The sequence below is a fragment of the Staurois parvus genome, unplaced genomic scaffold (genome assembly GCF_062004578.1).
Source record: "Staurois parvus isolate SC_StPar_1 unplaced genomic scaffold, SC_StPar_1.0 ptg001325l, whole genome shotgun sequence".
Taxonomy (NCBI): Eukaryota; Metazoa; Chordata; class Amphibia; order Anura; family Ranidae; genus Staurois; species Staurois parvus.
The window spans coordinates 2,079,076-2,151,164 of NW_028319121.1; the positions used below are offsets into that span (position 1 = coordinate 2,079,076).

General features: G+C 44.9%; 1 protein-coding gene across 1 annotated transcript; it reads right to left on the minus strand.

Annotated features, from left to right (window-relative positions):
* Positions 1–21,188: 21,188 nt before the first annotated feature.
* On the minus strand, positions 21,189–32,466 carry LOC149436997 (vomeronasal type-2 receptor 26-like). The gene is made up of 4 exons (XM_089661206.1): positions 31,693–32,466; positions 28,150–28,377; positions 26,389–26,512; positions 21,189–22,099 (listed from the first exon to the last, which is right to left on the minus strand). The coding sequence occupies exons 1-4, from the start codon at positions 32,464–32,466 to the stop codon at positions 21,189–21,191; spliced, it is 2,037 nt and encodes a 678-aa protein (XP_089517332.1).
* Between the last annotated feature and the right edge of the window lie 39,623 nt (positions 32,467–72,089).

Below are 72,089 nucleotides of genomic sequence, written 5' to 3' on the forward strand. Positions count from 1 at the left end.
AATTCTCTGGCACTCAGTAACAATTCTGTCTGTCCCTGAGTAACAATTCTCTGGCACTCAGTAACAATTCTGTCTGTCCCTGAGTAACAATTCTCTGGCACTCAGTAACAATTCTGTCTGTCCCTGAGTAACAATTCTGTCTGTCCCTGAGTATGAATTCTGTGGCCCTAACTAGCGTTTCTTTGTCCCTAAGTAACAGTTCTGTGGCCCTGAGTAACAATTCTGTGTCTGTGCGAGTAACAATTCTGTGGCCCTAAGTAACAGTTCTGTGGCCCTCAGTAACAGTTCTGTGTCTGTGCGAGTAACAATTCTGTGTCTGTGCGAGTAACAATTCTGTGGCCCTAAGTAACAGTTCTGTGGCCTTCAGTAACAATTCTGTGTCTGTGCGAGTAACAATTCTGTGTCTGTGCGAGTAACAATTCTGTGTCTGTGCGAGTAACAATTCTGTGTCTGTTCGAGTAACAATTCTTTGTCTGTGCGAGTAACAATTCTGTGTCTGTTCGAGTAACAATTCTGTGTCTGTGCGAGTAACAATTCTCTGGCACTCAGTAACAATTCTGTCTGTCCCTGAGTAACAATTCTCTGGCACTCAGTAACAATTCTGTCTGTCCCTGAGTAACAATTCTGTCTGTCCCTGAGTATGAATTCTGTGGCCCTAACTAGCGTTTCTTTGTCCCTAAGTAACAGTTCTGTGGCCCTGAGTAACAATTCTGTGTCTGTGCGAGTAACAATTCTGTGGCCCTCAGTAACAGTTCTGTGTCTGTGCGAGTAACAATTCTGTGTCTGTGCGAGTAACAATTCTGTGGCCCTAAGTAACAGTTCTGTGGCCTTCAGTAACAATTCTGTGTCTGTGCGAGTAACAATTCTGTGTCTGTGCGAGTAACAATTCTGTGTCTGTGCGAGTAACAATTCTTTGTCTGTGCGAGTAACAATTCTCTGGCACTCAGTAACAATTCTGTCTGTCCCTGAGTAACAATTCTCTGGCACTCAGTAACAATTCTGTCTGTCCCTGAGTAACAATTCTCTGGCACTCAGTAACAATTCTGTCTGTCCCTGAGTAACAATTCTCTGGCACTCAGTAACAATTCTGTCTGTCCCTGAGTAACAATTCTCTGGCACTCAGTAACAATTCTGTCTGTCCCTGAGTAACAATTCTCTGGCACTCAGTAACAATTCTGTCTGTCCCTGAGTAACAATTCTCTGGCACTCAGTAACAATTCTGTCTGTCCCTGAGTAAAAATTCTGTGGCCCTAATAACGTTTCTGTGGCCCTAAGTAACAATTCTCTGGCACTGAGTAACAATTCTGTCTGTCCCTGAGTAGGAATTCTGTGGCCCTAACTAGCGTTTCTTTGTCCCTAAATAACGATTCTGTGGCCCTCTTTAACAAGTCTGTGTCCCTGAGTAATGGTTCTCTGTCCCTAAGTAACTTTTCTCTGTCCCCAATTCTCGTTTCTGTGGCCCTAACTCTGTCCCTGTCCCTAGTACAGAGCGGTCTGCCTCTGTTCAATGACTGCAGGCAAATGCAGAATTCCAAAATGGCCGCTATTTATAGCTCGACCATTACACAGTGCTGGCTGGCTGGCTGCTGATTGGCTGATGCGATCACATGTCGTTGAGGAATGCATTATGGGTCAGCGCGCCTTGTCTGCGCGCCTTCCCAGACATCCCCGCTCCGTCGCCGCACATGTCAGCCGCCATTTTCTGAAAAATTTCGATTTGCGCGTCCGAATTAGGCTATTTTTCGGATTCGGCACGAATCAACATTTTTCAGATATTCGACTCGAATTCCACTTCGGATACTTCGATTCGCTCATCTCTAATTGTAATCCTCACACATGTCCATTGCTCTGCTCTTCCAAGTTTGCTTTATTTATAATGAAATGCAGTTTTCAGACAAACATGGTGAGAAATGTATGTGTGGGGGACTTGGGGAGGTGGGAGGTGTTTTTATTTTGGCACGTATGTATTTTTATATTGATATTTTGATCTGCAGCTTGTTTTGTGGATAAGTCTAAGTGATTCACATTAAACATTTGTTTCCTGCTGTAACCTGTGAAAGCACAGTTCATTAGAAGTATAGTCTTTTAGATTGTAAGCTCTTATGAGCAGGACCGTTCTATTTTAGCAACAACAATCCTGCTTTTTTTTGTTGTTGTTGTTTTCACCAAGATATTGAATGTACCTACTTGTTGTTGCTGTCCAAATAAATGTGGAATCAATAAACATTTGAACTATGTATTTTTTGGGGGGATTATTTCATGTTTTAGTTGAATGTAGCACAGTGTGCCCCCTCCCCCTTACCTCAGTGTGCCCCTCCCCCTTTACCTCAGTGTGCCCCCCTCCCCCTTACTTCAGTGTGTATCCCTCCCCCTTACCTCAGTGTGCACCCCTCCCCTCAGCTTTCCCCCTCCTCCTTTTACCTTGGTGTGCTCCTCCCCCTTACTTCAGTGTGCCCCCCTCCCCCTTACCTCAGTGTGCTCCTCCCCCTTACCTTAGTGTGCCCCCACCCACTTACCTCAGTGTGACTCTCCCCCTTACCTCATTGTCCCCCCTCCCCCTTACGTCAGTGTGCCCCTCTCCCCCTTACCTCAGTGTGCCCCTCTCCCGATTACCTCAGTGTGCCCCTCCTCCCCCTTACCTCAGTGTGCCCCTCTCCCCCTTACCTCAGTGTGCCCCTCTCCCCCTTACCTCAGTGTGCCCCCCTCCCCCTTACCTCAGTGTGCCCCTCTCCCGATTACCTCAGTGTGCCCCTCCTCCCCCTTACCTCAGTGTGCCCCTCTCCCCCTTACCTCAGTGTGCCCCTCTCCCCCTTACCTCAGTGTGCCCTTCTACCCCTTACTTCAGTGTTCCCCCCTCCCCCTTATGTCAGTGTTCCCCCCTCCCCCTTACCTCAGGGTGCCCTTCTCCCCCTTTACTTCAGTGTGCCCCCTTCCCTTTAACTCAGTGTGCCCCCCTCCCCCTTAACTCAGGGTGCCCCTTTCCCCCTTACCTCAGTGTGCCCCCCTCCCACTTACCTCAGTGTGCCCCCCTCCCCCTAACCTCAGTGTGCCCTTCTCCCCCTTACCTCAGCGTACACCTCTCCCCCTTACCTCAGTGTGTCCTTCTCCCCCTTACCTCAATGTGCCCCCCTCCAGCTTACCTCAGTGTGCCCTTCTCCCCTTTACCTCAGGGTGCCAAACTCCCCTTTAGCTCAGGGTGCCCAAATCCACCTTAGCTATGGGTGCCCATCTCCCCCTTACCTCAGTGTGCCCCCCTCCCCCTTACCTCAGTGTGCCCCCCTCCCCCTTACCTCAGTGTGACTCCCTCCCCCTTAACTCAGTGTGCCCCCCTCCCCCTTACCTCAGTGTGCCCTTTCCCCCTTACCTCAGAGTGCCCCCCTCCCCTTAACTCAGTGTGCCCCCCTCCCCTCAGCTTTCCCCCTCCTCCTTTTACGTCAGTGTGCTCCACCCCCTTACCTCAGGGTACCCCCCTCCCCCTTACTTCAGTGTGCCCCCTCCCCCTTAACTAAGTATGCCCCTCCCCCTTATCTCAATGTGCTCCTCTCCCTTAACTCAGTGTGCCCCCCTCCTCCTTACCTCAGTGTACTCCTCCCACTTACCTCAGAGTAACCCCTCCCCCTTACCTCAGCGTGCCTCCCTCCCCTTAACTTAGTGTGCTCCTCCCCCTTACCTCAGTGTGCCCCTCTCCCCCTTACCTCAGTGTGCTCCCCTCCCTCTTACCTCAGGGTGCCCATCTCCCCCTTACCTCAATGTGCCCCTCCCCCCTTACCTCAGTGTGCCCCCCTCCCCTCAGCTTGCTCCCTCCTCCTTTTACCTCAGTGTGCCCCCCTCCCCCTTACCTCAGTGTGCCCCTACCCCTTACCTCAGTGTGCCCACCTCCCCCTTACCACAGTGTGTCCCCCTCCCCCTTGCCTCAGTGTGCTCCCTCCCCCTTACCTCATTGTGCCCCCCTCCCCCTTACCTCAGTGTGTATCCCTCCCCCTTACCTCAGTGTGCACCACTCCCCTCAGCTTTCCCCCTCCTCCTTTTACCTCAGTGTGCTCCTCCACCTTATTTCAGTGTGCCCCCCTCCTCATTACCTCAGGGTGCTCTTCCGCCTTACCTCAGTGTGACCCCACCACTTACCTCAGTGGGCCCCTCCCCCTTACCTCATTGTCCCCCCTCCCCCCTACCTCAGTGTGCCCCTCTCCCCCTTACCTCAGTGTGCCCCTCTCCCCCTTACCTCAGTGTGCCCCTCTCCCCCTTACCTCAGTGTCGCCCCGTCCCCCTTACCTCATGGTGCCCCTCTCCCCCTTACCTCAGTGTGCTCCCCTCCCTCTTACCTCAGGCTGCCCATCTCCCCCTTACCTCAATGTGCCCCTCCCCCCTTACCTCGGTCTTCCCCCTCCCCCTTACCTCAGTGTGCCCCCCTCCCCCTTACCTAGTGTGCCCCTCTCCCCATTACTTCAGTGTGCCCCCCTCCCCCTTACCTCATGGTGCCCCTTTCCCCCTTACCTCAGGGTTCCCCTCTCCCCCTTACTTCAGTGTGCTCCTCCCCCTTACCTCGGTGTGCCCCTTCCCCCTTATCTCAGTTTGTCCCCCTCCCCCTTACCTCAGGGTGCCCCTCTCCTCCTTACTTCAGTGTGCCCCCTCCGCCTTAACTCAGTGTGCCCCCCTCCTCCTTTTTACGTCAGTGTGCCCCCCTCCCCCTTACTTCAGTGTGCCCCCTCCCCCTTACCTCAGTATGCCCCCCTCCCCCCTTACCTCAGTGTGCCTCCCTCCCCTCAGCTTACTCCCTCCTCCTTTTACGTCAGTGTGCCCCCTCCCCCTTACCTCAGTGTGCCCCTACCCCTTACCTCAGTGTGCCCACCTCCCCCTTACCACAGTGTGTCCCCCTCCCCCTTGCCTCAGTGTGCTCCCTCCCCCTTACCTCATTGTGCCCCCCTCCCCCTTACCTCAGTGTGTATCCCTCCCCCTTACCTCAGTGTGCACCACTCCCCTCAGCTTTCCCCCTCCTCCTTTTACCTCAGTGTGCTCCTCCACCTTATTTCAGTGTGCCCCCCTCCCCATTACCTCAGGGTGCTCTTCCCCCTTACCTCAGTGTGACCCCACCACTTACCTCAGTGTGCCCCTCCCCCTTACCTCATTGTCCCCCCTCCCCCTTACCTCAGTGTGCCCCTCTCCCCCTTACCTCAGTGTGCCCCTCTCCCCCTTACCTCAGTGTCGCCCTGTCCCCCTTACCTCATGGTGCCCTTCTTCCCCTTACCTCAGGGTGCCGCTCCCCCCCTTACTTCAGTGTGCTCCTCCCCCTTACCTCAGTGTTCCCCTTCCCCCTTACCTCAGTGTGCCCCCCCTCCCCCTTAACTCAGTGTGCCCCCCTCCACCTTAACTCAGTGTGCCCCCCCTTACCTCAGGGTGCCACTCTCCTCCTTACTTCAGTGTGCCCCCTCCCCCTTAACTCAGTGTTCCCCCCTCCACCTTACCTCAGTGTGCCCCCTCCCCCTTACCTCAGTGTAACCCCCTCCCCCTTACCTCAGAGTGCCACCCTCCCCTTTACCTCTGTGTGCCCCCCTCCACGTTACCTCAGTGTGTCCTTTTCCCCTTTACCTCAGTGTGCCCTCCTCCCCCTTTAAATGATAATAACACATGCAGCGCTACAAAGAAGTAATGTATGAATCATAAATCTGATAAAACATAAGCTGTATAAAATAAGTGATAGGCTAAAGCTGCTTAAAGTGATTAAAAGAAGGTCCTCAGATGATAGTTCAATTGTCCCAATAGAGAAGTGCAAAGGTGGTCGACTCCGTGCTTAAAGGTGTGTAAATATTATGCACTCACCAGAAAGCGCATAATATGCGCATTTGAGTTGTCAGACCGCTCCTGGTACTAGAAGGCTGAAGCAGTGCAGATCATCTAGCAGGCTGTCACTCTGGTAGGGATGCACCTTTCTCTAACCAGCAGAGGGATTCCAGACATCCAGAAATACTTGGCATAACCTAATCCAGACTCCTCAACCAGGGCACTCATACAGGATATCCACCTGGAGATTTTGCCAATAACAGCACTTCCTATTTCAAGCTAAGTGTGCTCCTCCCCTTTACCTCAGAGTGCCCCTTCCCCCTTACCTCAGAGTGCCCATCTCCCCCTTAACTCAGTGTGCCCCTTCCCCCTTACCTCAGAGTGCCCCTTCCCCCTTACCTCAGAGTGCCCCTCTCCCCTTAACTCAGTGTGCTCCCTCCCCCTCCCCCTCCCCTCAGCTTTCCCCCTCCTCCTTTTACATCAGTGTGCTTCTCCACCTTACCTCAGTGTGCCCCCCTCCACCTTACCTCAGTGTGCCCCCCTCCCCTTTACCTCAGTGTGCCCTTCTCCCCCTTACCTCAGTGTGCCACTCTCCCCCTTACCTCAGTGTGACTCCCTTCCCCTTACCTCAGTGTGTCCCCCTCCCCCTTACCTCAGTGTGACTCCCTTCCCCTTAACTCAGTGTGTCCCCCTCCCCCTTACCTCAGTGTGACTCCCTTCCCCTTACTTCAGTGTGCACTCTCCCTCTTATCTCAGTGTGCCCTTTCCCCCTTTCCTCAGTGTGCCCCCCTCCCCTCAGCTTTCCCCCTCCTCCTTTTATGTCAGTGTGCTCCACCCCCTTACCTCAGGGTGCCCCCCTCCCCCTTGCCTCAGTGTGCCCCCTCCCCCTTACCTCAGTGTGCCCTCCCCCCTTACCTCAGTGTGCCTCCCTCCCCCTTACCTCAGTGTGCCCCCCTCCCCCTTACCTCAGTGTGCACCCCTCCCCTCAGCTTTCCCTCTCCTCCTTTTATCTCAGTGTGCTCCTCCCCCTTACTTCAGTTTTCCCCCCTCCCCCTTACCTCAGTGTGCCCCCCTCCCCCTTACCTCAGTGTGCCCCCCTCCCCCTTACCTCAGAGTGCCCCTCTCCCCCTTGCCTCAATGTGCCCCCCTCCCCTCAGCTTTCCCCCTCCTCCTTTTACATCAGTGTGCTTCTCCCCCTTACCTCAGTGTGCCCCCTCCCCCTTACCTCAGTGTGCCCCCACCCCCTTACCTCAGTGTGCCACTCCCCCTTACCTCATTGTCCCCCCTCCCCCTTACTTCAGTGTGCCCCCTCCCTCTTATGTCAGTGTGCCCCCCTCCACCTTACCTCAGGGTGCCCTCCCCCATACTTAAGTGTGCCCCCTTCCCCTTAACTCAGTGTGCCCCCCTCCTCTTACCTCAGTGTGCCCCCCTCCCCCTTACCTCAGTGTGCACCTCTCCTTCTTACCTCAGTGTGCCCCCCTCCCCCTTACCTCAGGGTGGCCAACTCCAACTTACCTCAGTGTGCCCCCCTCCCCCTTACCTCAGTGTGCACCTCTCCTCCTTACCTCAGTGTGCCCTCCTCCCCCTTACCTCAGGGTGGCCAACTCCAACTTACCTTAGTGTGCCCCCCTCCCCCTTACCTCAGTGTGTCTCTCTCCCCCTTAACTCAGTGTGCCCCCCTCCCCCTTACCTCAGTTTGCCCCCCTCCCCCTTACGTCAGAGTGTCCCCCTCCCCTTAACTTAGTGTGCCCCCTCCCCCTTACCTCAGTGTGCTCCTCTCCCTTAACTCAGTGTGCCCCCCTCCCCCTTACCTCAGTGTGCTCCTCCCCCTTACCTCAGTGTTCCCCCTCCCACTTACCTCAGGGTGCCCCCCTCCCCTTAACTCAGTGCACCCCTCCCCTCAGCTTTCCCCCACCTCTTTTTACATCAGTGTGCTCCTCCCCCTTACTTCAGTGTGCCCCTCTCCCCCTTACCTCAGTGTGCCTATTCCCCCTTACCTCAGTGTGCCCATTCCCCCTTACCTCAGTGTGCCCCCCTCCCCTCAGAATGCCCCCTCCTCCTTTTACCTCAGTGTGCTCCTCCCCCTTACCTCAGTGTGCCCCCCTCCCCCTTACCTCAGTATGCCCCTCTAACCCTTACCTCAGTGTGCCCCCCTCCCCCTTACCTCAGTGTGCTCCTCCCCCTTACCTAAGTGTGCCCCTCTATCCCTTACCTCAGTGTGCTCCCCTCCCCTCAGTGTGCCCCCCTCCCCCTTACCTCAGTGTGCTCCTCCCCCTTACCTCAGTGTGCCCCTCTCCCCCTTACCTCAGTGTGCCCCCTCCCCCTTACCTCAGTGTGACCCCCTCCCCTCAGCTTGCCCCCTCCCCCTCCCTTCAGCTTGGCCCCTCCCCCTTTCCTCAGTGTGCTCCTTCCCCATTGCTCAGTGTGCCCCCCTTTACATCATTGTGCCCCTCCCCCTTACCTCAGTGTGCCCCTCCCCCTTACCTCAGTGTGCTCCTCCCCCTTACCTCAGTGTGACCCCCTTTACATCAATGTGCCCCCCTACCTTACCCAGCACAGTTGTAGCATCACAGTGGGAGCTGGGAGGCAGATCAGGTATGAATGAGGAAGTTCTGTCTACCTCCGAGACCTGGGGGGTGGGGCAAACAAGTGATGTAATTGGTTGTTAGGACACCAGCGGTCCTAGCAACCAAAGACTGTGGGGTGGAGGGTGCAGAGTTTAGAGCCCTCTTAATGCAGTACAACAGTAAGAACACTGAAGAGATCTCTCGGTTGCAGCTGCTCTTGTCACTGCCGGCTGCAGCTGATGGTCGGTTCTGTGTAGTGAGAGCTCAGTGAAGAATCAGCACTGCTCTACTCCGGGTCCTAGAAGAAGACCAGCCACGCCCGCCCAGAGAAGGGTTACCTGGCTTGCTCCTTCTTCATGCATGCTGCGTGCACAAAGTTCCCCGGGAACGTTTCTCTCAGCCCACACAGAGGCGGCATCCTCCACCACTCAAGCGTACCTTTTAGTTCTCATGGCTGCGAGTAGTGTGGATCCCTGATGACTGGGAGATGAAGTTCCGGAGTGCCAGTGTCGCCCAGGGCACAAGCCCCCCCGCCCCCCCTAGTTTCGTCCCTGAGTAAGCATACACCCAAAATCTCAGTAGGGTTATCACATCAAATGTATTAATACTCTACTGAGCACCATGAGCAGCACAATTACCTTCCATCTTTTCCTACATACAGTATATTGTCCTGAATGAAAAAATGGGACGAGGAGGATCTAATCTACTACTTGAGTCATTGATTTGTACCCTCCTGAGATACTATCAGAGGCATGACTAAAACCTTCAGGGCCCCCATGCAAGAAACCATGAAGGGCCCCCGGACCCGAGGCCCTTCCCTCTGAGCCCAGGGCCACTTGATCCCAGGGCCCTTTATTCCCATTGTGATTCCCTTTATTTTGGCCCTGCAGAGGGACCCTTTCATGTGTTCTGCTGCTGGCCCCCTTCCTGCTATCTCAGGGTCCTCCATAAGGTGGCAGAACAACAGGACCAGGCTGCAAGTGTGACCATTGCAACTCTGGTAGTTCCGCCACCAGGTAAAGCGCTCTGCAGTGTCATGGGATGTGTAGAATACTCTGCAGTGTATCATGAGATAGGTGAAATGCTCTGCAGTGTATCATGGGATGGGTGGAATGCTCTGCAGTGTATCATGGGATGGGTGGAATGCTCTGCAGTGTCATGGGATGGGTGGAATGCTCTGTAGTGTCATGGGATGGGTGGAATGCTCTGCAATGTATCATGGGATGGGTGGAATGCTCTGCAGTGGCATGGGATAGGTGGAATGATCCGCAATGTCATGCGATGGGTGACATGCTCTGCGATGTATCATGGGATGGGTGGAACGCTCTGCTGTGTGCTATGTGATAGGTTGAAATGCTCTGCAGTGTGTTATGTGATGGGTGGAATGCTCTGCACAGATATACACACATACAAACATATATAAAAATACACAAACACACATATATATATATGCCGCCTTTTAACCACTTGCCCTCCTGAGGATTTACCCCCCTTCCTTACCTGGATTCTTTTTGCTACTCTGTGCTGCACTAATTCAACTGATAATTGCGCGGTCATGCAATGCTGCACCCAAACTAAATTTACGTAGTTTTTTTCACACAAATAGAGCTTTCTTTTGGTGGTATTTGATCTCCTGTGTGCTTTTTATTTTCACGCTATAAAAAAAAAAAAGACCACAAATTTTGAAGAAAAATTATATTTTTTACTTTCAGCTATAAAAAATAAATAGTAAACTCAAAGTTAGTTATAAATTTAGGCCAAAATGTATTCTGCTCCATGTTTTTGGTAAAAAAAATCCCAATAAGTGTATATTGATTGTTTTGTGTGAAAGTTATAGCGTCTACAAACTATGGTATAGTTACTGTAATTTATGCCATTTTTTTGCTATACAGCGCTGCGCTAGTTTAACTGACAATTGCGCGGTCATGCAATATGGTACATAAATAAAATTTATGTCCTTTTTTCACAAAAATAGAGCTTTCTTTTGGTGGTATTTGATCACCTGTGTACTTTTTATTTTTGGTGCTATAAACAAAAACATTTTTGAAGAAAAAAACATTTTTGTAAAAAAAAACAATAATTTCTCATTTCGGTCATAAAAAATATCCAAAAAAACTAAAATTTTTGTCATAAATTTAGGCCAAAATGTATTCTGCTACATGTTTTTGGTTAAAAAAATCCCAATAAGTGTATATTTATTGCTTTGTGTGAAAGTTATAGCGTCTACAAACTATGGTATAGATAATAGAATTTACACAGCATTTACTTTCTGACTGCCCATCACATTTCGTGAGGTGCTTGTCAGGGCAGGGTCACGCACTGACTGACGACAACCACCACCCACAGACCGGAGTCCCTCAGGGCGCGGAGTCTAAGTCCCAGGCTGCCCTTCACCAGTGAGCCTGATGGTGGGATGGAATTGACGCAGCCAGGAACCAGGTCGCGGCCCCCGAGACACCCCAGCTGTGGTAGTGGCCGCTGCCAATGGCGTGTAGCTGGTAGGGACCAGATAGACAAAGAGTAGTCGGGCAGGCCGGGTCGATAACAACGGGACAAACGGTACAGAACGGTAGATAAGAATAACAGGTCACAGGCCGGATTCAGCAACGGAAGGTAAGATCAATGGAAAACGCAGAGAATGGTCAGTCAAAAGCCGAGTCAAATTCCAGGAGAGCCACGAGAGTATAAACAGAGCTATAGTCACACTAACACACAAGACACGAATGCAAAGGGCACGTGCGGACAACAGGCTTATATGTGATCAACCACACATCTCTGGGGGATGGACCGCAGAGGCCTGAAGGCATAAAAGACTCCCACCATGCTCTGCAGAAATCCAAGATGGATGCCAGCACATGGAGCAGCATAACCTCTGGGAAAAGGTAGGACCTTGACAGTACCTCCTCCTCAAGGACCCCTCCCCCTCCGTGGCTCAACAAAAGGCTTCTGAGGAAAGTGGGCATGAAAAGAGCGGAGGAGGGCAGGAGCATGAACATCCGCGGAAGGAACCCAGGAACGCTCCTTGGGACCATAACCGCGCCAATGAACCAGGAAATGCACCCGGCCACGCACCAATCGAGAGTCCAGGATCCAGCTCACCTCCTCATGACTGTCAACCCGGATGGGACGGGGCCGAGGCAGAGAGGTAGTGAAGCGATTGCAGACCAGAGGCTTCAACAGGGATACATGGAAGACATTGGAGATCGGCATCCCAGGAGGAAGGGCAAGGGCATAGGCAACCGGATTCACCTTGTGGAGGATGCGAAAAGGACCAACAAAACGGGGGGCCAGTTTGGGTGCGGACACCCGAAGATTGAGGTTGCGAGTAGACAACCACACCCAATCTCCGACCTGGTATGAAGGAGCGGGCAGCCGTCTGCGATCAGCCTGAAACTTCTGGCGCTGTGCTGAGTCCCTCAAGGACCTCTGGATCTGCCCCATGAAGAACGCAGGGCAGCAAGATGGTTCTCCACAGCCGGAATGTCCTGTGGTGAGAACCTCTCATGTAATACCGTAGGTTGGAACCCATAGTTGGCCATGAAGGGAGACATGCCGGAGGAGGAGTTGACAGCCGAGTTCCTGGCAAACTCCGCCCATGGCAGGAGATCGGCCCAATCGTCTTGATGGTCCGAGACATAGCAGCGAAGGAATTGTTCCAGGGCCTGGTTGGAACGCTCCGCAGCCCCATTGGACTGTGGGTGGTAGGCCGAAGAAAAGGAGAGCCTGATACCCAACTGGGAGCACAAGGCACGCCAGAACCTGGACACGAACTGACTCCCACGGTCCGAGACAATTACCCTAGGCAACCCATGCAGGCGAAAATCTCCCTGGAAAAAAACCGTGGCCAGTTCTTGCGCCGTTGGTAATCTCTTGAGCGGAACACAATGGCACATTTTGGAAAAACGATCGATGACCATGAGAATGACCGTATGACCCCGAGACACAGGGAGGTCTACAATAAAATCCATGCCCAGGTGTGACCAAGGACGCTCCCCACTGGGAATGGGTTGCAGAAGACCCAATGGGAGATGCCGTGGAGATTTATTCTGGGCACAGACCGAACATGCCGCTACATAAGAGGCGATGTCGGCACGGAGAGTTGGCCACCAGAATGAACGAGAAACGACCCAGGACAACTGGTTCCTCCCCGGATGCCCGGCAGTCTTGGAATTATGGTAGGTACGCAGCAGGCGGGTGCGCAATGCCTCAGGTATGAAACATCTACCATCCGGTTTCTCGGGAGGAGCGACAGTTTGAGCTGCCAAAATCTGCTCCCCAAGGGGGGGAAGTCAGACTGGTGCGAATGGCAGCCAGAATCTGATCCGGAGGTATGACCGTGGTTGGCTCAGAGTCCTCCCTGGACAACTCAGAGTATTGCCGCGTCAATGCATCAGACCTGACATTCTTGGAACCAGGCAAATAGGAAACCACATAGTTGAAACGTGACAAGAACAAGGCCCATCTGGCCTGACGGGGCGTCAATCTCTTGGCCTCTGAAAGATATGTCAGGTTCTTGTGATCGGTAAGAATGAGGACCGGAACCGCGGAGCCCTCGAGCAGGTGCCTCCATTCCTTGAGAGCCAGAATGATGGCCAACAACTCCCTATCTCCAATCTGGTAGTTGCATTCTGCAGAGAAAAGCTTCCTGGAGTAGAACCCACAGGGAAGTAGGGGTCCATCGGGCGCCCGACGCTGAGACAGGAGAGCGCCTACTCCCGTCTCGGATGCATCAACCTCGAGGACGAAAGGTAACTCAGGATTGGGATGAGACAGTATCGGAGCCGAAGCGAAGACGGATTTCAGAGCCTCGAAAGCTACGATGGCCTCGGATGGCCACTCGTGAGGATTACTGCCCTTCTTGGTTAGGTCTGAGAGAGGCTTTGCCAGCGTGGAGAAGTTCCTGATGAACTTCCGATAATAGTTGGCAAAACCCAAAAAGCGCTGAATGGGCCGAAGACCATTGGGACGAGGCCACTGCAGAACCGCCACAACCTTCTGAGGGTCCAGAAATGATGTAGCCCAAAAAGGCAACTTGGGATCGGTGGAATTCACATTTCTCGAGCTTACAAAAAAGTTTGTTCTCACGTAACCGTTGCAGCACCCGCTTGACATCCTGGATATGGGACTCCATGGACGCAGAGTAAATCAGGATGTCATCCAAGTAGACAACCACGCACTGCTGCAACAAGTCACGAAGGACATCATTTATGAACTCTTGAAAGACCGCAGGCACGTTACACAACCCGAAGGGCATCATCAGGTATTCATAGTGCCCGGTTCTGGTGTTAAACGCGGTCTTCCACTTGTCCCCCTGCTTGATCCGTACGAGGTTGTACGCCACCCTAAGGTCGAGTTTAGTAAAGACCGTTGATCCCTTGAGGCGGTCGAACAACTCGGTAATCAATGGAATAGGGTAGGCATTCTTAATGGTGATTCGATTGAGACCCCGATAATCGATGCAAGGCCTCAATTCACCACCCTCCTTTACGAAAAAAAAAGCCCGCTCCTGCTGGGGAAGTAGACTTGCGAATGTGCCCCAGGAAAGCGCATTCGCAACATACTCCTCCATGGCCTTATTCTCTGCAATCGAGAGGGGATACACCCTGCCACGTGGAGGGGTAGCACCGGTTTGCAAGGATATGGTGCAGTCATAAGGACGATGGGGAGGTAAGGCACCAGCACGCACCTTGTCAAACACGTCCAGGTACTCCCCATAGTCGGTGGGCAACACAGAGTCTGAGGAGGCACACAACACCTTAACCGGCCCACGGATGCACCCGACCCCACACTGTGGAGACCACGAGAGAATCTCGGCTGTTCGCCAATTAAAGATCGGATTGTGCCTCTGGAACCAGGGATACCCCAAAACCACCGAATAGTGCGGGGAAAAAATTACCTGAAAACAGGCCAACTCCCTGTGAACCGCCCCAATTGCTACTTCAACGGCAGGGGCCTGCCATCTATCGCCTCAAGAACCAATGGGGTAACTCGAGCCTGCAGGGGAATGGAGTGCTGGGCGGCAAACGAGCTGTCCATAAACAACCCGCCAGCCCCAGAATCTACCAACACCTGGGCCGTCACCAAGCCCTGCGCCCAAGAGAGGACAACGGTGGTCAGTGGTTTATCCTTGCGGAACGCCGGGGACGAGGAGACTCCACCCAAGATCTGTCCCCGACAGGATCTCAGGTGCGAGCGGACCGGACAGGACTGCCGAAAGTGCCCACCAAGACCACAGTACAGGCAGCGACCCTCCTGACGCCACGCGGCCCGCTCTCCCTCGGAAAGGCGAGCAAACCCCAGTTGCATGGGCTCACCACCAGACAAGCCATCCCCAGGAGGCGTGGGAGGAGAGGGAGGAATGGGTGGGACAGAAAACGCAGGCGCCAGTCGGTTGGGAGGCCTCCGCAGGCGTTCCTTGAGTGAAGGCCTCTCCCTGAGCCTAGTGTCAATCAGAATTAAGAAGGAAATGAGTGCTTCCAGCTCCACAGGTAGTTCCTTGGCTGCAATCTCGTCCTTCAACGCATCGGAAAGACCATGAGAAAAAGCAGCTACCAGAGCCTCATTGTTCCAGCCCACCTCTTCCGCCAGGGTACGAAATTCTATGGCGTACTCGGCAACAGTCCGTGAACCCTGATGCATAGACATGAGTAATTTGGCAGCCGAGGCGGAGCGAGCCAGCACGTCGAATACCCTACGGAAGGTGTCGACTAAGCCGGAAAACTCATGAATCACTGGGTCATTCCTCTCCCATAAGGGATTTGCCCAGGCCAAGGCCTTGTCTGAGAACAGCGAGATGAGGAAACCCACCTTTGACCTCTCAGTCGGAAAAGCGTGGGGTATTAACTCAAAATAAATGCCCACCCGGTTGAGGAATCCACGACACTGACTCGGCTCACCCCCAAAGCGCTGTGGAAGAGGGGCTGAACCAGTCATACCTCTGGGTACCGCAGCAGCCACGGAGGTGGGTGCAACCACCGGAGCAGCAGCAGAAGCAACCACCGGAGTGAGAGCCGGAGTAAGGTGCGCGGTGCGTGCAAGCAGAGTTTGCAACACCTGAGCAAACTGAGCCAACAGGAGATCCTGTTGATCAAGTCTGGCGACTAACATGGGAAGCGGGGGTGTACCTGCACCAGCAGGATTCATGGCATTCGTGTAATGTCAGGGCAGGGTCATGCACTGACTGACGACAACCACCACCCACAGACTGGAGTCCCTCAGGGCGCGGAGTCTAAGTTCCAGGCTGCCCTTCACCAGGGCTACTGATGGTGGGGATGGAATTGACGCAGCCAGGAACCAGGTCGCGGTCCCTGAGACACCCCAGCTGCGGCAAACGGTACAGAACGGTAGAAAAGAATAACAGGTCACAGGCCGGGTTCAGCAACGGAAGGTCAGATCAATGGAAACCGCAGAGAATGGTCAGTCAAAAGCCGAGTCAAATTCCAGGAGAGCCACGAGAGTATAAACAGAGCTATAGTCACACCAACACACAAGACACGAATGGAAAGGGAACGTGCGGACAACAGGCTTATATGTGATCAACCACACCCCTCTGGGGGATGGACCGCAGAGGTCTGAAGGCATAAAAGACTCCCACCATGCTCTGCAGAAATCCAAGATGGATGCCAGCACATGGAGCAGCATAACCTCTGGGAAAAGGTAGGACCTTGACAGTGCTAAAATACCAGGATAGTACAAACACCCCTAAATGACCCCTTTTCGTAAAGTAGACACCCTAAGCTATCTGATGAAAGGCATATTGTGTCCATGGAAGATTTATTTTTTTTCCACAAGTTTCTAGAAAATGAGAAAAACATTTTTTTTTTTACACAAAGTTGTCATTTAAATGATTTATTTCTCACACAAGCCACGGGTATATGTGGAATTACACCCCAAAATACAATCTGCAACTTCTACCGAGTATGAGGATACCACACGTGTGAGACTTTTTGGGAGCCTAGCCACATACAGGAGCCTGAAATCCAATGACCACTTTGAAAGCCTGAAGGTGCGTAACTTCCTCATTACACTTCCTCACTACCTATCACAGTTTCGAAGGCCCTGACATGCCAGGATAGCACCAAACCCCCCAAATGACCCCTTTCTGGAAAGTAGACACCCCAAGGAATTTAAAAAGAGGCATGGTGAGTATTTTGCACATCTAATTTTTCTCACAAGATTTTGAAATATAAAAAAAAGTTTTTTTTTTATTTTCTTCATTTTCCAAAAACTTGTGGCAACAAATGAGATCTGCAAAATACTTACCATGCTTCTTATGAAATTCCTTGGGGTGTCTACTTTTCAAAAAGGGGTCATTTGGGGGGGTTAGGTGCTATCCTGGCATTTCAGGGCCTCCAAAACTGTCATAGGTAGCCGGGAAGTGTAATGAGGAAATAAAGTCTGAAGATGCTTAATGGATTTTGGGGTCCTGTACTCGGCTAGACTGCCAAAAAGTCTCTCACATGTGGTACCCCCATACTCGGGAGAAGTAGCAAAATGTATTTTAGGGAATAATTCTACATATAACCATGGCATGTGTGAGCAGTAAATCATTTAAGTGACAATTTTGTGTAAAAAAAAACAAAAAACAAAAAACTTTTTTTGTTTGTCATTTTCCAAAAACTTGTGGTAAAAAAATAAATTCTATTGATTCAACATGCCTCTCAGCAAATAGTTTGGGGTGTCTACTTTCCAAAAAGGGGTCGTTTTGGGGGATGGGGGTGTTTTATGCCCAGAATTAGAAGTTTATGCCACAAATCACTCACTCTTCTAACCACCTGAAGACCAAGCCTATTCTGACACTTTTTGTTCACATGAAAAAAATCAGTATTTTTTGCTAGGAAATTAATTTAAACCCCAAACATTATATATTTTTTTAAAGCAAACACCCTAGTGAATAAAATGGTGGGTACTACAATTTTTCATGGCACATAGTACTCGCGCAGCAATTTTTCAAACGCAATTTTTTTTTAAAAAATACACTTTTTTACTTTTAATGAACAAAAACACAATATATTGGCCAATTATTTGATAAAATATAAAAGATGATGCTATGCCGAGTAAATAGATACAAACATGACATGCTTTAAAACTGCACATGCCCCATGCAATGGCGACAAACTGCATACGTTTTTAATATCCATAGGCAATGTTTAAAAGCCTTTACAAGCTACCATTTTAGATTTACAGAGGAGGTTTAGTGTTAGAATTACTGCCCTTGATCTGAAGTTTGTGCCAATACCTCACATGCATGGTGCAACTGCTGTTTCCATACTGGCACAGGGTCAATGCTCATGAACGCAGGTGCGCGCATGCGCGGGGGGCGAGGACATTTTTTTTTTTTAAAGTTATTTTGATTTTTTAATTATATTTACACTGTCCTTTTAATTTTGTTTTTTTTTGCTTTTTTTGTTTTTATCACTTTTAATGCTATCACAGGGAATGCAAATATCCCCTGTAACTTCAATGGGCGTTGTCATATATTCTTTTTTGAGAAATCTGGGGTCTATCAGACTCTAGATATCTCCTCTGCCCATACATTATCTAATCAAACCAAAATCGGTGTGATCAGATGCTTTCCCAATTTTCAAATGGCGCTGTTTATATCCTGCAAAACTGAAGTGATGAAATGCTCGTAGCTTCCGAATTCTTAGACTATAGAGATGATTGGCACCACTCTGGACTCCAATCAGCTCTATGTTCAGCTGGCAGAAACACCAGCTGCATTCTCAAGTTCCCCCAATGGCACGGGACTGCCCGAGAAGGCCGTGGAAGGCAGCGGGGAAGGGGGGTATTGTCTCCCGCTACTTGTAAAAGCAATCCTGCAGTTAATTAGCCACTAGGATTGCTTTTACATGAAAGCTGATCACCAGCTGAACAAAATGATACCAGGGTGATGCCTGCAGCTGTAGGCATCATCCTGGTATAACCACTCAAAGTCCAGTAATGTACCAGTACGTCGCTGGTCCTTGTTGGGTATACATGCTATGTTCTTTTGTTTTTTTTTATGCAGCCTGTGGAATGAATGAAAAAAAAGAGAAGAAATCTCTGCCAAAAAAAAGTGTGTGGTATGCTCACCATTAGAATAAACCGCCCTGCATCCACCCACTTCTAATGGCGGGCACACAATAGGTCACACTTTGCCACAAGCGCCAGTTCCAAGATTGAACAAATGTCTAAATAGTGGACCGAACAATGCAGAAGATCTGAAGGCCGCTATTAAAGCATCCTGGTCTTCCATAACACCTCAGTAGTGCCACAGGCTGATAGCTTCTATACCACGCCGCATTGAGGCAGTAATTGCTGCAAAAGGGCCCAAACCAAGTACTGAGTACAAATGCATGCTTATACTTTTCAGAGGTCCGATATTGTTCTATGTACAATCCTTGTTTTACTGATTGCATGGAATATTCTAATTTTCTGAGATTGTGGATTTGGGGTTTTCATGAGCTATAAGCCATAATTAGAGATGAGCGGATCGAACCAGGCGAACCGGAATTCGATACGAATTTCAGGAAAAATTTGATTCGCGTCGAATCCGAAATTTTCCCGATCAGCCGGCAAAAGTGTCCCTGCAGAGAGCTCCGCTATTTCTGACATTTCTCTGACAGTGCCTTCACATGTACAGCGGTTGAAACATTGTATCTATTAGTTTCCATTTAGGATACAGATGTTTCAACCGCTGTACATGTGAAGGAGCTGTCAGAGAACTGTCAGAAATAGAGGAACTCTGCACATACACTTTTTGCCGGCTTGGAATTCTTATTTTCATCCTACTTCTTCTTCTTCTTCTTCATCCTCATCCTCAGAAGAAGAAGAAGAGGATGAGGATGAAGAAGAAGAAGAAGTAGGATGAAAATAAGAATAATTCCAAGCCGGCAAAAAGTGTATCTGCAGAGCTCCTCTAAGTGTATCTGCAGAATAGAGGAGCTCTGCAGATACACTTTTTGCCGGCTTGCAATTAATCTTATTTTCATCCTACTTCTTCTTCTTCTTCCTCTTCATCCTCATCCTCATCCTCTTCTTCTTCTGAGGATGAGGATGAAGAAGAAGAAGAAGTAGGATGAAAATAAGAATAATTCCAAGCCGGCAAAAAGTGTATCTGCAGAGCTCCTCTATTCTGCAGATACACTTAGAGGAGCTCTGCAGATACACTTTTTGCCGGCTTGGAATTATTCTTATTTTCATCCTACTTCTTCTTCTTATTCTTCTTCTTCTTCATCCTCATCCTCATCCTCAGAAGAAGAAGAAGAGGATGAGGATGAAGAAGAAGAAGAAGAAGAAGTAGGATGAAAATAAGAATAATTCCAAGCCGGCAAAAAGTGTATCTGCAGAGCTCCTCTAAGTGTATCTGCAGAATGTCATTTATGGAAACAAATAGATACAATGTTTCAACCGCTGTATGGAGTGAGTGTCCCAGAACTGTCAGAAATAGTCTATTTCTGACAGTTCTATGACATTCCCTCCATACAGCGGTTGAAACATTGTATCTATTTTTTATATGTTCAAGAGGCATATTTTCCATATATCTGGGATCTTCATCCTTCAAAGGATCCAAAAATGAGTAATGTCACCCCTTCATAGTTGAAGAGAACTGGGGCCTCGTGTTTTTTAAATATTATGTTTGTGTTATTGGATTTGGAAGAAAGTTAATAGAAGGTAAATAGGGCAATTTTAATGATGGAATGCCTGCCGTAAGTTGGTGAAAAAATGTAAAACATAGAAGTAAACTTAACAACAGAAAAAAATTAAAGTGCAAAAGTAGAAATTTGCTCTGATATATACTGTAATGAAAAAAGTATGTTATAAAATGCATAAATGTACATAAAAAGAGAAAATGAAACAAAATATAAAAAAATAATAAATTGAACATGAAATCCAGGTTTAGGAAATGGAAGATCACTAGAAGTAAAACTAGCATTTTTGGAAGTGGAAACTCCTCGTAGTAGGCACAGCAGGTTTACATATCCAGGAACTCAGTGCAGAGATCTTACTAGATGTGTGAAGTTTTCAGAGGATGTAACTCCCTATTATCTACCAAACACTGAATGTCAGTTTTTGGTGGACTGACCCTTTAGCTGGTCTGCTGTTGCATAAAATGAGGGTAAGAGGCGGGCATTCCGATCATGTGACCGCTGTGATTGGAAGTCACAGCATTTACATGATTGGGAAGTTCTCAACCACAAGTATTCATCGGGAGCTTTCTGGTAATCATTGGTTACTGTGCTGGGAGCAATAAAGCCCACACGGGGAGAGGCTGCATATATGTGTATGGCCATCGAGAAGAGGTTATTAAAGTGGTTGAATAATTAATCATCCCTCTCCCTAATGCCCGCTTACTTAACATTGATCAGAATCATCAACTTTGTCCAGTTATTAGGGAAATAATCCAGGAAATAATAAAGGTGAACCGGGAAGCAATGGGGTAAATTTTCAGGCAGTGCAGTAGGGCAGAGCTGAGAAGATTAGCTGAACAGAACTACAAATACCTTGGCAGGTAAAGCTGTAAACATACTGTACATGTATTACAATGAAGTATGAAGCGGTATTCCCGGACTACCAATTTCTGCACAAAAATATGATCACTACTTCTTGTCCAGAAGAAACAATAGAAAAATACCATCACTTGTCTTTTCTTACATGACTACTAGTGGAGCTAGTAGTCATGAAAAAACTTTATATTGTATTTTGTTGTATTTATCGATAATCTGTCTTTTCTTTTGACTCTCTATGAGACACAATGTATAGGTTATTACCATGACATCATAACTACTCAGAAACAAGCTGCTGCACAAATAGCACATAAAACCAAATTAACTGCACACATAAGCATTTAAAAATAAATAATTAGTGGTTTCTTGTTACCGGCAAAATTAATTGTTTTGTATTATTTTCTGGTTTGAACAGAATTATGTAACATTTTGGGAGAAAAATACAACAGAGAAGTCCAGCACTTGATGACATAATGGCAAAAATCTGCACAGCCACCATGTTTTTCCCTTTAGTGCTCAGATAGGCCGGGATCATGGCAATCCAGACACTGCAGAACACCAGCATGCTGAAGGTGATGTACTTGGCCTCATTAAAACTGTCCGGTAATGTCCTGGCTAAAAAAGCTATAATGAAGCTCACAGCTGCCAGAAGCCCCATATATCCCAGGACAGAGTAGAAGCCGATAACTGAACCCTCATTACACTGAATGATGATCTTTCCCTGATAAGAGTGAGTGTCCTGATCCTGGAAGGGAGGAGAAATAGACAACCAAGTGACACAGATTATGACTTGGATAGATGAACACACACACATTACACAGTTGGGTAATTTGGTCCCAAACCGTTTTCTCCAGGAACTGCCAGGTTTGGTGGCTTTAAAAGCAATACACACCGTGATACTTTTGGCAAGTAGAGAAGAGACAGCAACTGAGAAGATGCCACCAAAAGAGGTTACACGCAGCATGCAGGTTACATCTACTGGACGGCCGAGGAACAAGAAGACACAGAGGAAGCTCAGCATGATGGAGACCAGGAGGAGATAACTCAGGTTCCGGTTATTAGCTTTAACAATGGGTGTAGTCCGATGATAAACAAATAATCCCAATATAAGGCCAGTTATAAGACAACATAAAACAGTCACAGATGATATTACTGTAGTAAGGGTGTCATTTTGATAAGAAATAAATTCCACTATTTTTTGCACACAGCGATCTTGTTTATTATTGGGCCATTGGTCATCTGGACATCTCGTGCAGCCTACACTGTCTATGGGGAAAAAATATAATTACAATTTATTGATTATTTTTAGTTACTGCATAAACTGTATTATGTGCACACTATCCCATTCCACATAATATTGTAATTAGAGATGAGCGAAGTATTCAAAAATTTGATTCGGCTGATTCGGCGAATTCCAGGAAGAAATTCGATTCGATGCGAATTTATTCGCTACGAAGATGACTTATAAAAAGGGTTTCTAGGCTTCAGAGAGCCTTTAAATTAGTGCAGAACACTGTACCTTTAATTTAAATGCCCTTGGAGATGAGGAAGGAGAAGGAGAAGGATGAGAAGAAGGAGAAGGAGAAGGATGAGAAGAAGGAGAAGGAGAAGGATGAGAAGAAGGAGAAGGATGAGAAGAAGGAGAAGGAGAAGGATGAGAAGAAGGAGAAGGAGAAGGATGAGAAGAAGGAGAAGGAGAAGGATGAGAAGAAGGAGAAGGATGAGAAGAAGGAGAAGGAGAAGGATGAGAAGAAGGAGAAGGAGAAGGATGAGAAGATGGAGAAGAAGAAGGATGAGAAGAAGGAGAAGGAGAAGGATGAGAAGAAGGAGAAGGAGAAGGATGAGAAGAAGGAGAAGGATGAGAAGAAGGAGAAGGAGAAGGATGAGAAGAAGGAGAAGGATGAGAAGAAGGAGAAGGATGAGAAGAAGGATGAGAAGAAGGAGAAGGATGAGAAGAAGGAGAAGGAGAAGGATGAGAAGAAGGAGAAGGATGAGAAGAAGGAGAAGGATGAGAAGAAGGAGAAGGAGAAGGAGAAGGATGAGAAGAAGGAGAAGGAGAAGGATGAGAAGAAGGAGAAGGATGAGAAGAAGGAGAAGGATGAGAAGAAGGATGAGAAGAAGGAGAAGGATGAAAAGAAGGATGAGAAGAAGGAGAAGGATGAGAAGAAGGAGAAGGAGAAGGATGAGAAGAAGGAGAAGGATGAGAAGAAGGAGAAGGATGAGAAGAAGGAGAAGGAGAAGCAGAAGGAGAAGGATGAGAAGAAGGAGAAGGAGAAGGATGAGAAGATGGAGAAGGAGAAGGATGAGAAGAAGGAGAAGGAGAAGGATGAGAAGAAGGAGAAGGATGAGAAGAAGGAGAAGGATGAGAAGAAGGATGAGAAGAAGGATGAGAAGAAGGAGAAGGATGAAAAGAAGGATGAGAAGAAGGAGAAGGATGAGAAGAAGGAGAAGGAGAAGGATGAGAAGAAGGAGAAGGATGAGAAGAAGGAGAAGGATGAGAAGAAGGAGAAGGAGAAGCAGAAGGAGAAGGATGAGAAGAAGGAGAAGGATGAGAAGATGGAGAAGGAGAAGGATGAGAAGAAGGAGAAGGAGAAGGATGAGAAGAAGGAGAAGGATGAGAAGAAGGAGAAGGAGAAGGATGAGAAGAAGGAGAAGGAGAAGGATGAGAAGAAGGAGAAGGATGAGAAGAAGGAGAAGGAGAAGGATGAGAAGAAGGAGAAGGATGAGAAGGAGAAGGATGAGAAGAAGGATGAGAAGAAGGATGAGAAGAAGGAGAAGGATGAGAAGAAGGACAATTCTGTGACAGTTTCTGTCTATTTCTGACAGTTCTGGGACATTCACTCCATACAGCGGTTTCAACCGCTGTATGGAGGGAATGTCATAGAACTGTCAGAAATAGACTATTTATGACAGTTCTGGGACACTCACTCCATACAGCGGTTGAAACATTGTATCTATTTTTTTCCATAAATGACATTCTGCAAATACACTTAGAGGAGCGCTGCAGATACACTTTTTGCCGGCTTGGAATTAATCTTATTTTCATCCTACTTCTTCTTCTTCTTCTTCTTCTTCATCCTCATCCTCATAAGAAGAAGAAGAGGATGAGGATGAAGAAGAAGAAGAAGTAGGATGAAAATAAGAATAATTCCAAGCCGGCAAAAAGTGTATCTGCAGCGCTCCTCTAAGTGTATTTGCAGAATGTCATTTATGGAAACAAATAGATACAATGTTTCAACCGCTGTATGGAGTGAGTGTCCCAGAACTGTTAGAAATTGTCTATTTCTGACAGTTCTATGACATTCCCTCCATACAGCGGTTGAAACCGCTGTATGGAGTGAATGTCCCAGAACTGTAAGAAATAGTCTATTTCTGACCGTTCTGGGACACTCACTCCATACAGCGGTTGAAACATTGTATCTATTTTTTTCCATAAATGACAGTCTGCAAATACACTTAGAGGAGCGCTGCAGATACACTTTTTGCCGGCTTGGAATTAATCTTATTTTCATCCTACTTCTTCTTCTTCTTCTTCTTCATCCTCATCCTCAGAAGAAGAAGAGGATGAGGATGAGGATGAAGAAGAAGAAGAAGTAGGATGAAAATAAGAATAATTCCAAGCCGGCAAAAAGTGTATGTGCAGAGTTTCTCTATTTCTGACAGTTCTCTGACAGCTTCTTCACATGTACAGCGGTTGAAACATCTGTATCCTAAATGGAAACTAATAGATACAATTTGTATCTATTAGTTTCCATTTAGGATACAGATGTTTCAACCGCTGTACATGTGAAGAAGCTGTCAGAGAACTGTCAGAAATAGAGGAACTCTGCACATACACTTTTTGCCGGCTTGGAATTATTCTTATTTTCATCCTACTTCTTCTTCATCCTCATCCTCATCCTCTTCTTCTTCTGAGGATGAGGATGAGGATGAAGAAGAAGAAGTAGGATGAAAATAAGAATTCCAAACCGGCAAAAAGTGTATGTGCAGAGTTCCTCTATTTCTGACAGTTCTCTGACAGCTCCTTCACATGTACAGCGGTTGAAACATCTGTATCCTAAATGGAAACTAATAGATACAATGTTTCAACCGCTGTACATGTGAAGGAACTGTCTTAGAAATGTCAGAAATAGCGGAGCTCTCTGCAGGGACACTTTTGCCGGCTTTATCGGGAAAATTTCGATTCGCGCACTCGAAGTAGGCAAAATTTCGGATTCGCCGCGAATCGAAAATTTTCTGAAATTCGTATCGAATTCCGGTTCGCCTGGTTCGATTCGCTCATCTCTAATTGTAATGAAAGTCTCAAACAGGATCCTACTGACCCATTAGAGGATTGTTGGATCATCAGCACTATTATCAAAAAAAGTAACATTCTATTTATTAATCATCTGTCACAATGTCATTTTATGGATACTTTATATGGATATATAAAGAGCAGGGAAGTTGCAGCATATTAGAGATTTTCATTGAAGCATGCACTGCAGATGGGAGTATGGATAAAATATTAACAGTTTTGCAGTCCTCCATTTTTTCTCAAGCCAAATCATACAGGTAGAGGTATAGAGCTCAGTAGAATTCATCCATTTAAGATTCCATTTGGATCCTTCTGCTTCAAACTTCGAAGCCGACAGTGCTATGGGAGGGGAGGTCCAGGCAGTGAGAGAAATTCAGGTCAGTGCATAGATACACTATGATGGCTGGAATGCCAAGAAGGAGCAGGTGCAGTGACAATGCATAACCTCCATTATGGAGCTGGAACAGAGGAGGAGGGAGTGTGGGAAGGCTTGGAGAGGCACCCTGTTGTGGCTGCAAGACTAGGAGAGACAGTAGCTGGATGGAACATCCTTCACCTCTATCACCAAGCACAGGGAGAGGAGGGGGAGAGCGCAGGAAGGATCACAGAGGTATATGGCTAGAGCAGACAGTGGCAGGCTGGGTGGGTGCAGGGGCGGACTGACCATTTGGAAACTCAGGCACTGCCCGAGGGCCCGGGGTCACTAGGGGGCCCCATGAGATGCACCTGGTACCTTTTTCATAGGCTTTTTTGAGTTTGGGCATGGACACAGGGGCCCCATGATCCCCTACTGCCCGGGGGCCCCATGAGTTGTCAGTCCGCCCCTGGATGGGTGTGAGAGCTGGGTGTACTCATGACTCTTCTACCTGTTGTTATGCCCAAAGGAGTGTGGGAGGGAGAACAGAGTCAGCGGTGTGGAGTTGCCCGAGAATCCTGCAGATTGGGCCAGTATATGCTGAGAGGCAGCAGGGCTCCCATATCATGAGTCAGCTCTGGACGGTTGGCAACACAGTCATGGGGCCCCCTACTGGACACGGGTCTTTAGGCAATGCCGAGTGCCCAAATGGTCAGTCTGCCCCTGATTGGTACATTTTGAAAATCACTTAAAGAGCAACTGCAATGAAAAGGACCAGAAAAGTGAAATGCAGACTATAGATATAGTATATACATCTGTATGCATCATCATCTTGATTAATATCACCAACACCCCCATCATCAACACTGTCTATATTTGTATAAACCGAGCAGGAACCAGATATACCGGTATCGTTAGATATTTCTCCTTCTGAACATGGAACGCAGTCATAACAGCACGGATATTTTGTTGATCTCAGCTTTTTTCTGCTTCCTGGTAAACAATGTTCAGAGCACTCAGACACCGGGACCTGAAAACAATGAAAAAACCAATAATCTCAGTGTTGATGCAGAATATACAGTTAGCACACACCAAACTGAACGGAACCATCACTGCATGCTGGCCCAGAACCAGTTACAAACATTTTGCTTCAATAAAAGAAAATAACCAATAAAGACCACAACAAATAACGTTAAATCCAAAATTCATCAAGATATAAAGTTCTATGACACAACCCGAACACATAAGAACACTTATAAGATACTCCTAATATCCAAAGGAATACCCTTCAATAATATACCAGTATAATGCCAATTATTTCCAATATTCGGAAGGTCTGGTAAACATACAAACAACAAATAATTATTAATAAAAAGGTATCACTGATATCTGTATGTATCCTAGCTGGTGTTCTGAATAGATCAACTAGCTGGAAGGGACTCGGGCCCAAAAATATTTTATAACAAGTTTATATGATTCACTGACCGTGAAAAATAATTGAAAAGTGTAAACCTCTAAAGTGGTTGTAATGGCTGAAGGGTGTTTTTTACCTTAAAGCATTCTCTGTATTAAGATAAAAACCTTCTATTGTCACCCCCCCCCCCCCCCCATCCCCATCAAATACTTACAGTACCTGAGCCCAGTCTTGATCCAGCACTGTGCCTGAGAGCAGTGGGGCTGCCGTCTCTCTCCCTCCTTCCTGGACTTAGTGACAGTAGCGGAAGCCATTGGTTCCTGCTGCTATCAATCAAAACCAGTGATGGGGGAGCAGGAGGTGGGCCCAAGTCACACTGTGTGTTTATAGACACACACAGCCTGGCTAGGGATTAAGCCCTCATGGGGGCCACCATAGGAAGCGGCTTTCTCTTATGGCACATGGAGAAGAGGAGGAGCCAAGAGCACCAGCTTTGGACCCCAGAAGAATCACTTTAATCCATTTTTATGTTTGCATCGTGTTTCACTGTATACAGTTTTATCAGCTGTTACAAGATTCTTAACTAGTGATCCTAATCCTGATCCTGATGGGCAGCCCAAAGGTGAACCTGAACAGCAGGCTGACAATGCTGCTGCTATTTGGGATACAGCGGTTTAGCAACAAGAATCGCTGTTACTAACAGGATTGCTGGGAAGACACAAAAAACAGAGCATTTCCTTTGTTTTAGTTTACGTGTCTTTTCATGTGTTTTTGGGTGTAGTATGGTATTAGTGGAGATGTTTTAGGTGTAAAAAATACCATATTTATAAATATTAAGATACTTTACACTATTAGGTATTTGGGGGTATTTTGGTGTATTTTATCGTTCTCTCACCCTTTTAAAAGACTTGAAAAAATTCTTAATCAGCCAAACCCGCCCCACAAGCCCTGATTTGGCATTCCCAGATGATTTAGCTGACACACCAAAAACTCTTCTAAATCTGTAAATGATTTCCAAAAATATGTTAAGGTGAAGCAGGACAGGTTCACTTCCATCCAATAACAAGTCCTGCATAGAGCAATAAGCCGTCTATTACAAATAGCAGACAGTTTTCCATTTGTAAAATGTCCTTCTCTTTCATGCAGCTCTTACCAAGAGTCACATGCTCTTTTGTACATTCAACACTTTTACTACACTATGTTTATATCCATTTGCTAGTTCTCCATATAACAATGAGTATAAACAGGCATACCTGGTGGTTGTGTTTCCACGTTATGGCTTGTGAATTGATGAAGAGTTGCTGACCCTCTGCTGCCCATGGGGTAAAATGTCCGACATCCACATCAATTATATCCAATCTATCGATAAATAATTTGTTTGTTATCTTGAAGTGGCTGATATGTTCCCCATTTTCATCAAAATAAGACATGAGTTCATTTGTCTGTAGTGAATATTTCATTTCTTTTATGTTCTGTTTTGACTGTATATTAGAAAAAAATATAAACAAGATCAATGAATACCATTGGAAAATTAAAGAATATGCTCACTTTATGGAAATAAATGTTCATAGGGCCAATATCATGGCCTAATGGTTAGCATGTATTCCTTGGAGCCAGGGCAGCTGTTAGAAACCACGGGGCCCCATACAGCCAACCTGACAGGGTCCTTTCCAAAAGAAACACAGTTTACTATGCTTCAGTTTATGAATGAGCACAGTGAGCAATCTGTACTGAACACTTGTTGTGTTCATTCAGGAAAGGAAGAGGCTGGTAAATGTGACATTTATAGGAACCTTCCCCCATTCTCCATCCTGAAGGATCCTATTGGGTGCTTGCAGCTCACGGTGAGAAGGAGAAGCCGGCAGCACTTCGGGGGTGAAGGCACACAGGGGGGGGGGGGTCCTGGGCAGCAGGGGGAAACATATGGTGCACAGGGAGGATGGTGGGTGCAGCCAAGGGGGGGCAATCACTGGAACCGATCCCCTGTATGTCTTTCACTGCAGCAGATGAAAGCCAGTGGAAGGGAGAGGAAAAGCTTTCAGCTGCTGTAGAGAGAGCCATTCATGGGTTCCAGTAATTGCCCCCCCCCCACCATGCTGATCACCCTCCCTGCCCACATCTGATTCATCCAGCTGCCTGGGCCCCATACAGGAGGACTGGTGTTACCCCCTTATCCACAACCCTGCTTGGGGTTTTTGGTTCAAATCTTGACTTTGTGCAGTCTTGAACATTGCTTGTGTGGGTTTCCTCTTGCATTCAGGGCATCCAAGTGAGCTATTTGGCTCCTGTCTAAACTGGCCCTCATACGTGTGTGGGTCAAATACAAAATCCCAACTCACACCTTCTAAGCAGACCTTGTCAGTCTAATGTCTAATGAAGCTGCGGAATGTATTTCAAACATGGAGCCAGAAAAAGTAAGGTCCCGAGGATTTAATTTCATCAAAGATCACAATACAGTGGTGGGAATGGAATGGGGAAATTCATGCTAATCATTAATTTTATCTATCCAATTTTATGATATAAAAAAACAAAAATGTTATTTACTTTATTTCCTATACATTTTTATTGGTATTCAATAAGTATACAGTGGCTTCATCGTGTGCAGTGAACATTCTGTATTCCTTGAATACATCGGTTCCGAAACCATGACCCACTGGTTGCCCTAAACCAACCACTGCAATGAAAAGGCCCCACATGTAGGACTTTCTTATGGCAAAATGGAGGAAGGGAGGCATTAAGTGGCAGTGGGTGCTGGGCAGAGTATTCCTGAACTCAACAAGAAACATTTTGTAGCAAAGGGACTGTAGATGGGCCTACAGGTAGTGAGAAAAGCCAACAAAAAAGAAAATATACTATAAAGTTCCAAGTTTATTGTACAAAATGTATAAAAGGACATAATAGTGACCACATCCATGTAATATACCCAGATATAAGTCACATCTGTACTACAGAGTACCATGAGCAGCCCCCATGATGGATATGCAGCATACACAGGACCCGTGTTCTTGGACAACATACTGTATGTGTTCACATGCGCTCCTGACGAAGAAAGAGTGTTTTCAAAACACGTTGACATTCTTATGTGAACCTTCTTTGTAAAAATCGGAATGTTCTCTGTAGTACAGATGTGAATCATATCCGGGTATATTACATGGATGAGGTCACTGCTATGTCTTTTTTAAATTTTGGACAATAAACTTGATGGTTTCTGGTATATATTCTTTTTGTTGGCTTCTCTCACTAAGTGTATGCCTTCCTACAGTCCCTTTGCTACAAAATCTTTCTTGTTTTATATATTGGTGGGATGTGGACATAATAACATGGTATCTTCTTCATTTATTCCATTATCCCTGCACCCAGAATTCTATGACAAGCATAGACTCATCAGGCTGAGGAGTGGTCTCTGTATCATCTCTGCTGTGATGTTACCACAATGAGTGGATGGGGATATAAAGCAGGCACCTAGGTATGCTCTACTGAACACCAAGTATGGGGCATTGTCTTCCCACCTCTAATGAAAAATGATGGGGCACTATATTCCTCCCACTGACACCAGTGATGGGGCATTATGTTCCTCCCTCTGACACCATTGATGGGGCACTATGTTCCTCCTTCTGACACCAGTGATGGGGCACTATGTTCCTCCTTCTGACACCAGTGATGGGGCACTCTGTTCTTTCCACTAACACCAATGATGGGGCACTTAAGTTATTATTAAATGTATGCTTCCTACAAACACAAAGGAAATGATTAGTCTACTGACCACTGATATAGGGGCAATTATTATTCTTACTGACACACAGGAAATTATTACTTCTTCTGACCCTTGGTACAGGTGTATTTAGTGCTCCCACTGGCCACTGACACACGGGTTTTAATTTCTTCTACTGACCACCAACTCGAAAGCATTTATGACCCGGAATGACAAAGGGGCGTGCATTACTACTGTCAATACAGATATATTTATTATTAGAACCATTTAAGAGTCATTACTTTCATGAAACTATAATGCAGATAGACTGCGCATGCATTTGTTGCCTCGGTGGTAAGTAGGTGAATTACCCGGCAACAAGGTATTCCTAGAAAGGAGGCTCATTTCAGTGGAAGCACTTTTTTTACTTTTTCACATAAATATTGAAATTTGCATGTCATGATAGAAAATTACTTTAAACACCCAAACAAGTATATATTTTCTGAAAGCAAGGGCTCTGTAGAACAAAATAGTGGCAGTTGCAATTTTCTATGTTGCATGAAATTTGGGCAACTGTTGATCAAAGACATATCTTCAGGGAAAAATATATTAAAGTGAATTTTTAGTACATGCAGGCACAATTTAATACTTTTTTTTGTTTTGGGGGGGATATAAAATATGGGGTTGTGTTGAGTAAAGAAGTGCCTATGCACTGGAAAAAAACTACAGTACCCTAAACTGCCCATAGCCAATGCTTTAACAGCCTTTATTGCTCTCGCTTCGATATTCACAACAATGTCTTGCGTGTGTGTGACAATTGCTGTTCACATACATGTGTACCCAGTGTGTGGGTGTTGGGTAATGGGGTGCTTTCACATTTGTTTTCACATTTTTTTTATTACAATTTACTTTTGATATTGTGCTTGATTAGCTACTTACCCAGCTTCAGGTGCTGGGGAATGACAGCTCTGAACCTGGGAGGAATGTAATGTTTTTTGCTTCTGGTCCCATTTGTCACAGAGGAGATCTCAGATCAGAGGTTACAGTCATCAAGTGGTTATATAGAAAAGCATTTAAAATGATTGGTTCGTCGTCACTTTCTTACCTTGTAATCAATGTTTTCTTCTCCATACTTCCATTTTAGAAATAAATGCCTATTGTGCAGAGCTTTAGCCAAGACTTCTACTGCATGGTACACAGATGGAGTCACACCCGAGGACAGGAATTTATTTATATTGGGTTCAACAAATTCTATAGTTTTATTTTCTCCTCTAATTGTGCCATTCATTACAAAGAAAGTACTTCCATGTTCACCAAGGGACATAGATTGCTGAAATAATGTAAAATTCAGTAAATTAGCAATTTTGGGGTATTTTTGAATGCTGTGAAAAACATCCTCAGCTCTTATAGACCGCTGCATAGAAAGTTCTATAGCCAAGCTACAATTAATTTCCAGAAAATCTGCGTCTTCGTTCAAAGAACTGGAGGTCCAAGATGGAGGAAATATGAAGGTTTTATCATGGAGCTCTTTTTCATTAAATATCAAAAATGTTAAAAAGAGGACAGAAAAGGATCCACACACGATTATCACACTGGCTTTGAGGTTTTGTAAAGTTTTGCATGTTGAAAAATTTGGATTGGCAGAAATATCAGATGTCAATTTAATTATGAAGGCAGCACAAATTCCATTGTCTGTCATGGACTTGGTTAGTCTCTGAAGCGCATTCTCCCCAGAATCATCGTCTGACACCAATATCCCAACCCAGGTCCAGCCAAAGTGTTTTAGGATTTCAGTTATTATAGTACTGTGGATGTGATCATTTTGAACTGTTCTGAACACATGTGGATAAATGTGTCTGTTGGTTAGAGAGTAGTCCATCGCTCCAAAACTTATCTGAAAATCATCAGAATAAAATACAATATTCTCCTAACATCTTAGCATGGAAATTTATGCTAAACACATATATTGTCTAAATACAAGAGCCATTCTTACTTGAATCTTGCAGTTCTTTGTGCATTTCTTGAAGGTCTGTGCAGGAATCCAGCATGAAACTACACCTGCACTTTGCCTCTATGCAGGATTCCTGTTATATAGACTGGTCACTGCTACTCTCTCTGGTTGTACGGGGTGACTGGTCTTGTCTCCGCCCACTCCTCTAGTTTTCTGTAGACAGCCTGTATTGGATGAGTCTGCTTGGCCCCACCCACAGCATCACTCTTTGCACAGACTAGTGATGATGGCTGCCAACAGTATGATTTGTTTCCCACAATTTATATATCTATGACAAAAATCTGGATAAGCTGTGTGTCTCCATATCACCTGTTAATGTATCTGTTTATAGACTTCTTGATATGTGTGGTCAGGCCACCTCACTCCTCTAGGTATCCTCATCTGATTGGAGGTGTATGGGTTCCTTACACTGACAAACCTCATTCTCCTTTGATAATATCATTACAGACTATGTGAGTTCATCTAAGTTTTGTGTTAATATATATAATATGATGCAAGGTCACATATACATACACATTAAACTCTTTTTTTTTTTTTTACATTTTGTATTGCAGGAGCAATAAAGAGTATTGTTCTGCAATACAATGCTTTCTTTGATCCGTCATGAATGGGTTAAAGTGGAGTTCCAGTTGAATAAAAAATAAAAGCCAGCATCTACAAAAGCTTCAAAGCCGGGTGCCCACTGCACATGTGCGAGTAGCGCTGCACTTTGTGAATGGTTCCGTAGTCTTCTGGGACCCGTCACGTGTCCCAGAAGACTATAGGGAGGGAGGGTGGAGAGCAACTTACACTTACCTTAGACGATCGCACCGGAAGTGGGAGTGGGAACCTGTCAAATTCAGGCACCCCCTCCCTTCCCGCTCCACAGAGGTATCAATCCTTAACGGGGAGCACAGGACAAAGCCTTAAAGCGGATCTTCCCCTATTGAGTGGAGCTCCATTTTAAGTTCATGACAGTTCAAAATGCAGTGATCTGTGATTGTCTCCACCTGGTCACATGGCACAGGGTGCTGTGATTGGCCCATGTACCATGTGAGAGCTGTGGCCAATCTCAGCTGTCCAGGAACAGTAGCAAAGCTGTTATGAATCAGATCGATTCATAACAGCTTTTCTAGGTTTGTGATCATGTGATCCACATTCTGCTGTGTCTGGTGGACACCCCGGGTGCAGGGGGGGGCGTGCAGTGCCCTCCTGTGTTAGTACAAGCAGAGCGATGTATTGATACAATGTACTGTTGTTTCCGCTGTCCGCAGAAGTACAGCAGGCATTGGTTGATGCCCAATCACAGTAGAGTAGGCAGTTGGAGGCTCAGAAACATAAATAAATGTTGTAAGCTTGCTTCCAGATTTGGGACGTGCACGCACATACCGCCTGCTGACCCCCGTTGTGGTTGGACGCAGCACAATTTTGTCAGCAGGGGTCAGCCATTGATTTATGGCTGAGACCTGCTGGTCGGATATGGCCAATCACAGCGCAGAGCCCTGTGTTAACAAACACACAGGTCTCTGTACACAGAGCAGCGATCTGGCTGTTTCCTCTCCCTGCAAAGCAGATCTTTGTACCCCAACCAATTATTAGGAAAAATATACCTGTATATACCCATATACACCAAGTATTTGAGCCTCTGGTACTGTTGTGGTGGAATAATGATCTCCAATAACCCCAGCCAACTGTCCATGGTCCATGCAGCAATAATTAGGAACTGTTTTATTTGGTCCAGATGAAATATGTAAAACACTTCTTACAGCCAATCTCGTATCAATACACGAATCCAATGCATGCCAACCCAATGTGATATTTGGTAAAATATCCGGACTCCGATTAATTTCATCAATGGCGAAGAAGAAAATGAGAAGATGTATAAATGTTTGGGTACTTGGGCTATAAAGATAAATTATTTTAATTTAAGACACATCAAAATCTTATTTTTTTTTTTATTTCTTAAGTTAGCTTTTGTATCTTATGATTTATGACCCTGGAGTTGGGCTTCTAAACATGTGCATTTATTTACTGACAAACCATCGCAACAAGTGGATGATTACATAAACCTCCATTTATATTCAGTGTTAAAGTTGCTGTATTACAAAACTTGATACATTGAAGGAAGGGACTAGAATAGAAACTCCTCCTTATTTAACAGGGACGAGCATCAAACACAAAATTGACATTTACCTCCAACTGGTGGATTCGGCTGAATTGTGGGTAGTGAATTTTGGTGAAAGTGACATCAGGAAAAGACAGAGTGGCCCATCAAGTATGCCCATCTTTTTTTGGGGGGCGGATTTTTTTTTTTGTCCGAGTATAGATCTATGCTTGTACCACGCATGTTTGAAGCTATTTACTGTTGGCTGACTATACCTCTGCTGGAAGTTTTTTCCAAGCATCAACTACTCTTTCAGTAAAATAGTACTTTCTGAGATTAGTTTTGAACTATCCTCCACTTAGTTTAGGGTCATGTTCCCGTGCTCTTGATTTTGGTTTCATGTTGAAAATACTGTCCTCCTGAACCTTATTCACCCCCTTGATGTATTTAAAGGTTTCAGTCATGTCTCCCTTTTCCCTTCTTTCATCCAGACTACGTGTTAAGTTCCTGAAGTCACTCTTGATATGTTTTATCCCCCAGACCTTTCAACATTTTTGCAACCCATCTCTGGACTCATTCTATCTTAACAATGAGGTCTCCAGAACTGGACACAGTATACTAAATGAGGTCTAACTAAAGATTTACAGTGCTTTGAGAAAGTATTCATACCCCTTGAAATGTTCCACATTTTGTCATGTTACAACCAAAATGTCAATGTATTTTATTGGGATTTGATGTGATAGACCAACACAAAGTGGCACATAATTGTGAAGTGGAAAGAAAATGATAAATGTTTTTCAAAATTGTTTACAGATTAATCTATGAAAAGTGTGGTGGCATTTGTATTCAGTCCCCCCGGAGTAAATACTTTGTAGGACCCCCTTTTGTTGCAATTCCAGCTGCAAGTATTTGTGGGGATGTCTCTACCAGCTTTGCACATCTAGAGAGGGACATTTCTGCCCATTCTTCTTTGCAGAATAGCTCAAGCTCTGTCAGATTGGATGGAGAGCGTCTGTGAAGAGCAATTTTCAAGTCTTTCCACAGATTCTCAATTGGATTTAGGTCTGACTGGTACATTCTAACACACGAATATGCTTTGATCTAAACCATTCCATTGTAGCTCTGGCTGGATATTTTGGGCCATTGTCCTGCTGGAAGGTGAACCTCCACCCCAGTCTCAAGTCTTTTGCAGACTCTAACAGGTTTTCCTCTAAGATTGCCTTGTATTTGGCTCCATCCATCTTCCCATCAACTCTGACCAGCTTCCCTGTCCCTGCTGTAGAAAAGCATCCCCACAACATGATGCTGACACCACCATGTTTCACGGTGGGGATGGTGTGTTCAGGGTGATGTGCAGTGTTTGTTTTTCACCACACATAGCGTTTTGCTTTTAGGCAAAAAAGTTCAATTTTGGTCTCATCTGACCAGAGCACCTTCTTCCATATGTTTGCTGTGTCCCCCAAATGGCTTCTCGCAAACTGCAAATGGGACTTCTTATGGCTTTCTTTCAACAATGGCATTCTTCTTGCCACTCTTCCATAAAGGCCAGATTTGTGGAGTGCACGACTAATAGTTGTCCTGTGGACAGATTCTCCCACCTGAGCTGTGGATCTCTGCAGCTCCTCCAGAGTTCCCATGGGCCTCTTGGCTGCTTCTCTGATGAATGTTCTCCTTGCCCGGCCTGTCAGTTTAGGTGGATGGCCATGTCTTGGTAGGTTTGCAATGGTGCCATACTCTTTCCATTTTTGAATAGAGGATTGAACAGTGCTCCGTGAGATGTTCAAAGCTTGGGATACTTTTTATAACCTAACCCTGCTTTAAACTTCTCCACAATTTTTTTCCTGACCTGTCTGGTGTGTTCCTTGGCCTTCATGATGCTGTTTGTTCACTAATGTTCTCTAACAAACCTCTGCGGGCTTCACAGAACAGCCGTATTTATACTGAGATTAAATTACACACAGGTTGACTCTATTTACTAATTAGGTGACTTCCGAAGGCAATTGGTTCCACTAGATTTTAGTTAGGGGTATCAGAATAAAGGGGGCTGAATACAAATACACTTTTCAGATATTTATATGTACAAAATTTTGAAAACCATTTCTCATTTTCCATCCATTTCTCAATTATGTGCCACTTTGTGTTGGTCTATCACATAAAATCACAATAAAATACATTAAAATTTTTGGTGTAATATGACAAAATGTCAAGGGGTATGAATACTTGTATATAGGGGAATCAGGACCTCCTTCCTCCTGCTGACGATCCCTCTAGTGATACATCCTAGAATTCTGTTTACTTTCCCCACTGCCTGGTCACACTGTTTGCTCATTTCGCAATCATCTGAAATAAGTACCCCCAAGTCCTTTTCCTCTGTAGTGCTGGCCAACTCTGTACCCCCAATGTCGTACTCTCTGAAGGGATTTTTTCCCTAGGTGCGTGATTTTACATTTAGAAATATTGAACTGCAATTTCCACTTTTTTGACCAATCTTCCAGCAATGCCAAATTACAGACACCTCCAGGGACATCAACCCTATTGCACACCTTTGTGTCATCAGCAAAAGACATACCTTACCCAACAAACCTTTAGTTATATAACTACGTTGCCTTTGACCTTGGTCTGAAGCTTCGAGCAGCCAATAATGGAGATGATTGATAACCCAGCCTCTCACTACAGAAAGGTTAGTGGAGAGTAGTTATAGGGTTGATTCACAAAGAACACACATAGCCATTTCCCAGTGAAAGTGCACATTCATTTGCTCATTTGAATAGGGGGAAAAAAAGAATGTAGATAGGATTCTTCTGTGTTGGTTGAACATAAATAATTTATTTTATATGGAAAATATATTTTTCCATTTAAAATCAATGATTTATAATTGAACTCTACCATATATATTCAAAAGACATGCTGGTAGGTTATTGTCTCCTGTCTAAATTGGCCCTAATATGAGTAGGTATGAATATAAGTTAGGGGCCTTAGACTGTACGCCCCTTGAGGGTTAGGGACTGATGTGAATGTACAATATATGTATGTAAAGTGCTGCGTAAATTGACAGCGCTATATAAGTACCTGTAATAAATAAATAAATATATAGTCAATTTACATTCGTTATTGTGCCCTATTCACAGAGAATGAATGTAAATGCAATTTAATTGGGCAAATGGCTATGCAAATTCTTTATAAATCAACCCCATAATGTTGGAGCTGCATTAGTGAGAGGACAGGGTAAACCTTATTTTTAAAAGAAAAAAAGTATAAAAAACAATGTCCACCGAAAACACCTCACACTATCACTTAACCACGTGCAGCCCACTAACAGTACATATACTGCTAGCAGGTGGCACAGCCAGGCATGGCAACAAATCTGTATGTTATCTCCTGGCTTTTGGATTTGCGTCGCGTAGGTGCGCACCCCCAGCTGACCTTTGCTGTGATTGGCTACAGCACACGTTTTTCAATAGGTTTCGGCCAATACTTTTGGCTGTGAACCTGCTGATTGGCTATAGGATCTGGCCGGTTCTTCTGTCCGTGAACCTGAGAGAGAAGAAAATCAGACTTGTGTGAGTAGAAGCAGCACATGTACACTTGCATACACTGGTTAGGCACATTTAACCCTTTGATTGCCCTCCAGTTAACCTTTTGATTGCCCTTTCACCAGTGTCATTAAAACAATGTACAGTATTCACTGATCACTGTACTAGTGTCACTAGTGACATCAGATAGCATCAGAGTCAGTTAGCTCCCCTCCCAGCCAGGGTCAGTTAGCTCCAAGTTGCCCATCACACTATCGCAGTAAAGCTATAAGTCACTGATCACTGCCACTACTAGTATAGTGTCTGTACGGATCAGTATCTTGATCACGGTAAGAACTATATTAGTGTCCCCAATAGTATAGTGTCCATAACAGGGGCAGTTCATTTCATTTCTAGTACACAAGCAGTCCCTGATTGCTAGTCAGGAGCTCATTTTCCCATAGTCACCACTAGGTACCTATACATTTAGTGCCCAAAATGTCCCAAAAAATGTTCATAATGAAAAGTCCTACAAGAATCTTAGCATGATAGATGAGAGCAAAGCAGAGGCATCACCATCAGAATTAGGCTCAGACTATAAACCTGTATAAACAGAAGCACCCTGGCAGCTAGATTGTACAATGGTGAAGAGGTCCCTGATAAACCCAGGCGTACCTGACCCCATGTTGCTAGAAATGCATAATCAGGGTCAGGACAAAGGGTGGGCAAGAGGGACGGCTGCTGTAGGGATGGGGGTGCCTTCCTTATATTACAAGGCTGACAGAAGTAAAGATAGAGGCAGTTATTTTGACAAGTGATTGACTGTTGAGTGCATTATCCCCCAAGCTTGCACATCATAAATCAGGGGACGCAGTTTGGGATCTTTGCCCTGGGTGCTGGATGAGCTTGTTGTGCTTACATGCTGCAGGGCACAAGTAATAGTGCTGCACTACTTTTTGGTGATCTGGAAAGCACCGGTGGCATAGTACATCTTGTACATTTAGACCCCAGCACTGCAGTATTTCGTGGTGAAGTGGTGAGCACCATCAGTGCAGTACAAGCTGGTTAGGTGGATAGCACTAGTAGTGTAATGCAACCACAGCCACCAAAAATTTGAACACAGGCCTGTAGAGCCCATAATAGCCTTCCAGAGGTGCTTGCAAACCCTAATTGAACTGTTTTTCACAGAAGACCTCTACAATTTGATTGTGGACTAAAGTAATAATTATGCTAAACAGTACATCACCAGCAAACAAAATTCAAACCTTGCCAGACCATTCGAGTGGGAACCTATCATGGTTTCTGAATGTAAAACTTTTTTGGGCTTAACATGATATTAAAGGCAATTTTTTAATACAACAAATCCTCCTTACCTGCTCCATGCAGTGGTTTTACACAGTGCAGCCCTGATCCTCCTCATAGCCCCTGCCTCCTGCCAATTGCCCTCAGAGCCAGCAGCTCGCTATGGGGGCATCCAAGCAGGCTTGCTCCTGAGCCACTGCTCTGTGTATCCATCAAGACAGAGCTATGGCTTGGCCCCACCCCCTCTCTCTCCTCAATGGCTCACTGGCTATAATTGACAGCAGCGGAAGCTTGGCTAAGTACCAGGAGGGGCTGCTACACAGAGAAGGTTTTTTTACCTTCATGCAAAGAATACATGCAGGTAAAAATACTTTGAACCTTTAGAACCACTTTAACCCTTAACCATACCAGATCACATGCCTGATAAAGGTATCCTGCAAGACTCCGAAACATTGCCTTGCTGTAACTATGTGATCGTTCATTACAACTTTTGGACCCATATTGGTGATCCTCGGTGTGCTGGTGACATTCTCCCTTGCAAGAACGTAAAGAATGCTCCATTGTTTACTGGAAATGAAAATGATCAACCTACAGAGGAGTGAATTCAAAGACACTCCAAAAATCAAAATGAAAAAATGATGCAGCAGGCGAGTCCATTTTGCTGAAATTTCATTGCAGCAACTCATAATGGTACTCAGTAGTTTGTATGGCCCCCAAGTGCTTGAATGCTTGCCTGACAACATCGGGGCATGCTCCTAATAAGACAACGGATGGTGTCCTGGGGTATTTCCTCCCAGTCCTGGACCAGGGCATCACTGAGCTCCTGGACAGTCTTAAATGTAACCTGGCGGCATTGGATGGACCGAAAGATGATATCCCAGAGGTGTTCTAATGGATTTAGGTCAGGCGAGTGTGGGGGCCACTGGTATAAATGTATTCATCCTGCAGGAACAACTTGCATACTCTTGCCACAAGAGGCCGGGCATTGTCATGCACCAGGAGGAATTCAGGTCCCACTGCACCAGCATAGGGTCTGACAATGGGTCCAAGGATTTCATCCCAATACCTAATGGCATTCAGGGTGCCATTGTCTAGCCTGTAGAGGTCTGTGCATTCCTCCATGGATATGCCTCCCCAAACCATGACTGACCCACCACCAAAACGGTCATGTTGAACGATGTTACAGACAACATAACATTCTCCACGGTTTCTCCAGACCCTTTCAAGTCTGTTACATGTGCTCAGGGTGAACCTGCTTTCATCTGTGAAAAGCACAGGGTGCCAGTGGTGGACCTGCCAATTCTGGTATTCAGTTGCAAATGCCAATCGAGCTCTATAATGCTGGGCAGTGAGTACAGGGCCCACTAGAGGATGTGAGGCCCTCAGGCCACCCTCATGAAGTCTGTTTCTGATTGTTTGGTCAGAGACATTCACACCAGTGGTCTGCAGGAGGTCATTTTGTAGGGCTCTAATAGTGCTCATCCTTTTCCTCCTTGCACTAAGGAGCAGATACTGGTCCTACTGATGAGTTAAGGACCTTCTTCGGTCCTGTCCAGCTCTCCTAGAGTAACTGCCTGTCTCCTGGAACCTCCTCCATGTCCTTGAGATTGTGCTGGGAGACACAGCAAACCTTCTGGCAATGGCACGTATTGATGTGCCATCCTGGAGGAGTTGTGCTGCCTGTGCAACCTCTGTAGGGTCCAAGTATCGCTTCATGCTACCAGTAGTGACACTGACTCTAGCCAAATGCAAAACTAGTGAAAAACAGTCAGAAAAGATGAGTAGGGAAAAAATGTCAGTGGCCTCCACCTGTAAAACTATTCCTGTTTTGGGGTTGTCTCATTGTTGCCCATCTAGTGCACCGGTTGTTAATTTGCTTAACACCAAAGCAGCTGAAACTGACTAACAACCCCCTCTGCTACTTACCTGACCAGATCAAAATTCCAGGCGTTTCATTGACTTGATGCTAGACTCTGATTATAAAGTGTTCCTTTCATTTTATTGAGCAGTGTATATATATATATATGCACACACGCATGTGTGTTTGAGCTTTGCAATAGACTGCGCACACCTATGGTTGAGGGGTCTTTGGGCAGAGAGCTTATCAGTATCTGGAACCCGCTTAAAAAAATAAGGTGGCCCCCATATCCCGGCATCCCTCTATGTGAATGAGTAGGGGGCACATAGATCCTTTACTCACTCACACAAAAAAATGCAATAAATAAATACGCCACACACTTTGACAAGCCATTCATGACAGCTAAAACTATTACTTATAACAGTGAACTTTACAGATGTAAGCAATTTCAATGTAAAAAAAACCCCTGATCATCCCCCTCCCCAGAGCAGTACAGTGTCACTATGGTAACCTAGGACTACTCTGATGACAGTATGTACAAAGAATAATAAAAAAAAGTGTAAAAAATGTTAAAGATTTTAAAAGTTGAATGCAAAAAATAAAAAAATATATATCATTTTTCTTTTTACGTATTGCCACTAGTCAATATCAATGATTACCGCTACACCAGTCACATGATGACGCTGTACTGCACTGGTGACAGTATGTAAAAAAATTTGTTTACAAAAAAAAATATTTTATTTAATTTCTTAATTTTCCAAACAATTGTGACAAAAAATTACAACTTCAAAAAACTCGCCATGCCTCCTACTAAATATCTCAGGCTTTCTACTTTCCAAAAAGGTGTATTTGGGGGTATTTATACTGTCCGGGCATTTTAGAGCCTCAAGAAAAGATATAGGCCATCAGCATATCAATTTTCAAATATATACCATAGTCTGCAGGCTCTATAATTCGGCAACAGGAGTGAATGTGTTGGTGGGTCTGCTATTTTGTTTTGGTGGATGTCATTTTATCTGATTGAAAAGGATTTGCTGGATTGCTAGATGATGTGATTGACAATTGATTCATATCATGGAACATGGACTGTGTCTGCAGTCTCTGGTCATCTCCTGTACTGTGTCCGCAGTCTCTGGTCATCTCCTGTACTGTGTCTGCAGTCTCTGGTCATCTCCTGTACTATGTCCGCAGTCTCTGGTCATCTCCTGTACTATGTCCGCAGTCTCTGGTCATCTCCTGTACTGTGTCTGCAGTCTCTGGTCATTTCCTGTATTATGTATGCTGGACCATTCACAAAGAGCAGCGCTTCTCACGCAAATGCGCAGTGGGCACCCATCTGTGAAGCCGCAAGCTGTCACCCTAAAGATGCCGGCACCAGGGAGAGAAGATGGTGAGGACTCCGCTGGACTGAGGAACATGTAGGACCAAGGAGCAGGTTCTGCTGCACAGAAGAGCCGAGAGGCCAGCCAGGTATTCTAACACGGCAGTGGCAGAAGCGGGAATACCGGGCCCGAAGCTCCATATTCGCTCAATAAGACGCACAGACATTTTCCCCTTTTTTTGGGGGGAAAAAAGTGGGTCTTATGGAGAGAACAATACGGTAATCAGCACTATTTTTTTCTCTTTTTTGCTATATAAATGTAAAATTTAGGCCCAAATCAGTGTTTATTGTTTAGTCTGTGTGAAAGTTATAAAGTCCACAAACTATGGTATACACTAACCGGCCACTTTATTAGATACATCTGTTCAATTGCTTGTTAACAAAATTGCTAATCAGCCAATCACATGGCAGCAACTCAAAGCATTTAGGCATCTAGACATGGTGACGACGACTTGCTGAACATCAAACCGAGCATCAGAATGGGGAAGAAAGGGGATTAAAGTGACTTTGAACATGGCATGGTTGTTGGTGCCAGATGGGCACAATCATCTCTAGGGTTTACAGAGAATGGTCTGAAAAAGAGAAAATATCCAGTGAGTGGCAGTTGTGTGGACGAAAATGTCCTGCTGATGTCAGAGGTCAGAGGAGAATGGGCAGACTGGTTGCTGAGACATTCAGATGGCAGGGTCAGAATTTGGTGTAAACAACATGAAAGCATGGATCCATCCTGCCTTGTATCAATGGTTCAGACTGGTCGTGGTGGTGTAATGGAGTGGGGGGATTTTCTTGGCACTAGTAAGGTGTACCTAATAAAGTGGCCAGTGAGTGTACATATCTCATTTCTTGAGGCCCTAAAATGCCTGGACAGTACAAACGTCCCCCAAAATAATAATAATGGAAAGTAAACACCCCAAGGTACTTAATAAGAGGCATGGCAAGCTTTTTGAACTTTTAGTTTTTGACAAAGTTTTTTAAAAAACGAAGACATTAAATAATTATTAACAATTTGTTAGTAACATACTGTCACTGGAGCAGTACAGTGTCACCATATGACTGGTGGCATTGATCCGGGACACTGACAGGTGAAGTATGGTGATGCAGTACAATGTCACCATGGTAACACTACTGCTCTAGGGAGGTCACTATTTTTTTTAACTATGATTGCTTATTACAGTAATGATCACTGTTATAAGCAATTATTTTCATGAAAGGCATCATTCATGCTCTATTATGTACTTTTGTGATCTTTGTGATTGGCTGCAGCTCTGATATGGTACAGGTCTACTGTGATTAGCCCTACACCATGTGATCACTGTGACCAGTCACAGATCACAAAAGTACACGAAGGGTATGAATGAAAGCCATTGTATACAACTGACATATGATCATTGTGATTGCTCACAGTGATCACATGGTAGCAGGGCAATGCAGAGCAACCTGGTACCACAACCCGGGGGGACTCAGCAGGTCACAGATCTCACTGCTGCGAGTCCCCAAAGGTGCACAAGGTGCAAGAGCAGGAGAACATCATATGATGTCCACCCAGAATAACAGTGTTCCCGCCCGACCGTATTATTATAATAGGCCAGGCAAGACGTGGTTAATAATGTATTAGAGACAGCAGGGAGATATTTAATAGAGTATTACTGAGAGCATGGAAATAATAATCATTATATTACCGAGATTAGGAGGATAATAAATAGTGTATTACAGAGAGCAGGAGAACATGGAGGTGACAGAAGAGACATTGATGAGCGTATTACAGAGAGCAGGAGAACATGGAGGGGACAGAAGAGACATTGATGAGCGTATCACAGAGAGCAGGAGAACATGGAGGTGACAGAAGAGACATTAATGAGCGTATTACAGAGAGCAGGAGAACACGGAGGTGACAGAAGAGACATTGATGAGCGTATTACAGAGAGCAGGAGAACATGGAGGGGACAGAAGAGACATTAATGAGTATATTACAGAGAGAAGGGTGACATTAAAGCTGAACTCCAGGATTTCTATGTATTGCATACTAACATTCATCCAGATTGGCACAATGTATGTGTATCTTATTCCTGATGAATTGTTGGGGAAGGTGGAAATGTGTGTAGAAGATGGTGCTACTACATATAGAATATCCACAATACACCATTTAATGACTTCTGGATCCTGCTCAGGTGCCCCACTGCACACTGACCACAGGGGGGGAGGGGAAGCATGTTCAGCACAGCCGCCATTCATAGAACCCCTTGTTCAGGTGATTTATGATTGGATAAGTTGGAGATCAGCCCCTCCTGTCCACCTCATCCAGTAATGATGTGCTGAAATCAAGTTTGGTGACTTTCAAAACTCATCCCCACTTGTCACTTGCTGCAAGTTACAACATTGCAGTCTGATCAATGGGGAAGAGGAGACTAATGGCATCATCTCAACCGAGGAAAGAGTTGCTGGACTGGAGCTCAAGGATACATTCTTAGGTCTCATTTACACATACGATTCCCAACTCACTGGAAAAACAATTATCCCTCAATGTGTTCGGAGGACAGTACCACCCACGGAAAGCATCGGGGGGATAATGTTCACCGTGCTGCAATGCAAAACATCACAACCATGATATGTGTATACGCCTGTATGGCTGCCATGGGGGGCAGTCAGAAGGTGGTAAAATACAGCTTTACAGGTTGTTTTTACTGCCCCCCAACTAAAAGTGTAATCTTAGGCTTAGTAATGAAATGTGAAGCTTTTCAGACAAATTATTCTGTTACTATATATTGTAAAGTCAAGAATTTAATTTTCATGCAGATTTATGAAGTCACTGAAAGGACCTCTATAATTTGTAAAAGCTACAAAGCTCTTTACAGTTCACTAACATATAATTAAAATGTATTTGCCCTTGGTAAAGCAGTATGCATCAAATCTCAAATTACAATACAAACTGGGGTGGACTGACCATTTGGAAACTCGGGCTCCGCCCGAGGGCCCAGGGTCAGTAGGGGGCCCCATGAGATGCCCCTGGTACCTTTTTCATAGGCTTTTTTAAGTTTGGGCAAGGCCACAGGGGCCCCATAATCCTCTGTTGCCCGGGGGCCCCATGAGTTTTCAGTCTGCCCCTGAATACAACAAAACAAAAGGAATCAGATCAACCAAAGCTTACTCTGAACATTCTATGATGGGATCTTCTGAAGGGAGTCCCCTGCTGTTCAGTGAAAAGATTCCACCAATTATGATATCTCCAGCCTGGAATTGGTCCTCATGGTCATCAGTTGTTCTCCTTATTCTGAGATGACATGCAGTGGTAGGAGATTTCATCGTGGATCTGCATATTAAAATGAAAAGCACACTGCTATAAAACAGAACCTCCCATAGATGAAACGTCCTCATAGTTCTTCTAATGATGATACAGAGATGCATTCACATTCAGTACAATGCAGATTGGCACTAGATCAGCTTCTATAGATCTCAGTATGAAAGCAGCAGGATGGTCTGTTATTCAGTGCATGTAAATTGATCTTCTTACTGTTCTTCACATCTTTTATACAATTTTGTTTCATATTTTTACTATACTTCTGTCTGGTGCCACCAATCCAAACATGTTTGTTAAAACTCTTAAAATATCTTCAAACACATATTGGCTTTCTTAGTTATCTTCATATTTTTATGAAAGAGATTTGTCTTATGTTATTCCTGACACTTTAATCTTGAAATACAGAACTGTAATTTATGGACATCTTCAACTAATCTTATTATTCAATTCAAAAGCCCAGCTCCAACCAAACCTCACCCCTGGCCAGTTGGATGGGAATCAGATGGGATAAGAAATGGTGTGGGGGGGGGACTCCCCCTGCTAGAACACAGACGGCTATAAAAACACATGTTCACATATTATTGTTGCTGGTGTCCTATTAAGGAGACTTATTATCCATTTCTGTGATAGTAACTGGTGTCAGATAGAACAGGAATTGAGGGAAATCTCCCCAGCAGACTTCCCCCGTTCACCCCAAACCCTTAGCTTTAAAAACTTCCTACCTACACCTTGTGTTTTCCCCTGCATAGGATGTACATTAATCATGTAGTATCATGGTGTCATTTGTTGCCCTGTACACACAGCCTATAGTAGAGTAAATCTTCCCATTCTGGTTTCAGAAGTCTCTGTTTTTGTTCAAACATGAAGCATGTGATATGGCAATTCACAGGTTACTGCATTTCCTTTGTAGTGTGAGAACTGATATTTCCTTTGATGAAACAATATATCCCACAATCCATGTGTCCCTTGGCCCAGTGTTCTGCAGGTGAGAGCTAAATAGTAATTAGATCTGACACAGACACAAGCAGGCAGAGCAATTAACCAAGAGTTCACCATGAAGTCTTTCATCACATTAGCAGTCTTACATCTGTGATGCAACACAGCAATGGTGAGGCATAGATTGGATGCTGTGGGACCCACAACAAGAAGTTGCCTGCCCCTTTAGCATATAGGGACAAGCTAGGTAAATTAATACATGGACATAAGGGAACAAGTTAGGTAAATGAACATATGGACATAGGGGAATCGATCAGACATGACACTACAATCTGTAGCCACATGTTAACCCCTCATTAAAAGGTAATGCAAACAAACAACAGTGAATATAACTACACAAATACCTAGTTAAAAAAACAAAATACCGACCCGGCCTGCCCGACGCTGCTCTAGTTACCTCCTCACATCAGACTCTTACCCGCTATACACCTTCTACGGTGCCTCTACCACAGCTGGGTGAACCCAGGGGCCGCAACCTGGTCTCAGGCTGCTCCAAGTCCATCCCCACCATCAGGGGCCCTGGTGAACAAGCATGTCGGAGCTTAGATTCCGCGCCTTGGGGGATTCTGGTCTGTGGAGTGCTAGAGGCTACCGCAGTTGGATTCCTGACAGAACCATACGGCCATGTCAGAGACTGGAGGAGGACCTTCATCCTGGGAAGAGATGTGCCAACATCTGGCGGCACTCACACGGGCAGTGAAGACCCTGGAAGAGGGATACAAGCACCTGGAGGGACAGGTCCAGAGCCTGGCTGCACCAGCACCCACAACTCCAGGCCCAGTGGGTACGCCTCCGGCCACGGGTGCAGTGGGGTCTGCAGTTGGAGCAGCATTTACCATCCCTCCACCAGATCCAAGAGTACCGACCCCTGAGCAGTTCAGTGGGGACCGAGGGAACTTTAGGGCCTTCCAAAATTCCTGCCAGTTGTACTTTGACCTGCAACCCTGGACCTTCTCTCCTGAATAAGTGAAGGTAGGATTTGTCATATCTTTGCTGCAGGGTGAGCCCCAGGGATGGGCTCATCGCCTGATGGAGGCCCACCACCCGCATTTAAGTACAGTCGCCACATTCTTTAAGATGATGGCACAATTGTACGATGACCCGCATCGAGCCACCTCAGCCAAGGCAGCTCTCTACTCATTACAACAGAGACGCCGGGCAGCGGAGGACTATGCCGCTGAGTTCAGGCAATGGAGTGGAGACACACAGTGGAATGATGCAGCTTTACGCCACCAGTTCCGGTTGGGACTGTCAGAACCACTGAAGGACGAGTTGGTGAGAACAGGAATTCCAGACTCCTTGGAAGGTTTAATCGATTGGGTCATACAGATCGATCGCCGACTGCGGGAAAGGAGACAGGAGAGGTCCAGCCAGGGGTAGAGAACTTCATGGATGATGCCTAGAGTACCTGTCATGCAAGGGTCAGTGTCGGCAGTTGGAGCCAAGAGCCGTCCAAGGGGGCTGAGCCAATGCAACTCGGCCTGATGCGACCTACTCTCTCTACTGAGGAATGACAGAGGCATCAAGCCAATAACCTGTGTCTTTACTGCGGAGCAGTGGGTCATATGGTGCGTTCCTGTCCGGAGAAAGACTGTAAGTTCTCTGCTTTTTCTTCTAATATATCTGCTGTGTGTGCAGGCAACCCCACTCACTTGGCTGTACCTGTGTCTTTTCAGCTCCCCTGAGGAAGCACACAGGTGATGGCTATCATTGATTCCGGGGCCTGTAGTTGCTTTGTCGACCTCGGTTTCGCTACCCAGCACCAGATACCGTTGCTCGCCAAAGAACACAGGGTGAATATTTTTCTGGCGGATGGGTCTCGGATAAAATCGGGGACGGTAGATTGGGAGACCCTTCCTATACAAATCACGGTGGCGGGTTATCACCAGGAGTTTCTCTGCTTGGACGCCATTGCGTCCCCCCTATTTCCAGTTATTTTGGGGCTCCATTGGCTACGAGCTCACGACCCCCAAATTGACTGGAAGACCAGGTCGGTCCAGTTCCACTCACGATACTGTTGGGAACATTGTCTACCTAGGGCATCACTAGATATCCCGGCCTTGTTAACTGTAAGCCCTGATGCCGAGTTAGCTCAAATGGTACCTGCAGCTTACCACAAATTGCTGGACGTGTTTAGTCCACGGGGGGGCAGAGGTTCTTCCCCCACATCGGGCCTATGATTGCCCCATCGATCTGCTCCCGGGTTCCGAGTTTCCTTTTGGCCGCATTTTCCGTTATCTGGGGCCTTAAGAGAATATATAGATGAGAGCCTCCGGAAGGGATTTATCCGCCCTTTCAATTCCCTGGCCGGGGCAGGGATTTTCTTTGTTGAAAAGAAGGACGGATCCCTGAGACCGTGTGTTGATTACAGGGACCTCAATAAGATTACAGTCAATAACTGCTACCCCCTTACTTTGGTCCCAGAATTGTTTCAGAGGTTGAGGACGGCATCCATCTTCTCCAAGTTGGACCTCAGGGGTGCCTATAACTTGGTTCGGATACGTGAGGGGGACGAGTGGAAAACGGCGTTTCGCACTCGGTTCGGACATTTTGAATGTCTTGTCATGCCTTTTGGGCTATGTAATGCACCGGCCACCTTCCAGTACTTTGTCAATGACATTTTCAGGGACTTTCTGGATATCTTTGTCATTGTCTATTTGGATGATATCCTGATATTTTCCTCATCCCTGGAAGCACATCGGGGACATGTTAAGAGTGTGCTGGAACGCCTCCGTCAGCATGGCCTTTATGCGAAAGCCGAGAAATGCTGCTTTGAACAGGAAAGCATTTCATTTCTTGGTTTAATAATCTCCACTACAGGAATCGCTATGGACCCACAAAAGATCTCGGCCATCCTGAAATGGTCTGCCCCCACGGATAAGAAGGGAGTTCAGAGATTTATTGGGTTCGCCAATTTTTACAGAAAATTCATAAAGAACTTCTCAGGCCTGGTAGCACCCATTACCCAGCACACCAAGGTAGGAGTTTGTTTCCAATGGACTCCAGCTGCACAGGCAGCTTTTCACGCATTGAAAACGCTATTCACAACGGCTCCCATTCTGAGCCACCCTGACACATCCCTACCCTACATACTAGAGGTAGACGCATCGGAAGTGGCTGTAGGGGCAGTATTGTCACAGAGGGTGGGGACCAAGGAGCTAATGCATCCAGTGGCTTTTTTCTCCAGGAAGCTATCCCCGTCTGAAAGGAGCTATGATATTGGGGATAGGGAGTTACTGGCCATTAAGACAGCTCTGGGGAAATGGCGATATCTGCTAGAGGGGGCCCTACACCCCATTCTGGTCTATACTGACCACAAAAACCTGGAGTATTTAAAAACAGCCAAACGCCTCCGTCCACGCTAGGCCAGATGAGCACTGTTTTTCATGAGATTTAGTCTTCACATAACGTATCATCCTGGGTCAAAGAACACTAAGCCTGATGCCCTTTCTCGGATGTTTGAGGATCCTAGGGAAACGCCCCAGCCAGACACCATCCTGCCGACAGGTAGCTTTCTATTGCTACAGTCGGAACTACGGTCTAAATTGCAGGCTGCCTCCAACCGGGTTCCTGACCTGCCTGGGGTCTCCCTGCTGAACAAGAAGGGTCTTTTTTGGAGGGGGGAACAGGTCGTGATACCCAAGGAGGTCCAATCCCTGGTATTGGGGTTTTGCCATGACCATCCCCTAGTGGGACACTTCGGGATACATAAGACATTAGATTTGACACAACATACATTTTGGTGGCCAAACATGGCCAAGGACTGTGAAGCATATGTGAAATCTTGCCCCGTCTGTAACCGAAACAAACCCACCAGAGACAAGGCCTGGGACCTATTGAAACCTTTGCCAATACCTAACCGACCCTGGAGTATGATCTCGTTAGACTTTATTGTTGAATTGCCACCCTCACGAGACCACACCGTGATCTTTGTGGTGGTGGACCGCCTGTCTAAAATGGCCCATTTTCTTACACTAGCCAAGACACCGTCGGCCTCCAAAACAGCCCAAGTATTTATTAAAGAGATTGTGAGGCTGCACGGAGTGCCAGAAGAGATTGTCTCGGACCGTGGAGTACAGTTTACTTCCAGATTCTGGAAAGCATTATGTGAAGGGCTGGAGATTAAGTTATTTTTCTCATCAGCATATCACCCCCAGAAAAACGGGAAGACAGAGCGTACTAATCAAATGCTTGAGCAGTATCTGAGATGCTATACATCTTTCCTGCAGGATGACTGGCTGACACTTCTACCAATGGCGGAATTTGCATATAACAATGCGAATCATTCCACCACCAACCAATCCCCGTTTTTCGCTAATTATAGGTTTCACCCTACCTTCCTGCCAAACCTGGTTCCTGAGAACTCAGTCCCGGCGGCTCAGGACACCTTATAATTCTTCACTACCATTAACAAGCTACTACAAGAGACAATGGCTAAGGCCCAAGAGGACAGTAAAAGGTTCTGTGACAGGAGGAGAAAGGGAGAATTGGCTATACATCCTGGGGATCGGGTTTGGTTATCAACGGTCAACCTAAAACTGACTTGCCCATCCAGAAAATTGGCACCCAAGTTTGTGGGGCCCTTCCAGGTAGAACGTAAGATTAACGAAGTAGCGTTTAAGTTGGCTCTCCCTGAATCCCTCAAGATACACCCAGTCTTCCATGTATCGTTGTTGAAGCCTGTGGTTCCAGACCCCTTTTTAGACCTCAGGTCTAGACCTCCAGAAGCCATAGACATCAATGGGGAGGAAGAATTTGAGGTGGAAGCAATTTTAGATTGTAGGAGGAGGGGTGGTCAGGTACAGTATTTAATCAAGTGGAAAGGCTATGGGCCGGAGGAAAATTTGTGGGAACCTGCCCAGAACGTCCATGCCCCCAGATTAATGCAGGAATTCCTTCACAACCAGCCTCAAAGGAGAAACCGGTTGGGCATCCGTAAGGGGGGAGCAATGTCAGGGAATTAAAAGATCGCCGCGGCGATCGAATCTGCACATGCGTAGAATCCTGACAAAACATACAGTCAGACGGGCACTAGGACCCAGGTGCGCCTGTTACCAATGACGGTGCTGGGCAGGCACTAGGACTCAGGAGCGCCTGGCAGGAGTCGGGCGGGCTATTTAAACCCGGCTCTTGCAATGCTCAATTGCTGTATGGTCTTATCTGTGTTCCTGAGTTCCTGAGAGTAGATTGTTTGTTGCCGACCCTGCCTTACCCTGATTTGCTGTCCATCTCCTGTTCTGATCCCTGGCTTTGTCTGACCATTCTCCTGCTTAAACCCACACGTTCTGACCTTCTGTTGACGAACCCGGCTTGTGACCTGTTTATCCCTCTGCCTGCTGATTCTGTACTACACTGCCACCACTGTTACCGACCAGGAGTGCTAGAGGCTCCCGGGGTTGGATTCCTGACAATACCTATGTCGTGTCTTCAGTCCAGTTGCATGACATCACAGATTCACTTAATTCTCTACTGTCCTTGGCAGTGGGTAGACCTGTCTATAATGATGTGGCACTGCTCTTTGCAGAATTCTCCTAGCAGCCCAGGGTGACCTGATGATACACCCCTAGGGATCTGGTCTTTGATGTTCTGGGCTCACAGAAAATGGAGAAAAAATATTAGGTGTCATTTGTCCAAGAAGAAGACTGGTGTTGAATCACATATTGGTGAGTATGCAGAGAATAATCCTGGAGAAACAGTGAGTATTGCAGAAGGAGCTCTATTTTTTATTTTACCAAAGGTTAACACAATTGTTTTTCTTTTTTCATGGAGTTGGGTCCAACTAAGCCCCATCCATGTCTTCCTACAACCCTGTACTGAGTGCATTTATTACACATCACCACACATTGCAAAAAAATATATAATAAATCTTACCTGTAGGTAAAATGAATATCTCCTAAACATGCACCATTTAGGAGATACTCTAGCAAGCTGCAGTTGGTGACACGGATATGCTATTCCTTCAGAGCTCAGTGCCACAACCGAGACTCGGTGGGGCAGAATTCCTGGTGAAAATGGACAACAATTCACTGATTTTATGTTGTCACCAAAGCTAAGCTGGATGCTACTGAGCATCGTTGGCTGGCTGCTCATTCTGTATTTCGCTTAAGCCCAAAGTACCGGCCTGGAGAGGGGAATAAAGATGCAGATGCTCTATTCATAAGACCTTATGTCCATTATGCTACTGAACCAAGCTGGCTGTGAGTATCCCCCAAAGAGGTACAGGCTATGAGTCAGGAAGCTGAATATGTAGCCAAAGGGGTGGTTTATGCTGAAGTTGTGGGAGACTGAGGTGCATGCATCCCGCCATACTACTGCAATTTGAGTTGAAGGGTGAGGAATTACCACAACCAACTGCAAAAGATATGTAGGAGGCTCAGGATCAAGATCCGCTCTGTCGATTAACAAAAAGAGCCCTTATGGAAGAACGACCTGACCTACTTCTGGTGGAAGATCCCCTGGATGCCAAGGTTATCCGTAGGGAGTGGGATAGATTGGAGCTGAGGGAAGGGGTGGTCTATGAAAGGGACCCCTTAGACCAAAGTGATGATCTACGGCAACTCCTCTTGCCAACCCAGTTCAGAAGAATGGTGTCAAAGTTGCTGCATGATGAACATGGACACTTAGGACAGGAGAAGACTTTCTTGTTGGTGAGACATCGATTTTACTGGCCATGGATGAGGTCAGAAGTGGAGAAATACTGCCACACTTGTCTAGGTTGCATACAGAGAAAGACCCTACTCAAACAAGCTGCCTCCCTGGGCCACTTTCAGAGCCAGAGACCAATGGAGCTAGTGTGCATTGATTTCCTGTGTCTGGAACCAGACTCTAACAGATGGGGAAATATGTTAGTGGTGACAGACCATTTCACCAGGTATGCTCAGGCATTTCCTACAAAGAACTAGCCAAAGTCTTACTGGAAAAATTATTTGACCATTATGGCCTTCCACAGAGAATTCACTTGGATCAGGGCAGAGACTTTGAGAGCAAGCTAATCAAAGAACTGCTCACTCTCTTGCGAATAAAGAAATCCAGAACCACCCCTTATCACCCTTAAGGTAACCCTCAACCTGGATGGTTCAATAAAACACTATTGAATATACTTGGCACCCTACCTTTCGAGAAGAAGCAACAGTGGAGCCAGCATATTGCCGCAGTGGTACATGCTTTCAATAAACTGAGAATGACGCCACAGGCTTCTCGCCCTATTGTCTAATGTTTGAGCAGGAGGCTAAGTTACCTATGGCTCTAGCTTTTGGCACAGCTCCCGATCACCTAGCCTTCTCATCACATCAGCGGTATGTAGAGAGGCTAAAGAATCAATTAGAAACTGCTTATGAGAAAGCTATACAGGCCTCCCAGTCAGCAGGACAGTCAGCAGGACAAGATATGCAGCCCGGGGATCAAGTGCTACTAAAAAACCTCAGGGTTCCAAGGAAGCACAAAATTGCAGTTCGTGGGAATCTCAACCACATGTCATTTGTTGGAAGTTGCCAGACCTGCCTGTCTCTCAAATCTGTCCAGAAGGGAAGAAAGGCCCAGCAAAATCTTGGCACCGTAACCATCTCAGCGCCAGCAAACAACCCTCCAACTGTGGGGATTCAACCACGATAGCCTCCCCCACCCCCTCCCCAGTCCATTCCAACTCCAGAAGAGGAGAGGGCCGATGAGGAAGAGGGGGTAGAAATGGGAATAGGAACAAATTGGAAATTGTTTTTATACATCAATATTTTTATTATTTTTTATTTTAGTTTAAATATATTTTAGGATTTTTATTAATTTTTCTTCTTTTTCTTTATTGTTTCAGTATTTTGTATCTACATTTATATATTTCATGTTAAAATAGCAACACTAATAAACAATTCATTTAATTAGTTCCAATACATACATTAGGGATTCATTCTATTCATGTATCCATTAAATAAAACACTGTAGTTTTTAAGTAGATAATAAAAAAATATTTGAATTAGTATGTATGCTTATTTGATGTATTTAATTGATTTATAATGCATTTATTATGTATTAACATTGCAATAATGGTGCCTTACCACACATTGTCAGTACTAGTGACAGTAGATCAGAGTGTAGGGAGGAGAGAGATATGACATAGAGACAGTTTGTATCTAAAAGTCATGATGCATTGGAGTAATGCATTGTTGACAATTGTATAGAGGTAATTGGCCCAATTAAGATGGCGCCCAGATACCCTATATGTAGGATACCAGCGTTGTGGCGTACAATCAATTCCCCCTGATGAAGCCACTTGACCCGTTGGTGCAACGCGTAGGGGAGGGGCTCTGACATCACGACGCCAGTTCGGATTCACGGCGAGTACTGACAAAGTGCATGGGCACATGTTTGAGGCAATTTCATAGCGGTTTTTGATTTTTGTTCATGTCAGTGCGCATTGTTTTTCATTAAATAAAGCTACATAAAAAGGATAAGGCACTATGTTACATTTTCTTGCATGACATCATAAACACACGGAGAGGTGGAGGCAGCACATAGACCCCTGCAGGACGAGGAGAGAAATACCTGATACATCCACTGAGGCACAGTATGACCAGGAAGGAGCTTGAGAGACCCCCAGTGGGAGAAGGGTGGCAGTGCAGTCTATTCACCAGATCCAGGAGACATCTCAGCATGGAGATTACCACTTGGTCCATATAGGACAACAAGTGTTATTAGCCTGACTTTACAGTTTGGCTATTTGTGAGGTGAGCGCATATATACAGTTGTGTCCAAAATTATTCAACCCCCACTGAAATTGAGTGTTTTGGCCAGTTTGACATTGCTTTTGATCATTCAGTCATCTTGCTTACATTTACATTAAAGAGGCACTTGTAGGTCAGACAAATATAACATAACAGTTATAATGAAATAACCACAAATGTCTTTTCTGTGCTCACAGCATTATCAGTTTTATTCAACCCCCAAGTGACATTCAATCTTAGTACTTAGTACAGCATCCTTTTACAGTTATAACAGCTTTTAAACGTGAAGCATAGCTTGACACAAGTGTCTTGCAGCGATCTACGGGTATCTTCGCCCATTCTTCATGGGCAAAGGCCTCCAGTTCAGTCACATTCTTAGGCTTGCGCACTGCAACTGCTTTCTTTAAGTCCCACCAGAGGTTCTCAATCGGATTTAAGTCTGGTGACTGCGATGGCCACTCCAAAATGTTCCAGCCTTTCCTCTGCAACCATGCTCTAGTGGACTTGGAGGTATGCTTGGGATCATTGTCCTGTTGAAAGGTCCAACGTCTCCCAAGCCTCAGGTGTGTGACGGACTGCATCACGTTTCCATCCAATATCTCCTGGTACTGAAGAGAATTCATGGTACCTTGCACACGCTGAAGCTTCCCTGTACCTGCAGAAGCAAAACAGCCCCAAAGCATGATTGACCCTCCACCATGCTTCACAGTAGGCAAGGTGTTCTTTTCATCATAGGCCTTGTTCTTCCTCCTCCAAACATAGCGTTGATCCATGGGCCCAAACAGTTCTAATTTTGTTTCATCAGTCCACAGAACACTATCCCACAACTTTTGTGGTTTGTCCACATGGCTTTTGGCATACTGCAGTCGACTCTTCTTATTCTTTGGAGACAGCAAGGGGGTACGCCTGGGAGTTCTGGCACGGAGGCCTTCATTACGCAGTGTGCGTCTTATTGTCTGGGCTGAAACTTCTGTACCCACATCTGACAAATCTTTTCTCAGTTCCTCAGCAGTCACACGGGGACTTCTCTCCACTCTACGCTTCAGGTAGCGCACAGCAGTTGAAGTCAGCATCTTCTTTCTGCCACGACCAGGTAGCGTTTCAACAGTGCCCTTTGCCTTGAATTTGCGAATGATGCTTCCTAAGGTGTCTCTTGGTATGTTTAACATCTTTGCAATCTTCTTATAGCCATTGCCCTTCCTGTGAAGAGAAATCACCTCTTCTCTTGTCTTCCTGGACCATTCTCTTGCCTTCACCATGTTTGTAACCACACCAGTAAATGTCTAGAAGGAGCTGAGTATCACAGTCATTTTAAAGCTGCCTAATTGGTGCTTATTATGCTTGATTGCTGCTCGGTGACATCCACAGGTGTTTTCAATACCTGATGGAAAGCACCTGTATGAACCTCTGTTCTTCAGAGTGGTAGTCTTTAAGGGGTTGAATAATTGTGGCAATGAAGAAACCACATAAGAACCATTTACTACTGTATTACATAAACAATTGATGTCATTTTAGTTGCATTTGGGTAGTTACAACGTCCTTGTAGGATTTGATTCTGAATACAATTCCAAATGTACACTATAGTCCCTAAACCCCTTTACAGCATTGGGGGTTGAATAATTTTGGACACAACTGTATTTCTCAGCACAGCAACATCACCACGGCACATTTATCTATGTCTGCACATCGGGATTGAAAGCACTAAGTGGACTTTATTTTGATGATTTTATGAAATAAGTTTTATATTATTATAAGATTTTCAGCACTTTTTGAAGCACTATTTCAAGCACTTTTTATAGCAATTTTTGCACTGTTGATACTGTTAGTATAAATTTTTATATTTATTTTTGGCATCAAAGTGATCTTATAGACATTTATACCAACAATATATTACTTAATATTCATTTACAATCATTCATTAGTTATAAGGTATTCACTGTGGAGCGAGACACAACCTTTTTTATTTTTAGGAAAAAATTGGTGACCACTTCTATCCACCATTAAAGACAGCATTTTGGCACCCACCCCTGCCCCAGGATTGGCAGTCCCTCAAGCAAGCTCAATTTCAGAGACTCCTACCTCTGCAGAACCAGGCCCCAAGGGACTTGCTGAGCCCACTTTACAATTATATTTCACCCTTAGATACTTCCTCCTTCCTGAGCCTGTGATTGATTTACCAAAGAGTTCTGGAGTGGATCCCATGATAGAAGAAGCTTTTGAGCTTGTGAGAGGGGAGGAAGAGAATACCTCAGAGGAGGGAGACAATGTCACCACTCAGAAGGAGTCCAGAGAAAGAAGGGAAATAAGAGCGCCCAAGAGACTAACTTAGGATGTTTTGGGTGACAGTTCAGAAGACGCTTTCCATGCTGGGCAAAGGATCCTAGAAGCTCCTATGTTCAGTATAATGGAGTGCATCCAAGAGTCTGTAAGCCCTCCTACGGACATTATTCCAGAGGAGGTCCTTAAACCTATGGCTTTACCTCCTGATCCTCAGTGGGGGGTCTTTTCTAAAAAAAAAAAATATTAATAATGAGTACCTAACAATTGTTGTTCCTCCTGATTAGGGGAACTATTTTCTTGCCAAATGTAAATATGTTATATCAAACCTTGTTAGCTTGACTGATAGAACTTTGGGGACCAAAGGCTTTAAGTGGTTTCATATCCAGGTTTAAGAGGTTTTCATGTCCAGGCGTCCTCCCCTCCCTATTATCATGTATATTATTATCATTATGCAATCTTATTAAAAAATATATCTATATATGTGCCGCAGACGACCATGAAGACCCATATGAATCCAAAAGGGTTCTCTGGTGGTGAAACATACATACATACATATATACATATAACACATAAACGCATACATATGCCCATAAAGAAAAATTTGTCATAGACTGTCAACATATGAGACACATAATGAAAATATATGATAACAATAACAATAATCAAATCAGTTACTAAGACACTGTTGGGGTAGTTACATGGGCTCCAAATAGCCAATTTGGTGTTATATTTCCGAAAAACGCATCAGTTACAATGCTATTCAGGAAAAACGCACCAGTCATGATGTTTTTAAGGACTATGGGAGACTGGGTACTAATTGCTCAGTGCTAACGGGGGTTAGATACAATGACTGGATAACAATCCAGTTCGATGTGTGTCCCCATTACATTCGATACAATACCATGACACACCCCAGATACATAAAAGATATAATAAACCATAAAAAATCATAAACAAAAATGGAAAATAATAAAAAATTGCTGCTTGGACCATATTAAAAACTTGCTGCATGAGTTATGTTAAAAGTGGATTAAATTAATAAACTATTATGGTTATTGAGACAGTCTTAATTTGTGGTTGTAATCTATAATGTTATAGCGAATCTTTGATGTAAACTAAAGAAACAGAACAAGTAGACCTCGGTGACCAAGGCGAGTGAAGAAGTTAGACCACAAATGCTAGCTGTTGTCTATGTAGCAGTTTATGTCCACTTCTACATTATGGCCAAGAGGGGATAGGGTTCTCATCTCATATATCCAATATGATCTTGACTACATAAAAATGGCGCCCGGACGCCCGCGCATGCGCAGTAAGCGCAGGACCCCGGCAAAATGGCGCTCAATCATTCTTAAAACACATAACACTATATATACAGCTCCTGTGACGTCCGGCAGCTATGGCTCTTATCCCTTCTGATGATGTACGTGTGATACGAAACGCACGTCAAGGAGGAGCCCCTGCTAGCCGTGACGTCAAGCCGCCGGATCAAGGAGGTCCGGCGGCCACTCATCTATACCAGCTGGTCAGTGTATGTTTATCATATCCTTTGTGCACAAGGATTGATCTCACAACGATATCCATGCTAAGTGTTTCTTGTTTTAATTTACAATAAATTCGTTTAACATTTGACCTAAATACTACACTATGGGTACTCCTTTCTGCTCCACATCGAGCATTTAACTCCTCAGGATCGCAAGGCGATTGTCCCAGGGCCCTGAATAATTTTCAGCTGATCCTGTTTGGAGCCAGATTTATCACAAGGGATCCCCAGATGTGACATCCCTCTTCACGGAGCCATCCGATCTGAGCTTCTTTCCATCTACGACTGGAGTGACCTTTGGTGTATATGACACAAATGCGCAATTAAATTGTGCTTCCGGTGAGTGCGCAATTTACCTGTTGTTCTGCATAACGCCGGACTATATATACTACGGGGATCTTATCAAGCCGCCTTCTATTCATTTGTGGCTTTTTTTGATCACTGAACTTTTATCGGACCATTACTGTATTGTTTATTTTGCAATTTTATTGTGCGTTTATATAGAGTAGTGGAGGCGTGTGTGGTACGTGCCTTCACCGCATTTTTATTGGGAAGGTCATACATATCATATGTGGCCTATACCGCTTGCTAAGTTCTAAAGCACTTTGCACCATACATACTGGTGCAACCATACGTTTATATCACTTTTTAGCGCTGCACTATTTGTTATGTTTTGTCAGTTTTAAGGTTTTAAGGTCTTCCTTTTTAGTGTATCAGCTGCTGTATCTGTTAGCGCTCACTGAACTTCTCCATCATTATACCTGAAAATATTACCAACGATGCATTACTCCCCTATATCTATCAGTATATGAAACACCTCATTCTGTCACTTTCGGATATAGAACTAGTCATTGATCGAGCTCACAGGATACCCAAACCATCGTTCCTCCCAGCTTCAATCCCCAGAGATGTTCTGGCACTCATCCACTTTTACCACATTAATGTCTGCAGCCAGGAACCCACCCTCACTCCCGTGATCACATGCAAATGTCATTTGCTGATTTGTCCGAAGCCACACTGCTCAATCGCAAAAAGATGATTACTATCACTAAAGCGCTATGGAACCACCGAATAGGCTACCAATGAGGCTTCCCCACAAAACTGACCATTAAACATCACAATCTACACAATCAAAACCCTGGAAGCGGACAGCGACCTCCTAAAGTCCTGGAATATAATACCGGCAGAATCACAACAATCCACCTCAGCCAATACACAACAAATGGACGCTGAATGGTCCTAACTCACAACTCCCATAATCCATCTACACCACAATGCCTTGGGCACTATAATTTCGTCAACTTCAAGCTAGCGAACGGCCCTTTACCGAATATTCACATGTTACAAGAGTTTTTATGGTATGATCTCATTTACGGTCAATACCTGTTCACACCCCCCTGTTATACAGTAGCACGTTCCGCTACTCATATGACTTGCATTTTTAGCAAGTTTTTCTTACCCCTCCTTACCTTCCACCTCTCCCGCACCACCAGTCAACTGATCAACTACACAGTTCAAATGAAAATCTTACTACAACAAGGAAAACAATACTCATTCCAATGATCAAACCATAAACGCACTGCTGAACATACGGAAAGACATCAACTGCGACCGCGACCTTTCCACCTTCCTCAACAAATGCGGAAACAACTCTCCAATCCAGTAACCCACATAATAACCTACAAAATGATTAATATATCCTTGCTTAATGTACGTGGCCTCAACTCCCCCTTCAAAAGATCGCAGCTCCAAAAAAGAGACCCACTCACTCTACGCTGATGTACTCTTCCTACAGGAAACCCACTTTGCATCTACTAAGACCCCCAAGTTTCATATCCACAGATACCCACATCTATACATGGCAACAAACACCAAGAAAAAAATGGAGTCATTACAGCCATAAAAGACTCTGTTCTATTCCTTCACATCTCTGAAATAGCGGACCCTCAAGATCAATACCACATCCTGATCTGCAAAATCAACAACATCCCCTATACGTTGGTTAATATCTACGGACCCAACAACAACCAAATTCAATTTTAGAACAAACTTCAATCAACTATCTTTTCTCAAAAGAAAAGTAGACTTATTATTGGCCGAGACTTTAACGTTATTTGCAACCCACTTCTGGATTTCTCCACCAACAGGCGCTCCTCCAAACATAATTTTAACCTCTTTTTACACGACCATGATCTCTACGATATCTGGCGATGTCAACATAGCACAGAAAAAGACTACACATACTACTCCCTCTCTCATCTATCATACTCCACAATTGACTTCTTCGTCACAGATAAACGGACTCTTCAACATGTAACTTCTTCCAACATTGGTACTATAACTTGGTCAGATCACGCTCCAATCAGCATAACCTTAGACAGCAACCGACAATCCCCAATCCCTCTTCTCTGGAGACTGAACTCATCGATACTGAACAACCCTGATGACAAGAAACATTTACTAGAAACACACAACATATTTTTTGAATGCAATGACACATTTGATATTTCTATAACCACATTGTGGTCCGCTTACAAGGCATACATGAGAGGTATCCTCATACAATTAAACTCCCACATTACTAAACAGTGAACCCAACAAATTGACCAACTCCTGACTTCCATAAATCTAAAAGAAGAAATGAACAAAAAAAATCCAAATCCCTCCACTTCTACATCCCTGGCCTCAGATAGAAATAAACTCCGAGCCCTTCTACTCTATAAATATGACCTTAATCTACAAAAAACGAAAACAAAATTCTATTCCTTAGGTAATAAAGCTAACTCCTTTTTAACAAAATTAATCAAACAATGATGCCTAAAATCTCCTCAATTCAACACCCAACTACCCATACCTCTCTCACTAATCTGCAAGATATAGCTAATGCTTTTGCAACATACTATCAAAAACTTTACAATCTCAAAATGGACCCAAACACAATACAACCAACAACCACTTCCATACAAAAATTTCTAAGCTCTGCGAAACTCCCCCAACTTACTCCAACACAACTCACATCTATATCCAAACCAATATCTCCTACGGAGATAGAAAAAGTCATCAAAACTTTACCTCACAATAAATCCCCAGGAAACAATGGTTTTACCAACGAATATTACAACATTTTTGCTCCTGACCTTTCACCGCACCTGACCAAGCTCTTTAATCACGCCGCCTCTACAGGAGAATTCCCCACAGTAATGTTACAATCTATAATCATTACAATTCCTAAACTGGGCAAAGACCCTCAAATTGTTCAAAACTATAGACCTATTTCACTACTTAACACAGATATAAAACTCTATTCTAAAATAATAGCCCAAAGACTCCTCCAATACCTCCCTAATACATCCTGACCAAGTAGGATTTATCCCTGGTCGCTAAGCCCCAGATGCAACTAGAAGACTCATATCCCTTATCCACAATTTAGAAACCACCAAACAGCCCTCCTTATTACTATCCCTGGATGCAGAAAAAGCATTTGACCGCATACATTGGCATTTCATGCAACTAACACTACAAAAATTCTGAATCACAGGATGGATGCTATCAGCTATTCTTTCCCTATACTCCAACCCATCAGCCAGAGTTTTAATAGATGGCACACTCTCAGACCCATTCAACATCTCAAACGACACTAGACAGGGATGCCCCCTATCCCCCATAATATTTACTCTACTCATTGAGCCTTTAGCCTCAATACTCAGAGTCGACTCCACATTTACAGGAATCACCCACCTGAAAACCAAACATAAAATCAGCTTATTCATGGATGACATTATATTAATGATAACTAACCCACACAAATTGCTACAGATTATCCGCTCACATCTTCAATACTATTCGAAAGTTTCCTACTATAAACTCAATGAAACCAAATCCTCTATCCTAAACCTCCATGCACCTACCCAGACTCAAACAATACTTGCCAAACAATTCCCCTTCTCTTGGGAACAACACAATATTCCTTATCTAGGAATCAAGCTCACTCCTACGACAGATCAGTTATATTCCTCAAACCACAAATCTCTACTTGATAACATACCAAGGGAATTCACTAATCTCCGCACAGCAACACTATCCAAACTGGGACGAGTAGCAACTCTAAAAATGTATATACTACCCAAATTCCTTTACATATTCTGCACACTCCCCATTCCCAATACTTTCTTCTCTAAACTACAAGCAATTTTCTCCAAATTCCTCTGGAACTCTAAGAAACCTAGATGCACCACAAATCTCTTATTACGTCCTACATCCAGAGGAGGAGCAGGTCTCCCACACCTAAAATCATACTATATTGCCTCTCTTCTCGACCAACTTTATTTTTGGTGGCATCCAACTAAAGGAAAATCTTGGTCCATCATGGAAACACTCCCTCTCTTCCCTCTAGTCCCACGTAACATACTTCTCCTACCACAAATACTCCAATCCAAACTCTTACTTAAACACCCATGTATCAAGGCCTCCCTTCAAGCCTGGTATGATCTTCAATCGTTTAACTCTCTAGAAACCAAACTGATACCTACTCCACGTAATATATTACACCTCACTACACCCTCCCTTAAGCTCCTACAGTGGGACAAATCTATATACAGACCATAAACTAGATCATTTCCCGATTCTTCAAAAGAAATTTAACCTACCCACCACTGAATACTTCACCTACCTGAGAATAAATCACTCCCTACAAACAGTAAAAATTTTGAAAATCCCCACTACCGCATACAACTTTCTACATGCACACAATAAATACACAATTTACCCTACAAACTACTTCTCTAACCAATTGGGAGAAAATTCTTTCACATCCAATAACATCACAAACTTGGGAAAAAACCTTTAAAATAACCTACAAAGCGTCTAGATGTAGTTCACATTGGGAATCGTATATGAAAATTTGACACAAATGGTACTTAACACCTGTCAAACTTTCGCTATACTACCCACAACATACCCACGCTTGCTGGAGACAATGTGGTGAAACAGGCTCCACATTTCACATATTATGGATGTGTAAATCACTCAGATCTTATTGGAATAACGTCTTCCATTTGATCTCAACACTTACGGAAACTTCAGTAGCTCCAAACCCTGCCCTAGCCCTTCTCCACATTGGAATAGATGCTTTCCCAAAAAATTCTTGTACCGTCATTATTAGAGATGAGCGAATCGAACCAGGCGAACCGGAATTCGAGTCGAATTTCAGGAAATATTCGATTCGCGTCGAAACCGAAATTTTGCCTACTTCGGGTGCGCGAATCGAAGATTTCCCGATCAGCCGGCAAAAGTGTCCCTGCAGTGAGCTCCGCTATTTCTGACAGTTCTCTGACAGAAGGAACACATGTTTAGCGGTTGAAACATTGTATCTATTAGTTTACATTTAGGATACAGATGTTTCAACCACTGTACATGTGAAGAAGCTGTGAGAGAACTGTCAGAAATAGAGGAACTCTGCACATACACTTTTTGCCGGCTTGGAATTATTATTCTTTTCATCCTACTTCTTCTTCATCCTCATCCTCAGAAGAAGAGGATGAGGATGAAGAAGAAGAAGAAGAAGAAGAAGAAGAAGAAGAAGTAGGATGAAAAGAAGAATAATTCCAAGCCGGCAAAAAATTTTATGTGCAGAGATCCTCTATTTCTGACAGTTCTCTCACAGCTTCTTCACATGTACAGCGGTTGAAACATCTGTATCCTAAATGGAAACAAATAGATACAATGTTTCAACCGCTGTATGGAAGGACAGTCCCAGAACTGTCATTAATAGTCTATTTCTGACAGTTCTATGACATTCCCTCCATACAGCGGTTGAAACCGCTGTATGGAGTGATTGTCTATTTCTGACAGTTCTGGGACATTCACTCCATACAGCTGTTTCAACCGCTGTATGGAGGGAATGTCATGGAACTGTCAGAAATAGACTATTAATGACAGTTCTGGGACTGTCCTTCCATGCAGCGGTTGAAACATTGTATCTATTTGTTTCCATAAATGGATCCATTTATGGAAACAAATAGATACAATGTTTCAACCGCTGTATGGAAGGACAGTCCCAGAACTGTCATTAATAGTCTATTTCTGACAGTTCCATGACATTCCCTCCATACAGCGGTTGAAACATTGTATCTATTTGTTTCCATAAATGGATCCATTTATGGAAACAAATAGATACAATGTTTCAACCGCTGTATGGAAGGACAGTCCCAGAACTGTCATTAATAGTCTATTTCTGACAGTTCCATGACATTCCCTCCATACAGCGGTTGAAACAGCTGTATGGAGTGAATGTCCCAGAACTGTCAGAAATAGACTATTTATGACAGTTCTGGGACAATCACTCCATACAGCGGTTTCAACCGCTGTATGGAGGGAATGTCATAGAACTGTCAGAAATAGACTATTAATGACAGTTCTGGGACATTCCTTCCATACAGCGGTTGAAACATTGTATCTATTTGTTTCCATAAATGGATCCATTTATGGAAACAAATAGATACAATGTTTCAACTGCTGTATGGAAGGAATGTCCCAGAACTGTCAGAAATAGACAGAAACTGTCACAGAACTGTCCTTCTTCTCATCCTTCTCCTTCTTCTCATCCTTCTTCTCATCCTTCTTCTCATCCTTCTCCTTCTTCTCATCCTTCTCCTTCTTCTCATCCTTCTCCTTCTTCTCATCCTTCTCCTTCTTCTCATCCTTCTTCTCATCCTTCTCCTTCTTCTCATCCTTCTCCTTCTCCTTCTTCTCATCCTTCTCCTTCTCCTTCTTCTCATCCTTCTCCTTCTCCATCTTCTCATCCTTCTCCTTTTCCTTCTTCTCATCCTTCTTCTTCTGCTTCTCCTTCTCCTTCTCCTTCTTCTCATCCTTCTCCTTCTTCTCATCCTTCTCCTTCTTCTCATCCTTCTCCTTCTCCTTCTTCTCATCCTTCTCCTTCTCCTTCTTCTCATCCTTCTCCTTCTCCTTCTTCTCATCCTTCTCCTTCTTCTCATCCTTCTCCTTCTTCTCATCCTTCTCCTTCTTCTCATCCTTCTCCTTCTTCTCATCCTTCTCCTTCTTCTCATCCTTCTCCTTCTCCTTCTTCTCATCCTTCTCCTTCTCCTTCTTCTCATCCTTCTCCTTCTTCTCATCCTTCTCCTTCTTCTCATCCTTCTCCTTCTCCTTCTTCTCATCCTTCTCCTTCTCCTTCTTCTCATCCTTCTCCTTCTTCTCATCCTTCTCCTTCTCCTTCTCCTTCTTCTCATCCTTCTCCTTCTTCTCATCCTTCTCCTTCTTCTCATCCTTCTCCTTCTTCTCATCCTTCTCCTTCTCCTTCTTCTCATCCTTCTCCTTCTTCTCATCCTTCTCCTTCTCCTTCTTCTCATCCTTCTCCTTCTTCTCATCCTTCTCCTTCTTCTCATCCTTCTCCTTCTCCTTCTTCTCATCCTTCTCCTTCTTCTCATCCTTCTCCTCATCCTTCTCCTTCTCCTTCTTATCATCCTTCTCCTTCTCCTTCTTCTCATCCTTCTCCTTCTCCTTCTTCTCATCCTTCTCCTTCTCCATCTTCTCATCCTTCTCCTTCTTCTCATCCTTCTCCTTCTCCTTCTTCTCATCCTTCTCCTTCTCCTTCTTCTCATCCTTCTCCTTCTTCTCATCCTTCTCCTTCTCCTCATCCTTCTCCTTCTTCTCATCCTTCTCCTTCTTCTCATCCTTCTCCTTCTCCTTCTTCTCATCCTTCTCCTTCTCCTCATCCTTCTCCTTCTTCTCATCCTTCTCCTTCTTCTCATCCTTCTCCTTCTTCTCATCCTTCTCCTTCTTCTCATCCTTCTCCTTCTCCTTCTTCTCATCCTTCTCCTTCTTCTCATCCTTCTCCTTCTTCTCATCCTTCTTCTTCTCATCCTTCTCCTTCTCCTTCTTCTCATCCTTCTCCTTCTCCTTCTTCTCATCCTTCTCCTTCTTCTCATCCTTCTCCTTCTCCTTCTTCTGATCCTTCTCCTTCTCCTTCTTCTCATCCTTCTCCTTCTCCTTCTTCTCATCCTTCTCCTTCTTCTCATCCTTCTCCTTCTCCTCATCCTTCTCCTTCTTCTCATCCTTCTCCTTCTTCTCATCCTTCTCCTTCTCCTTCTTCTCATCCTTCTCCTTCTCCTTCTCCTTCTTCTCATCCTTCTCCTTCTTCTCATCCTTCTCCTTCTTCTCATCCTTCTCCTTCTCCTTCTTCTCATCCTTCTCCTTCTTCTCATCCTTCTCCTTCTCCTTCCTCATCTCCAAGGGCATTTAAATTAAAGGTACAGTGTTCTGCACTAATTTAAAGGCTCTCTGAAGCCTAGAAACCCTTTTTATAAGTCATCTTCGTAGCGGAGAAATTCGCATTGAATCGAATTTCATACTGGAATTCGCCGAATCAGCCGAATCAAATTTTTCATTTCTTCGCTCATCTCTAGTCATTATCCATATTTTGGCGGCAGCCAAGATTAATATTACCAAATTATGGAACACAACTAAAACCCCCTGTAGTAGCACTCGATCTTCTCTGCCAGGTCACTTATGCCCTCCGATGGTAATACCCCCGGGATCCTGATGAAGCCACGTAATATTGTGGAGTAACGCGTAGAGTGCAGTGACGTACTTCCGGTTACACACTTTCGGCAGACGCCATCTTTGAACACCCAGCACCTTGCAGTACACCCACAGCACATGGGAGACCTGCTGGATGAGATCTGCTATACTGTGAGTGTTCTCTTTTGGCTTGTTTTCATCTTGTATATGGAATAAACGCATTTCACTATGGAGGCTCTCTTTGTCTACCTCTCTATGGCCTTGTGATTATCCCGGGGTATTACCATCTGAGGGCATAAGTGACCTGGCAGAGGAGATTGAGTGCTACTACAGGAGTATTATTACAGAGATCCCCAGTCTGATGGAGCTATATTACCTAAAGCATTGTGGCCCTCAGGGATCACATGGTTAAGGTGAGGAGGCACTTTAGCCACTTTTGGATTACGATATACACGTGTGGCATGCTAACACGCATCATGTTTGGAGTGAAGAATTGAAGCACTGACATTGCGGTGTTTGTTTGCACATGAAATGTCAAGCACTTTGTTATTGCATTTTATTGTGGATTTTACTTTTAACCAATATTCATACTCATACTGAGCACCTGTCACTTTCAGTTAGAGTGTGCTATGTCATTGTGTGTTATTCCACTGTGCATATATTGTATTTTGGCACGATCTAGTCAGCAAACGCATGACCTGTTTTGCACTTTATTGTGGATTTTACTTTTAACCAATATTCATACCCATACTGAGCACTTTCCACTTTCAGTTAGAGTGTGTAATGTTATTGTGTATTATGTTTACTGTGCTTATATTGTATTTTGGCACAATCTAGTCAGCAAACGCATGACCTGTTTTGCACTTTCAGCACTTGGCACTTATATTTTTTGGGGGGATTATTTAGCACTAGTTATCTATACCTTTCAATACAGTGTGGTCACTTTTTATATCATTGTACCTACTTATTTAGTTTTTCATGTGAAGCGCTTCACCAATAATGTTTTTTTTAAGTCATAAAACCTTGGGTATCAACCTGCCTAATGATGGCAAGAAGAGTCATTCTGAAAAAATGGGTAGAGGCCGCACCTCCCACTATATCAGATATTAAACAAGATCTCATTCGTCTTTTTCACAAGGATAAGCTTGATCTACTTTCTTCATGCCCTTATAGATCTGAATCCTTTGCTTGCAAATGGCAATTATATATATCCAGTTCATTCTCTTTGTCAGAACAAAGGAATCTTCTAGCAGGTCCTATGGCAAGTCTTTCCGCCTCTCCACCCCCCGTGAATGTTACAACCAGGGGCGGACTGACCATTTGGAAACTCGGGCACTGCTCGAGGGCCCAGGGTCAGTAGGGGGCCCCATGAGATGCCCCTGGTACCTTTTTGTAGGCTTTTTTGGATGTGGTTTGAGTGTGGGCAAGGGCACAGGGGCCCCATGATCCCCTATTGCCCGGGGGCCGCATGAGTTGTCAGTCTGCTCCTGGTTACAACATGACATAATTTCGTTTTATAGTATCTGTATATCTCTTGCTCAATGTCTTCCTCTGCTTGATTTATGATGGTATTATTATTTGGTTGTTAATCATTCGGGTGCTTAATCACTTGACTGTCTAGACATCTCTACACAGAACTCAGGAAGTAGTATACATTCGTAGAGGCCTAGGTATTCAATCATTCAATCATCACACATCAGAACTTTGAGAATACTCGTTATCCCTCTACTCTCCTTTCCCCTCCTATCCTCCTTCCCTCCAGGCTCATCCACCTTACTAACCGCTCCGTATCTGCCTCCCCCCTCTGCCAATCCCTCCACTGGCTTCCAATTTCCCTACACATAAAATTCAAATTACTAACATTGACGTATAAAGCTGTTCATAACACTACCCCAAACTACATCCCCGACCTGATATCCTTATACCACCCAAAACATACTCTCCACTCCTCACAAGACCTCCTACTCTCTAGTTCCCTGGTCTCCTCCTCCCATGCCCATCTCCAGGACTTCTCCAGGGCTTCCCCATCCTCTGGAACTCCCTACCCCAATCCATCAGACTATCGCTTACTCTCCTCTCCTTTAGGCGCTCCCTGAAAACCCATCTCTTCAGGGAAGCCTACCCCACCCTCAACTAATTGACAATCTCCTCCACTCTTCCCACCACTCCATCCCCCCCCCCCAGCTATTTCCTCCTGTACCACTATCCCCTCCCTCCTAGATTGTAAGCTCCAAGGAGCAGGGCCCTCGAATCCCTCGTGTATCGAATTGTATTGTTACTGTATTATCTCGTGTACTGTCTCCCACTGTAATGTACAGCGCTGAGCAAACTATTGGCGGTATATAAATACTGTATAATAATGGTCCTTTGATATCTAATAAAGCTGTTTTTGTTTTTTTGGTATTTGTCCCTCATGGCAGTGCCCGTCTCTCCATGTCCTCTTTCTGATAATTACATACTTGCTTATTAGCTTTTAAAATAGCCATAAAAAAACACAATAGACTTCAATGGAGTTTGGCACTAAGTGTGGGGTTCATGGATTTCTCTTTGGCTTCACCAAGTCTAGCTTGAATACAACCCAGCTTGGTTCACTCATGCCTACACTCAGATCCCAAATACTTCAGTGTGGTGATGACATCATGACAGAGGGACCGCTGGCTGTGAGCACAGACTGTAGAACTGGGTCTCTGATGTCAACTCCTGAAAGAGGAGCTGAAGTGGATCATGTGATGGTGGGCTTGAGTAAGAATAAATTATTTACACAGTTTTAAAAAAAAAAATCTTTCCCACTTTCCCAAAGATGGGTTTTACCAAGGCTGTAAGAAACACATTTATGAGATCTCCTTTTCAACACCGATCAGATATGAATAGAGATGAGCGAAGTATTCAAAAATTTGATTCGGCTGATTCGGCGAATTCCAGGAAGAAATTTGATTCGATGCGAATTTATTCGCTATGAAGATGACTTATAAAAAGGGTTTCTAGGCTTCAGAGAGCCTTTAAATTAGTGCAGAACACTGTACCTTTAATTTAAATGCCCTTGGAGATGAGGAAGGAGAAGGAGAAGGATGAGAAGAAGGAGAAGGAGAAGGATGAGAAGAAGGAGAAGGATGAGAAGAAGGAGAAGGATGAGAAGAAGGAGAAGGAGAAGGATGAGAAGAAGGAGAAGGAGAAGGATGAGAAGAAGGAGAAGGAGAAGGATGAGAAGAAGGAGAAGGAGAAGGATGAGAAGAAGGAGAAGGAGAAGGATGAGGAGAAGGAGAAGGAGAAGGATGAGAAGAAGGAGAAGGAGAAGGATGAGAAGATGGAGAAGGAGAAGGATGAGAAGAAGGAGAAGGAGAAGGATGAGAAGAAGGAGAAGGAGAAGGATGAGAAGAAGGAGAAGGAGAAGGATGAGAAGAAGGAGAAGGAGAAGCATGAGGAGAAGGAGAAGGATGAGAAGAAGGAGAAGGAGAAGGATGAGAAGATGGAGAAGGAGAAGGATGAGAAGAAGGAGAAGGAGAAGGATGAGAAGAAGGAGAAGGAGAAGGATGAGAAGAAGGAGAAGGATGAGAAGAAGGAGAAGGATGAGAAGAAGGAGAAGGAGAAGGATGAGAAGAAGGAGAACGATGAGAAGAAGGAGAAGGATGAGAAGAAGGATGAGAAGAAGGAGAAGGATGAGAAGAAGGATGAGAAGAAGGAGAAGGATGAGAAGAAGGAGAAGGAGAAGGATGAGAAGAAGGAGAAGGATGAGAAGAAGGAGAAGGAGAAGGAGAAGGATGAGAAGAAGGAGAAGGAGAAGGATGAGAAGATGGAGAAGGAGAAGGATGAGAAGAAGGAGAAGGAGAAGGATGAGAAGAAGGAGAAGGAGAAGGATGAGAAGAAGGAGAAGGAGAAGGATGAGAAGAAGGATAAGGATGAGAAGAAGGAGAAGGAGAAGGATAAGAAGAAGGAGAAGGATGAGAAGAAGGAGAAGGATGAGAAGAAGGATGAGAAGAAGGATGAGAAGAAGGAGAAGG

Coding starts and splice junctions, on each gene's coding strand:
- LOC149436997 (XM_089661206.1), bottom strand. CDS start 32,466: ATGGACTACTCTCTAACCAACAGACACATTTATCCACATGTGTTCAGA. Junction 28,378..31,692: donor AAGAAAACATTGATTACAAG/GTAAGAAAGTGA, acceptor TCTAATATACAG/TCAAAACAGAACATAAAAGA. Junction 26,513..28,149: donor CGTGGAAACACAACCACCAG/GTATGCCTGTTT, acceptor CATTGTTTTCAG/GTCCCGGTGTCTGAGTGCTC.